Raw genomic sequence first — 72,089 nt, 5'->3', positions numbered from 1 at the left:
TGTTTGTTTGTTTGTTTCCCTTGTCTGAGAAGACCTATCTAGAAAAATGTTGCTAAGGCTGATGTCCACCATGTTACTGCCTACTTTTTTTTAAGGAGTTTTATTGTTTCAGGTCTTACATTTATGTCTTTACTCCATTTCAAATTTATTTTTGTGTGTGATGCAAGAGTGTGATATTTCATTCTTTTGCATGTAGCTGTCTTTCCAGGTTTTCCAAAACCATTTATTGAAGGGATTGCTCCTCCCCCATTGTATATTCTTGCTTTCTTTGTCATAGATTAATTGACAATAGAAGTGTGGGTTTATTTCTGGGCTTCTTATCTAGTTCTATTGACCTATGTATTTGTTTTTGTGTCAGTAACGTGATTACTGTAGATTACTGTAGCTTTGCAGTGTATCTTGAAACTTGGGATTGCAATACTTTAATTTTGTTTTTCTTTCTCAATATTGCTTTGGCTATTTGGGGTCTTTTGTAGTTCCATATAAATTTTAGCATTATTTGTTTTAGTTCTGTGAAAAATACTCTTGGTATTTTGATAGGAATTGCATTGATCCCGTAGATTGCTTTGGGTAGGGTGGACATTTTAACAGTATTAATTCTTCCAATCTATTAGTCTGGTATATCTTTCCATTTGTTTCCATTGTCTTCAATTTCTTTCATCAGTTTTTACATTTATTCAGAGTACAGCTCTTTCACCTCCTTGGTTAAATTAATTCTTAGATGGTTCTTTTTGATGCAATTATAAATGGGATTGTTTTCTTATTTTCTCCATCCACTACTTTGTTATTAGTATATAGAAAGTAACAGATTCCTGTATATTAATTTTGTATACTGTAAATTTACTAAATTCATTGATTATTCTAATAGTTTTTTGCTTTTTTTTTCCTTTTGCTGGATTCTTTAGGATTTTCTATGTATTGTATCATTTCATTTGCTGATAGTGACAGTTTTACTTCTTTCCTGCCAATCTGGATGTCTTTTATTTCTGGGAAGTTTGTATGTTTCTAGGGATTTAGCCATTTCTTCTAGGTAGTCCAATTTGTTGACCCATAATTTTTGTAGTAGTCGCTTATAATTCTTGTATTTTTGTGGTGTTACTTGTAACATCTACATTTCATTTCTGATTTTATTTTATTTCTCTCTTTTTTCTTTAGTTTAAGCTAAAGGTTTATTAGTTTTTCTTTTCTTTTCTTTTCTTTTTTAAATATTTTCAAAAAAACAGCTTTTCATTTCATTGATCTTTTTTCTTTTTTGGTCTTTTTTCTTTTTCTTAACTTTTCTTCCATTTATTTCCACTCTGTTCCTTATTTTTTCCTTCCTTCTATTAACTTTGGACTTTTTTTTCCTATTTCCTTTAGGTGTACATTTATATTGTTTACTTGAAATTTTTCTTGTTTCTTGAGTTAGGCCTATATTTGCTTTTACTCATGAATTTTTTTTTTTTTTTTAATTCTAGTTATGGTCTTCTTTTTCCACTTGAAGATGTTCTTTATAAAATGTAAGCTGCTTTAATGGCATCAAATTCCTTTACCTTTCATATATCTGGGAATCTCTTTATCTCTCTTTCAATTCTGAATGATAGCCTTGCCAAGTAGAGTATTATTGGTTATAGGATTCTTCCTTTCATCACTTTTAATATATCATAGCACTGCTTTCTGGCCTGCAAAGTTTCTATTGAAGAATCAGGTAATAGCCATATGGGCTTTCCCTGTTTGCTTTGCTTTTGCTGCTTTTAAGAGTCTCACTTTGTCTTTAAACTTTGCTAATTTAATTGTTATATATCTTGTGCACCTTCTTGGGTTCATCTTGTGTTGGGTTTCTTGCGCTTCCTGGATCTGGACATCTGTTTCCTTTTCTAAGTAAGGGAGGTTTTAGCTATTATTTCTTCATACAGGTTATCTCTCTCTTTTTCTCTCTCTTCTCCTTATGGGACTTCTATCATGGGACTGATAGTATGCTTGACATTGCTCTAGAACTCACTTAACTTATCCTCATTTTTTTATATTCTTTTTTCATTGCTGTTCAGTTTGGCCTTCTACTGTTCTGTTCATTGCTCTGTCTTCCAGATCACTGATTTGTTGTTCCGCATTCTCTAATTGCTATTGATTCCCTTTAGTGAACTGTTCATTTCAGTTAGTATATTCTTCAGCTCTGATGGGTTCTTTTTTATATTTTCTATCTCTTTGTGGAATGTCTCACTGAATTTATCCACTCTTCTCTCAAGCCTGGCTTGTATCTTTATGAACATTATTTTGAACTCTTTATCAGGTAGATTGTTTATCTCTGTTTTGTCGAGCTCTTTTTCTGGGGTTTGTCTTGTTCTTTCATTTGAAAAACATTCCTCTGTCTTTACATTTTGTCTCACTCTCTATGTTTGTTTCTATATATTAGGTAGGTCTACCTTTCATACTCTTAAAAGTAGTGGCCTTATGTAGAAGATGTCTTGCGGTGCCCTGGTGCATTATTCCCTCCTGGTCACCAGAACCAGGGACTCCAGGTGTGCCCCTCTGTGGACTGTATGTGTCCTTCTGTCCTGACTAGCTTATAGCTGCTGCTGGTGTTTTTGTTGTTGGGGCTGCCTCTCAGTCTGTTTCTCAATAATCACTGGCCACAACTGCTGTGAGTGCATTGGTGGGCCCACCAGTGGTTGCCTGAGAGACCCAGCTGTATCTATAGCAGCCATGTTGGTGGATGGGGCTGATTCTCAGTTCAGCTGGCTGCAGTGAATTGCCATGACTGCCGTGGGTACACTGGTGGACAGGGCTTTTCTGTAGTATAGCTGGCTGAGAGCTTGGACTATAACAACAGAGGCTGCATTGTTGGGTGGGGCTAGTTCCTCCTTCCCCAAGGCAGGAGTTGCTCTGCAGGGACATTGGTCCTGGCAGGGGCTGTCCATTAGGTATGGTGGGGTGGGAGCAACTTGGGAGGGGTACCTGCCTAGGCAGTTGGATCCACAGGAGATTGCTGGGGTGGGGCAAGTGGTGCTAACAAGTTTGATGGAGAGTTTCAGAATTGGGTTCCACAAGCATCTAGCTAGCTAGGTTGAAGGAGGGCAAAAGTGATTGGTATCTACCAGCACTTCTGTTACCAAAGAAAGTTCCTACAGATCTCTGACCATCTGGCATATGTCCTAAAATTAGTCCATAAATCTTTTTAAATATTACCTAGGTACTTCTCAAATGGCTCCTTCTGGTCTGGGTCTCAGACTGAGTGATCTAGTGCTGCCTCTTGGAAAGCACAGATTCAGTTTCTTATAGATCTCTGGCTCTTCCTAAGTGAACCCCTGCTGATTTTTAAACCTCCAGAAGTTTAGCCCAGCTGATTTTCAAAGCCAGTCATTATGGGTTTTCCAGTCAGGGATGCCTGGTGTGAGGTCTGATCCCTTCACTGTCCCGTGTGTTTGTGATGTCCTTTCTGTGTGTGGGCAGCCCTGCTGGGGGTTTTGTTCCCAACAGTGTCTCTACACCTTTGACCCTTTCAGTGTGGCCTACTCTTTATGATTTCAGCTATTGATGATCTATTCTGCTAGCCTTCACATTTTCAGAGTGAGCTGCAATACATGCAGTCGCAACCTTGGTGTGTCCCTGGGAGGTGGTAAACTCAGGATCATCCTACTCTACCATCTTCTGAGTGATGCCCTTGTTTCGATTTTTTTGCATTTCATTTCAATCCTATCCACTTGTTTATATATTAGTAACAATAAAGTGGGAATAAAAGCTTTGAATAAGAGACTTGAATGAATGAGCTAATGATTAAAAGGAGATTTTGAATTATTATAGTGAAAGAAAAAAAAAGATTCTGAAATGTTGGAGAATGACATTTAAGTCCCCATGTTCCAAATAGTTTAATCTAAATTTTACCTAAAGGTAAATAAGAGAAACTAAGTGGCAATTAGAGTACTTTGTTAAAATAATTTTTGGTTTTGGGTGACAGCTGAGATTAAGAAATGAAACTGAATATTTAAAAAAAACCCTTGATTAGTAGAATGGAATTTAAGGATGGTGTCTTTGAATCAGAATGAAAATCTCTCATTCTTTATTCTATTTGTTTCTTATATTGAAAGGAAGTTTTCCAAACTAAATTTTAGGCTGTAATTTTTATTGAATTAAATACTTCGTAGCAACTTCAGAATACCTTCTCTGTGAGCAAGGCTCTAAGATTTGCTGTGCCAGCTGCAAGTTTTGAAGGGCCTGTAGGAAAATTCTCTTGGGCAGCTCAGGACTCTGGCTCAGTGATGGGAATGTGACTGTGTAAATAGCAGGTACAGGATTAGCTTATCCTCCTGGGATGTGCAGAATTAAGCAACCTACTTCTGTAAACATGGAAACCAGTTTAAAAAGAACCAAAGGGTTATAGAGTCTTTTACCGGAACTAAAATAAGGTCTACTTTAAGTCTCTGCTTTTGGGGATGCAGATTTTTGCTTAAATTTAACTTTAGGCTTACTTTTCCTTCAGATATTGACTGTGACCAAGTAATTTAGATTTTTCAGCCTTCCTTTGTTGAGCTACAGAAATTTACAGTAATTGTAAAGAAGAAAAAGGTGTGTTTGTGGGGAAGGCTGTGCCAGTGAGTATGGATGTAGGTATGTGGAATATGCAATGTAGAGGATTTGAAAGGAAAGTGTAAAAAAAGAAGAGAATAATAGAGGAATTCAAAAATTATGACTTTAATTTATTTAATCTCTTAGAACTTAATATAAATTAAATTTAGCTAGGGAGATATATTTTTATGGGAAATTATGTTCATCTATTTCCCAATACTCCACCCCAGTCCTCAGGTTTTTTAATTTCAACTTTTAATCTTCATTTTTCATGAAGATAAACACTTTGCCTTGTTTAATTTGGGGAGGTATAAGTTAGTCAGATAATATTACGGCATATGAATGACTCTGCAGCCAAATGCGTAGAGCTATGCCTACGGGCATAGGGAAATAGGGCTTGTTGGTAGGCTGTTTTATATCCATATTTCAAGAGGAGTCCACAATGTATTCTTCTGAACTCTCTAAACTAAGAACTGCATTTCTGCCTTCTTTGCTGGTGAGATAATAAATTACATTTACAAGATTAGGGCTAGTTCCTTTGAAACACTTCTAACATTTTTAGGCCCTAGTTTTTCATTATCAGAGTACCTGCCTTTTATTATAACAGTACTTTTTTTTTTTTTAATTTTTTATTTTTTATAAACATATATTTTTTATATACATATATTTTTATCCCCAGGTCTGTGAATCACCAGGTTTACACACTTCACAGCACTCACCAAATCACATACCCTCCCCAATGTCCATAATCCCACCCCCTTCTCCCCAACCCCCTCCCCCCGGCAACCCTCAGTTTGTTTTGTGAGATTAAGAGTCACTTATGGTTTGTCTCCCTCCCAATCCCATCTTGTTTCATTTATTCTTCTACCCACTTAAGCCTCCATGTTGCATCACCACTTCCTCATATCAGGGAGATCATATGATAGTTGTCTTTCTCTGCTTGACTTATTTCGCTAAGCATGATACGCTCTAGTTCCATCCATGTTGTTGCAAATGGCAAGATTTCATTTCTTTTGATGGCTGCATAGTATTCCATTGTGTATATATACCACATCTTCTTGATCCATTCATCTGTTGATGGACATCTAGGTTCTTTCCATAGTTTGGCTATTGTGGACATTGCTGCTATAAACATTCGGGTGCATGTGTCCCTTTGGATCACTACATTTGTATCTTTAGGGTAAATACCCAATAGTGCAATTGCTGGGTCATAGGGCAGTTCTATTTTCAACATTTTGAGGAACCTCCATGCTGTTTTCCAGAGTGGCTGCACCAGCTTGCATTCCCACCAACAGTGTAGGAGGGTTCCCCTTTCTCCGCATCCTCGCCAGCATCTGTCATTTCCTGACTTGTTGATTTTAGCCATTCTGACTGGTGTGAGGTGATATCTCATTGTGGTTTTGATTTGTATTTCCCTGATGCCGAGTGATATGGAGCACTTTTTCATGTGTCTGTTCGCCATCTGGATGTCTTCTTTGCAGAAATGTCTGTTCATGTCTTCTGCCCATTTCTTGATTGGATTATTTGTTCTTTGGGTGTTGAGTTTGCTAAGTTCTTTATAGATTCTGGACACTAGTCCTTTATCTGATATGTCGTTTGCAAATATCTTCTCCCATTCTGTCAGTTGTCTTTTGATTTTGTTAACTGTTTCCTTTGCTGTGCAAAAGCTTTTGATCTTGATGAAATCCCAGTAGTTCATTTTTTCCCTTGCTTCCCTTGCCTTTTGCGTTGTTCCTAGGAAGATGTTGCTGCGGCAGAGGTCGAAGAGGTTGCTGCCCGTGTTCTCCTCAAGGATTTTGATGGATTCCTTTCGTACATTGAGGTCCTTCATCCATTTTGAGTCTATTTTTGTGTGTGGTGTAAGGAAATGGTCCAATTTCATTTTTCTGCATGTGGCTGTCCAATTTTCCCAGCACCATTTATTGAAAAGGCTGTCTTTTTTCCATTGGACATTCTTTCCTGCTTTGTCGAAGATTAGTTGACCATAGAGTTGAGGGTCTATTTCTGGGCTCTCTATTCTGTTCCATTGATCTATGTGTCTGTTTTTGTGCCAGTACCATGCTGTCTTGATAATGACAGCTTTGTAATAGAGCTTGAAGTCCGGAATTGTGATGCCACCAACGTTGGCTTTCTTTTTCAATATCCCTTTGGCTATTCGAGGTCTTTTCTGGTTCCATATAAATTTTAGAATTATTTGTTCCATTTCTTTGAAAAAGATGGATGGTACTTTGATAGGAATTGCATTAAATGTGTAGATTGCTTTAGGTAGCATAGACATTTTCACAATATTTATTCTTCCAATCCAGGAGCATGGAACATTGTTCCATTTCTTTGTGTCTTCCTCAATTTCTTTCATGAGTACTTTATAGTTTTCTGAGTATAGATTCTGTGTCTCTTTGGTTAGGTTTATTCCTAGGTATCTTATGGTTTTGGATGCAATTGTAAATGGGATTGACTCCTTAATATCTCTTTCTTCTGTCTTGCTGTTGGTGTAGAGAAATGCAACTGATTTCTGTGCATTGATTTTATATCCTGACACTTTACTGAATTCCTGTATAAGTTCTAGCAGTTTTGGAGTGGAGTCTTTTGGGTTTTCCACATATAGTATCATATCATCTGCGAAGAGTGATAATTTGACTTCTTCTTTGCCGATTTGGATGCCTTTAATTTCCTTTTGTTGTCTGATTGCTGAGGCTAGGACCTCTAGTACGATGTTGAATAGCAGTGGTGATAATGGACATCCCTGCCGTGTTCCTGACCTTAGCGGAAAAGCTTTCAGTTTTTCTCCATTGAGAATGATATTTGCGGTGGGTTTTTCATAGATGGCTTTGATGATATTGAGGTATGTGCCCTCTATCCCTACACTTTGAAGAGTTTTGATCAGGAAGGGATGTTGTACTTTGTCAAATGCTTTTTCAGCATCTATTGAGAGTATCATATGGTTCTTGTTCTTACTTTTATTGATGTGTTGTATCACATTGACTGATTTGCGGATGTTGAACCAACCTTGCAGCCCTGGAATAAATCCCACTTGGTCGTGGTGAATAATCTTTTTAATGTACTGTTGAATCCGATTGGCTAGTATTTTGTTGAGTATTTTCGCATCTGTGTTCATCAAGGATATCGGTCTATAGCTCTCTTTTTTGGTGGGATCCTTGTCTGGTTTTGGGATCAAGGTGATGCTGGCCTCATAAAATGAGTTTGGAAGTTTTCCTTCCATTTCTATTTTTTGGAACACTTTCAGGAGAATAGGAATTAGTTCTTCTTTAAATGTTTGGTAGAATTCCCCCGGGAAGCCGTCTGGCCCTGGGCTTTTGTTTGTTTGGAGATTTTTAATGACTGTTTCAATCTCCTTACTGGTTATGGGTCTGTTCAGGCTTTCTATTTCTTCATGGTTCAGTTGTGGTAGTTTATATGTTTCTAGGAATGCATCCATTTCTTCCAGATTGTCAAATTTATTGCCGTAGAGTTGCTCATAGTATGTTCTTATAATAGTTTGTATTTCCTTGGTGTTAGTTGTGATCTCTCCTCTTTCATTCATGATTTTATTTATTTGGGTCCTTTCTCTTTTCTTTTTGATAAGTCGGGCCAGGGGTTTATCAATTTTATTAATTCTTTCAAAGAACCAGCTCCTAGTTTCGTTGATTTGTTCTATTGTTTTTTTGGTTTCTATTTCATTGATTTCTGCTCTGATCTTTATGATTTCTCTTCTCCTGCTGGGCTTAGGGTTTCTTTCTTGTTCTTTCTCCAGCTCCTTTAGGTGTAGGGTTAGGTTGTGTACCTGAGACCTTTCTTGTTTCTTGAGAAAGGCTTGTACCGCTATATATTTTCCTCTCAGGACTGCCTTTGTTGTGTCCCACAGATTTTGAACCGTTGTATTTTCATTATCATTTGTTTCCATGATTTTTTTCAATTCTTCTTTAATTTCCCGGTTGACCCATTCATTCTTTAGAAGGATACTGTTTAGTCTCCATGTATTTGGGTTCTTTCCAAACTTCCTTTTGTGGTTGAGTTCTAGCTTTAGAGCATTGTGGTCTGAAAATATGCAGGGAATGATCCCAATCTTTTGATACCGGTTGAGTCCTGATTTAGGACCGAGGATGTGATCTATTCTGGAGAATGTTCCATGTGCACTAGAGAAGAATGTGTATTCTGTTGCTTTGGGATGAAATATTCTGAATATATCTGTGATGTCCATCTGGTCCAGTGTGTCATTTAAGGCCTTTATTTCCTTGCTGATCTTTTGCTTGGATGACCTGTCCATTTCAGTGAGGGGAATGTTAAAGTCCCCTACTATTATTGTATTGTTGTTTATGTGTTTCTTTGATTTTGTTATTAATTGGTTTATATAGTTGGCTGCTCCCACGTTGGGGGCATAGATATTTAAAATTGTTAAATCTTCTTGTTGGACAGACCCTTTGAGTATGATATAGTGTCCTTCCTCATCTCTTATTACAGTCTTTGGCTTAAAATCTTATTGATCTGATATAAGGATTGCCACTCCTGCTTTCTTCTGATGTCCATTAGCATGGTAAATTCTTTTCCACCCCCTCACTTTAAATCTGGAGGTGTCTTCGGGCTTAAAATGTGTTTCTTGGAGGCAACATATAGATGGGTTTTGTTTTTTTATCCATTCTGATACCCTGTGTCTTTTGACAGGGGCATTTAGCCCATTCACATTCAGGGTAACTATTGAGAGATATGAATTTAGTGCCATTGTATTGCCTGTAAGGTGACTGTTACTGTATATGGTCTCTGTTCCTTTCTGATCTACCACTTGTAGGCTCTCTCTTTGCTTAGAGGACCCCTTTCAATATTTCCTGTAGAGCTGGTTTGGTATTTGCAAATTCTTTCAGTTGTTGTTTGTCCTGGAAGCTTTTAATCTCTCCTTCTATTTTCAATGATAGCCTAGCTGGATATAGTATTCTTGGCTGCATGTTTTTCTCGTTTAGTGCTCTGAAAATATCATGCCAGCTCTTTCTGGCCTGCCAGGTCTCTGTGGATAAGTCAGCTGCCAATCTAATATTTTTACCATTGTATGTTACAGACTTCTTTTCCCGGGCTGCTTTCAGGATTTTCTCTTTGTCATTGAGACTTGTAAATTTTACTATTATGTGACGGGGTGTGGGCCTATTCTTATTTATTTTGAGGGGCATTCTCTGAACCTCCTGAATTTTGATGCTTGTTCCCTTTGCCATATTGGGGAAATTCTCCCCAATAATTCTCTCCAGTATACCTTCTGCTCCCCTCTCACTTTCTTCTTCTTCTGGAATCCCAATTATTCTAATGTTGTTTCGTCTTATGGTGTCACTTATTTCTCGAATTCTCCCCTCGTGGTCCAGTAGCTGTTTGTCCCTCTTTTGATCAGCTTCTTTATTCTCTGTCATTTGGTCTTCTATATCACTAATTCTTTCTTCTGCCTCATTTATCCTAGCAGTGAGAGCCTCCATTTTTGATTGCACCTCATTAATAGCTTTTTTGATTTCAACTTGGTTAGATTTTAGTTCTTTTATTTCTCCAGAAAGGGCTTTTATATCTCTCGAGAGGGTTTCTCTAATATCTTCCATGCCTTTTTCGAGCCCGGCTAGAACCTTGAGAATTGTCATTCTGAACTCTAGATCTGACATATTACCGATGTCTGTATTGATTAGGTCCCTAGCCTTCGGTACTGCCTCTTGTTCTTTTTTTTGTGGTGAATTTTTACGTCTTGTCATTTTGTCCAGATAAGAGTAAATGAAGGGGCAAGTAAAATACTAAAAGGGTGGCAACAACCCCAGGAAAATATGCTTTAGCCAAATTAGAAGAGATCCAAAATCGTGAGTGGGGAGAAAGGGGATAAAAAGAGGTTCAAAAAGGAAGAAAGAAAAAAGGAAAAAAAAAAAAAAAAAAGAAAAGAATTTTTTTTAAAAAAGAAAACACCTAAGAAAAATGTAAAAATATATATATATATATTAGATAAACTAGTAAAAAATCGTTAAAAAAGAAAAAGGTAACAGTTAAAAAAAAAAAAATTTTTACCCGAAGGCGAGAAAAAAAAAAAAAATGAAAAAGAAAAAATTAAATTAACTGCAAGACTAAAAAAAATCACAGGAAAAAAGCCATGAGTTCCGTGCTTGGCTTTCTCCTCCTCTGGAATTCTGCTGCTCTCCTTGGTATTGAAACCGCACTCCTTGGTAGGTGAACTTGGTCTCGGCTGGATTTCTTGTTGATCTTCTGGGGGAGGGGCCTGTTGTAGTGATTCTCAAGTGTCTTTGCCCCAGGCGGAATTACACCGCCCTTACCCGGGGCCGGGGTGAGTAATCCGCTCGGGTTTGCTTTCAGGAGCTTTTGTTCCCTGAGCGCTTTCTGTAGAGTTCCAGAGGACGGGAATACAAATGGCGGCCTCCTGGTCTCCGGCCCGGAGGAGCCGAGAGCCCAGGGCCCCACTCCTCAGTGCGCCCTCAGAGAACAGCGCCCAGTTACTCCCGTCTGCCTGACCTCCGGCCGCGCTCCGAGCTCACCGAGCCTGCGACCGGTTCAAGGTAACACGGAGCTGCGAGCTTACTGTCGGCCCTGTCTCTGTAGCCGGCTTTCCCGTTCCAATACCCGCAAGCTCTGCGACACTCAGACACCCCCGATCCTTCTGTGACCCTGCGGGACCTGAGGCCACGCTGACCCCGCATGGGCTTCGCCCCGGTTTAGCCTCTGGAGCGATGTCCCTCAGCGGAACAGACTTTTAAAAGTCCTGATTTTGTGCGCGGTTGCTCCGCCGCTTGCCGGGAGCTGGCCCCTCCCCCCGGGGTCTATCTTCCCGTCGCTTTGGATTCACTTCTCCGCCGGTCCTACCTTTCAGAAAGTGGTTGTTTTTCTGTTTCCAGAATTGCTGTTCTTCTTCTCTTCGATCTGCCGATGGATTTTCAGGTGTTTGCAATCTTTAGATAAGCTATCTAGCTGATCTCCGGCTAGCTGAAGCAGTCTCAGCTTGCTACTTCTCCGCCATCTTCAGACACCCCATTTCTAACTGATAACAGTACTTTTGTGCCAGTAACACATAAACCAAAGCCAAAAAGCAAAAAATAACAACACCACAACCATCTGAAAATAAACTCTTGACGTGTATTGAAAAACAAAAGAGACATGTCTTTAATCGTGTTTGAGCCTCTGGAAACGCTTGGTTATCTGTTTTTGGCTATTCAAGTGGCCTATTACCCACCTATTTGTTATCTCTTGCTGCATTACAAATTACCCTGAAACCCTCCTCTGAGATGGCCCTCAGCAACTTAAAACAATAAACACTTCTTACATTACAAGAGTGGCTTAGCTGGGTGGTTCTGACTCAGGGTCTCCCATGAAGTTACAGTCAGGATGCTGGGTGCACTGAAAGCTATTCTGGGGCTATATGATTTGCTCCCGCAGGATATCAAGTTGGTTCTGGCTCTTGGTAATTGTTCTTGCCATGAGGACTTCCACATAGGGCTAATAGAGTACCCCCATTACACAGCAGCTGACTGCCCTCAAAGTGATTGATCCAAGAAAGAGCAGGTTAGAATTCACAATGTTTATGACCTAACTTTGGAAGTCACACACTGTCACTTTCACAATATTCTCTGATTACACAGATCAGGCCTATTATAAGTGGAAGGGTATGAAAACCAGGAGATGGAGGGCATTGGGGGCCATCATGGAGACTGACAACCACAACATGCATTTCCAAAAGTCATGAAGAAAATGAGACTAGGACTGTGGATTTGGAATCTTTTAATTGACTATAACAATTGATATTCTTTAAAAAGAAAAAAAAGATTTCATATATTTATTTGACAGAGAGAGAGAGATCACAAGTAGGCAGAGAGTCAGGCAGAGAGAGAGGGGTAAGCAGGCTCCCGGCTGAGCAGAGATCCCGATGTGGGCCTTGATCCCAGGATCCTGAGATCATGACTTGAGCTGAAGGTAGAGGCTTAATCCACTGAGTCACCCAGGCACCCCAACAATTGATATTCTTTATCTCAGGAACCCTATGATCCCATTACTTTAAATGTCATATTTAGAATTTTGCACTCTATCTTGGCTTTAGAAAAGAGAAGGGTATTAGGGACAGACATGCAAACTTTAGGTCAAATTACTTAACCATCAAAAGGGAACTAATAGTCGGCTACAGGTCAGGCACTTTACATGAATTCTTTCTCTCATTTATGCTTCACAACAACCCTTACATGTGAATGATGTTAGTCTCATTTGTCAGATTAAAAAATTATGGTCCAGAGAAATTCAGTAATTTGCTATAGCTATAGAGCTACTAAGTAGTTGAATATTTATTCAGATCTATTTGGTGATAAAATTTGTGAATTTCTTTTTTTTTTTTTTTAAGATTTTATTTATTTATTTGACAGTTAGAGAGAAAGAGAGAGAGAGAGCACAAGCAGGGTGGGCAGGCAGAGGGAGAAACAGGTTCCCCACTGAGCAGGGAGCCCAATGTGGGGCTCGATCCCAGGATCCAGGATTGTGACTTGAGCTGAAGGCAGCTGCTTAATGACTCAGCCACCCAGGAACCACTGTGAACTTCTTATTGCGTTATATAGTAGGGGGCAGTCCACTGCAGCTGGGTGGACACCATTGCTTGCCATCTCCGTTGGTAAATACAGGGCAGCTTGCATGCAGATAGTAGGCAACTGATAAATTATTTTTTGAATAAGTGAAATTAACTAATACCTGTATATACTGAAATTACTACCTGAAAGATAGATTTTGATCCTCCAAGGTGAGGATCTAGTGATGGTGGTCTCAGGGATTCCCTGAACTTTTAATTGGTGTCAGAGGTGAGGGCAGTCTTGGGGACTTCTCTAACTTCAGCACCTGCTCACCTAGTTGCATGGGAACAAAACTTGAATACCGTATAATGGCCTTGGGGGTCCTAAATGGTAACCTCTGCCTATGTGTCCAATCTTATTTTGTACCACTCTCTGCCTTACGCATTATCTACAGTCACATTTTTCATCCCTTTGTTTCTCAAATATGGCCATAGCATCTTTGTATGCACTATTTTTTTCTGTTATATCATGATTACAGATACTTGCAGGGCTGATTATTTTATTAAGGTCTCACTTAAACTTGTTATCCCTTCCTAGAGGCCTTCTCTGATTATTCACACTAAAGTAAATTCATTTACCCACTACCCCAGGCATTTATCACTTTTTGCCATGATCTTATTCATTTATTTGACTATTTGCTTATCTGTTTTCTTCTATGGAAAGAAAAACCTTGTCTATTTTGTCATTGCTGTGTTAAGTGCCTAGGATAGTAATGAGTGCATTTGGGCATTTATTAAATATTTGTTAAATAGGGTCATAAGATTTATTTCCTTTAAAAAATAGAATAAGTAAGATGGAGGATCAGAATACTATTATAAACCATAGTATATTTTATATTGAAAGATATTTAAGAAACCAATATTGAAAAATATTTAGCAAACAAACAAAATTCAATATGCTTGGATCCAAGCATAGCTAGTTGAGAATTGATGACTAAATCTTTTTTCAGTTGGTGGTATAAATTAAAGTTTTCTTTAGCATTTTAATTAACGAACTAACAAGATATGTGTATCTCTCTCTGTGTGTATATATATATAATTATGTATAGTTATATATTATATATATAGAATTTTCAGATTAGACAAGCTTGAGATTCAGACAACTAAAATTTGAAAAGATCAGAACAGGTAAGGAACTTGGACAGAAACTTTAAAACATGAGATTGAATTAGGAAAATTTAAATCATTGTCCTCAGTTTAAAAATAGGGTTAAGGAAAGATCTTACAAGCCCCCATTCTATAAGAAAAGCTAAGGAAACTAGAGCTATTAACCTTGAAAAAGAGATTTAAGGAGATGTGACAGTTTGTCTTCCAGTATCTAAAGAATATCATGACCAACAGGGATTAGACTTATTCTGTATAATCCTATAGCTACAAATGAAATCAGGACTTGGAACGTTTAAGCAAAGGTAGATTATGGTAAGGAAAAATATTCTAGGGGTTCCTGGGTGGCTCAGTCAGTTAAGTGTCTGCTTTGGCTCAGGTCATGATCCCGGGGTCCTGGGAGTGAGCCCCACCTTGGAGTTCCTGCTCAGCGGGGACCCTTCTTCTCCCCCTACCCTTGTGTGAGCCCCCCCTCTCTTGCAAATAAAGAAATGAAATTATTTAAAAAAAGAAAAATATTTTAGCAGAGCTGTTCACAGGGAAAATGGGCAGCTTGAGAAGTGTTGACCTACCTTGTTGCCATTTAAAGCTTAAACCTGATCCAGGTGACCATCTGCCAGGTAGTTTGATGAGAAGTGGAACTGCATACTCTTTAAAGATCTTCACGGGTCCTCAGAGCTCTCATGGTTTAGAAAATCTAGGGACTATTTTCTGGGAGCTTTGAGAATCCAAGGACCAGATTTTTAAGACAAGACGATATGGTAGGGTCAATGATGGGAAGTTCATCTAAGGGGTAGACATTGTGTCCACAAATTCTTTGACACTTCTTTCATCAAAATAGAGGCCAGCCTTTATGACTCATTTTAATGGTTACAATGCAGTAGAAATGATGCTGAATGACTTGTGAGGCTAGGTTAGAAAAGATGATACAGGTTTCAGTTGACACTCCTTTGGGATGCTCATCTTTGGGACCCAGTCTATGCTCAAGTCCAGAATTATACCTACTAAGTGACTTACCTAAAACATTTAACCCTCCCACATCTAGCAGTTACATGGCAAATCCACATGTAAACATTCCAGGCACATCTCCAGCTAAGGTCCTAACTGAAAGCCAGCATCAACTATCAGACACGTGAATGAGTAAGTGAACCTTCAGATTGTTTATCACCCAGCCTTTGAGCACCCTGGATGGTGCTGCATGGAACAGAGATGAGAGGTCCCCATTGAACCCTGCCCAGATTGCAGGATTGTTTAGTGTTTTAACCATTTTACCTTTGGTGATGCACAGTGGGGTGAAGCCAGAGGCAGATCAGGAGAGAAACCAGAGTTTTACATTTTTGTTAAACTCACAGTTCCCTGGGAGAGAACGTGACATGCTATGCAGAATTACTCAGGGAAGCTTCAGGGTTTATCATAAGTCAGAGGGAGGGGAGAGGTGTGGGAAGGAAAGGGCAAGGCAGGACAAGCAGGTTATGGTGCATAGGGCTGTCCCTGCTTGTCTGACACCTGGACCTGAGGTGATTATGGCAGGTTCACAATGGCCCAGAGTGGGAGATCCAGATGAGGAGGTGCTTGGAGTATGGATTTAATCAGCTGTTCAAGATGGGGAACTGACCAGTCTCTAGCTAGAGCCTCAAAACTGGGTCAAGACAGAATTTATAAAACCTGTAAGCAAAATGTATGTTGACATTATTTTAATCCACTTTTTGGTGTAGTTTATTATATAAAAATAGATAACTGAACTAATTTGACAACTATCGGTAATTGCAAAAGCCCATAAAATGGAAAGTCAGTTGAGTTCTTCTGGATTCTGGGAGAGTGTAGTATCTGCCATTGGCTTCTGGGGTCCTTTATAGAATCCAGAAGGATCTCTCTGATCTAGAGTTCAGATTTACTGAGTTACTGGGTCAGAACATGGGTCACAAAACCTGGTCCCAGACTTATTTCTGTGGCTCTTGCGAAGCCTGGAAGATGTGCTTTCTACAGGTATTCTCAGAGCAGCAGTGAGAGAGGGACTCTCTGAGTCTCAGGAAGAAAGAAGGTCTATCTTGATTTACTCTGTGGATGAAGATAACTGTCACAGTTTGGATTCCTCTCAATGTAAAGACTGAGACAAGAATTGGGTGCTTTATTTGGGAAGTGATCCAGAAAGCAAGAGTGAGGGAATGTGAGAGTTAGAAAAATTTAATATAAGGGGGGTGATTTCAAGGTTGTTGTAGGACACAGTGATTTTTCTGGGACCTTCTGTAAAGCATACCTCTTAAAGGTACCCTTCCATAGAATAGGAGGCAGAGATAACAACCTTTGTCATTTCCCCTTGGGTTGAGGGCTGTACTTGCACATGGGCCAAACAAACTTCTGTGACATCAGAAAAGGCCTTTTGGCAGAAAGCAGAAAGATGAATGACACATCTTGACTTGGGGCACTGTCACCCTAAGGGTAGTCTAAGTTCATGTGGATTTCAGCTGAAATTCAGCATGTCCAGGGCAATATGCTATGGAACACCAGAGATATCTGACACAAAATCAGAAGTGGAAACTACAATGGAATTGGAGTTCCAGCCCACAGTGATACTAACTCCCAGCATTTAAATCCAAGCTTTAGTTTTCTCATGTAGAAGATGGAGATAATATCAAGGCATACTGTGTGGAAGATTTGAAACCAAGGGCAGTGTGCCAGTAAGAAAAGTGAACAGGCTGGAAGCCGATGGAACTCAGGAGGAATTCTCTATCATCCATCGAGACTAGGGTTTTCCTTGTCCTGATAGTGGTGTCTTCCTCCAAGGCAAGCTTTGCTAACCAAATTAATGAAGACTGATGTATAAACCAGCATCGAAATTTATTGATTTGAGTGAGAAAGCTGAAGATCATGGTATTCTTTAGTTAGGGCATATTGTCTTTGTAGGCAAAATATTTTGGAAGTTTGGTCAAAGTCAAAATGTTAAATGGGAATAGGATTCAGATAAAAGTAGAGGGTCTTATGGTTTGAATTTTGAAACACCAGGAAAAGGGTAGTTTTATGTATCTTTTTCTGTATTAGGGATACTAATTTCTCTGACTTGTCATTATGAATGACCCAGTCATTGGCAATTATCTTCAGACTTGCCTTATGCATGTCTGGGATTCAGTTGGCTTTTATAGATCAGCATTGCCAGGGTGCCTGGGTGGCTCAGTGGGTTAAAGCCTCTGTCTTTGGCTCAGATCCTGATCCCAGGGTCCTGGGATCAAGCCCTGAATTTGGCTTTCTGCTCAGCAGGGAGCCTGCTTCCTTCTCTCTCTGCCTGCCTCTCTGCCTACTTGTGATCTCTGTCAAATAAATACATAGTCTTTTATTAAAAATAAATAAATAAATAACTCAGCATTGCCTATCTCCATCACTATGCATTTTATTGATTTTGCAGGGCAACTCTCAGAAGACAACTTTTTTTTTTTTTCCCCAAACCAAACCCTTCGGGGGACAATTCATCCTTTACACTGCCTGACAGGGTTGTTGTACAGTTTAAATGAAATTGTTAAACTGATAAACATTGTGTGTATTACTCGTCACATTATTAAATCATGGAACCCAGTGGGCAGTAATGGGCTCTGGCAAGTGGAAGAAAGTGTTCAGTAATCAATGAAATAGAAAAGTACTTTCAAACATTCCTACATTGTTAGGGGGCTTAAATCATGAATAGAAGAGCTGATGCTATTTTGGCTTTTCATTAGCCAAATGCTGTACTTACACCCAGACTACTGTTGATCAAATTAAAAATTGATCTTAAAAGCATTATGAAAATTTTTATAAGGAATTGTCAAATCTAGTAAAAGGGGAAAAGAAAATATTTGTAAGTTTGGGCTTTTTGAACATAAAATATAATTTTAAAAGCTACATTTGAAAGAAATAGTGCTAATCTGGACATGGGAAGCCTGGAGCCCTTGCCTTGTTCTGCCAAGCAAAAAGCTCAGACTTTGGCCAATTACCTCTCTCGGATTCAGAGAGAGGACCAGATTAGTTAATTCTATTTATATTTCAGCTCTAAAATGTTTCTGATACAGGTAATTATGGAGTGTTGGGAGGTGGGGCAGTAGGAGTCAGACAACTTTTAAGAGAGAATATTTTGGAGGGAAGGGGGAGATGAATGCTTCAATTTTTTGTAGATGGGAAATCACTAACACTCCAGAAAGTTACAATCTAACATTTAAACTTTGCTGGCACTCAATTGTGGGGAAAATACTTTAGGAGGCGTCCAAAGGAAGTCCCTCATAATGTTGAGCAGCCACCCCAGTTTTCTTGGGAATGAATTTATCAGAAAGCAGGACTTTCATTGTTAAATAGGGGAAAGACATGTGCAATGTGGAATGAGTTGGTCTCCTTATTCCTAACATGTAATCTGTACTTGTCCTAGTTTGTCTGGTCTGCTGTAACAAAAATACTATAGACTGAGTGATTTAAACAACAGACATTTACTTCTCATGGTTCCAGAGGCTGAGAAGTCCAAGGTCAAGGTGCCTGCAGATAATGTGTCTGGTGAGCATCTGTTCCTTAGTTAATAGATGGCTGTCTCCTGGCTGTGTCTTCACAGGATGGGTGAAGGGTGAGGAAGCTCTCTCGGGTCTCTTTTATAAGGATACTAATCCCAATCACAGGGGGGGTTCATCCTGATGACCTCATCATCTCCCAAAGATGGCACTTCCTCATGCCATGACACTGGGACATAGGTTTTAATTATGAAGTTTTGGTGGGGTGGGGGGGGGGACACAAACATTCAGTCTGCAGTAGTATTATTTCAGTATAGGCTTCAGTTCTACCAGTTGCAATAGTTGACATAATATACTTCAAATCCTACAAATGGTGCTTCTAAAAGACACCACTGAGGTGATGAATACAGTTTGAAAGTCACAGACTGCGGCATGCAGAAGGGGAGACAATTTAAGAGACAAGAGAACATGGGGCACCTGGGTGACTCAGTGGGTTAAGCCTCTGCCTTCAGCTCAGGTCATGATCTCAGGGTCCTGGGATCAAGACCCGCATCAGGCTCTCCGCTCAGCAGAAAGCCTGTTTCTCCCTCTCTCTCTGCCTGCCTCTCTGCCTACTTGTGATTTCTCTCTCTCTGTTAAATAAAGAAAAAATAATAAAAAATCTTAAAAAAAAAGACATCTGTTAAAAAAAAAAAAAAGAGAGAGAGAGAGAGATAAGAGGACAGAAACTCTCCCCCATTCCCCCAGTATTGTATATCCAATTATTTGTTCATTCATATTTGGTCTTACCGAGTGCCTCTTTGGTGTTACTGAGTGCCTTCTTTGAAGTAGGGTTCCAGTTTCTGGGCACTGAAACAAATGAATGGAAAAACAGATAATAGAGCAGGAACACCTCTCTCATGAAATTTATTTTAATCTACCTTTTTGTTATTAAACTTGTCTTCCCATTCCTCTCCAGAGTGCTGTCCTATAAGCACCTCACTCATCTTGGTACTGAGCCCAGGGCCTACTACTTGGTAGGCACTCAAAAAATATTTGTTGAATTGAATTTCTATTATCCCCTTTGCTCTTTCTGCCTTAAAAAAAAAAAGAAAAAAAACAAAAAACCAACAACAAACCTCTTTTCCCATTTTTGTCTCAAAGGAGTCCACTAATACTTTTTCTCTAGGAGTTGAAGCACTTGGCAAACATTTTCCAAGATCTTTACAGCCTGTCTCTGAAATAGATAAGAAGTACCCTGATAGCAATTGTACTCATCATTGGCTATGGTCTCTCTTGGTTCTCTTATATCCTATTACTGATGGTTCATTTAAGCTTCCATAGCAGGTCAAGGCACAGTTTAATAGTTCTCATGGCTCATTTGGACTTCTGCAGGGCAGTCGTCTCAGGAAATATGTGGACTTCAAAGGTGCTTATTGGAGGCAAATTCAGATCAAAGCAAACAGCACAGTAAATTTGCCAAGTGTAGGCCTCGTGTTCCATAGCACAGGGGCCTATAAAGGTCTCCCGAGGACATCAGCCAGCGAGAGCCACCTGGAGTTGTAATTTTCCAGTCCTTCTGGAGATTTAGGTGAGGTCACTGCTGTTGATTCCATTTTGGAGTTTGGCAGCAGGAAGGGATCTTGGGATTTAACTTTGTCCGAGTGTCACTACATTGAAAATAGGACAAAATAAGAAGACGTTTATGACAAGGCTATTTGCTTTTTGCATAATGTCTGGAATTGAAGAACTAAAAATATTACTAAGCGAAAACGATCCTCAATTAATTCCTATCACATTCCAGCGAAATGGATGAGGAATATGTTAATTTTTTTCTTCATAGAAAGGACAACTAAATCCCTTAGTAATTATGAGGGTCACACATCAAATTAACAATAGTAATATTCACACATAGACATCCAGTGTAACCACAAAACACTTCTTGCTCTCAACAACCAGTGCACATTTGAAACTATCTAAACTGTGGGACTTTGCTCAGATTATAGGGTCACAAAACATAGAGTAGGTTCACTGTTTTATCTAACTTACTTATCATCCATCAGTGTCACCTGGTATTTGCATTGTTAAATGATTACTCTTTAGTTCAGATTTGTCTAAATGGTTCCTCCTTTTTAAGCAGGAAATGTCCTTGGAAGAGCAGTTGGGAAATTAATGGATAACAAAGCAGTTAAGCCAGCTTGTCCTTCCTTCTGTACATGTGTCTGTGTGTGTATGCACACATCATCAGAGTGTATGTGGGCCTGTGTGTTAGTTACGAGATTTTATTATGAGTCATCAGCAACTCTTAAGAAAAAACAGAACTGCTTACAATTCTGCAGGTTCTTGAGAGGAGGAGGTAGTTAGGAAAAAATTAGCCAAGGTAGTAATCTTTTCTAGACAGTACTTCAGAGATGTGTATACTTAAAAAAAGTCTATCTTAGAGATAACATATGTATACCATTAAAAAAAATCACAAAATGTAAAAAAGTTCATAGTCATAAGCTTCCTTCCTGTTCCTTGTCCTCCATTTGCCAAAGCCCCTCAGCCATAGATAATTGCTCTTCTTAATTTCTGACATATCCAGATTTTCAGGGTTTCAAAAAATGTATATAAAAGCCAATGAAATTTTTATTTCTCTCCTCTTCCCATTTACATAAAAACCTTTCATAGCTTCTTTTCAACACCCAACAAAGAATATTGGTGGAGGAGGGAGAGACGCGCCAACCACGATTGCCACGCCGAGCCATGCGTCGGTCTGCCCATGGGGGCTCTGCATACCAGGTGCAGCTCTAAAGAATGCTGGGATAGCACTCCTTTTAACTTTTTGAGGAATCTCCATATTGTGTTCCAAAGTAGCTGCACCAACTTGCATTCCTACAAACAGTAGAAGGTGGTTCCCCTTTCTCCACATCTTCTCTAGCATTTGTTGTTTCTTGCCTCATCAATTTTTGCCATTCTAAGATGGCAAAAATTGTAAGATGGTATCTCGGTGTTGTTTTGATTTGAATTTCCCTGATGGCTAATTACGTTGAACATTTTTTTATGTGCCTGTTAGCCATTCATATGTCTTCTTTGGAGAAGTGTCTGTTCATCACTTCTGCCCCCTTTTTGACTTGGTTATTCGTTTTTTGGGTGTTGAGTTTGAGAAGTTCTTTTTAGATCTCATATACCAGACCTTTATCTGTAGTGTCATTTGCAAATATCTTCTTCCATTCCATGTGTTGCCTCTTTGTTTTGTTGACTTTGCTGTGGAGAAGATTTTGATCTTGATGAAGTTCCAAAAGTTCATTTTCGCTTTTGTTTCCCTTGCCTTTGGAGACATGTCTTGAAAGAAATTGCTGTGGCCGATGTCAAAGAGGTTACTGCCTGTCTTCTCCTCTAGGACTTTGATGGATTCCTGTCTCACACTGAGGTCTTTAATCCATTTTGAGTTTATCTTTGTGTATGGTGTAAGAGAATGGTCGAATTTCATTCTTCTGTATATAATTGTCCAATGTTCCCAGCATCATTTTTTGAAAAGACTGTCTTCTTTCCATTGGATATTTTTTCTTGCTTTGTTGAAGATTAGTTGACCATAGAGTTGAGGGTCCATATGTGGGCTCTCTACTCTGTTCCATTGGTCTATGTGTCTGTTTTTGTGCCAGTACCATGCTGTCTTGATGATTGCAGTTGTGTAATATAGCTTGAAATCAGGCACTGTGATGCCCCAGTTTTGTTTTTCTTTTTCAACATTTCCTTGACAGTTTGGGGTCTTTTCTGGTTCCCTACAAATTTTAGGATTGTTTATTCCAGCACTTTGAAAAAAGCCAGTCATATTTTGATCGGGGTGATGTTGATAGTACAGATTACTCTGGGCAGCATAGACATTTTAACAGTTTATTCTTCCGATCCATGAGCATGGATCCATCTTTTTTGTGTCTTCTTTAATTTCTTTCATAAGTGTTCTATAATTTCTAGAGTATAGATCCTTTATCTCTTTGGTTAGGTTTATTCCAAGGTATCTTACGGTTTTGGGTGCTATTGTAAATAGAATCAATTCCCTAATTTCTCTTTCTACAGTTACATTGTTAGTATATAGGAAAGCAACTGATTTCTGTGCACTGATTTTGTATCTTGCTACATCACTGAATTGCTGTATGAGTTCTGGTAGTTTGGGGGTGGAATCTTTTGGGTTTTCCACATAAAGTGTTACATCATCTGCAAAGAGAGAGAGTTTGACTTCTTCTTTGCCAATTTGAATATGTTTTATTTCTTTTTGTTGTCTGATTGCTGATGCAATAACCTGTGTTTTAGAAAAGAACCGATGGCTTTGAGCCTATGTTGGAGAGCATTTGCACCATTTCCCATGAACCAATGTGGTGTCTTTCTGAAAGCTGTGAGAAGCAATGGTCTTTCCTTGTTTTCCTGGGGCTACTCCTCTTGGAGAGGAACTGGAAGCTTTCTGGAGCCTGAGATGAAAGGTCTCCTACATGAGAACACTGAAGACACCAGCAGTGGCAACCTCACCCCTGAAATCCAGTTGTGGCTTTTGACACCCAGATGCAAGTCCTGGTGGCAAAAGCTGACATGTGGCCTTACAGCAAATCTTACTGGGGAAACCACTGACCAGGAGGCCAAGCCCCATGTAGGTACTGCCCTAACTGAAATGGGAAGCTTTAAGGCCCGTACAGATCCTTTCTGTTTCCTGCAGATTCTTTTCTCAGCCTTTTCCAACTCTGCATTCTCCCTGCTTCTCACAAAAAACCAGAGTGAAACCCCCAAATTCTTGTTTTCTGAATTTGGAGCAGTTTAAGCATACTCTAGGCTTATCAGGGTATTTCCCCAAATACAGTTCTCCAAGAGAAACCCGAGGACCAGCTGTCAGGACCCTAGATAACTATTCCTAGTTTAATCTCATAAATGTTTCTCCTCGAGACTCACACTCCCTTCCTCCCTGGAGCCTCGCTTGTCTCAGTCTCCGGAAGAACAAGGAATGTGAGTGAGTGGGCCACACAAGGATTCCCTCTTCTCTAGTGGCTAACTGACATCGCAGGTGAACTTTGGACATGAATTTGCATTTATTATTATTATTTTTTAAGTAAGCTCTGCACCCGTCATGGGGCTTGAACGCACAGTCCTGAAACCAAGAATCATTGTGTACTGACGGAGCCAGCAAGGTGCCCAGAATCTGCATTTTTGAGGTCTCCTTTTCCATCCTCCCCACCCCCATACTGCAAAAGTATTCTTTAGGACCTTCTCTCACACATTCACACTATGCTTTTTATTAAAACACAGCTGCTGAGACAAAGACAAGGAAAAAAAAAATAAACCAAATGAAACAAACAAAAAAACAAAGGATATTGGTGATCTTCCTTTAGCAGGATATGGAGAGGCCCCTTCCAGTGGCATGGACCTCATTGTTTCGGTCAGTACTTTTCAAATTTTGACATGTGTCAGGATCACCTACAGGACTTGTTAAAATACAGATTACTGAGTTCTGTCCCCAAGCCTGATTCAAGAGGTCTGGTGTGGGATCCGATAATTTGCATTTCTGGTAAATTCCCAGAAGATACTGAGGTAGTTGTCTGGGGACCATACTTTCAAAATCAGTGTTCTAGACATACCATAATTTATATAGTCTGTGGGCAGAAAAGGATTTTCCCAACCTTTTAGTGTTGCAAACTATGCAGCAATGAATATTCTTATTCATATATCATTTCATACCGGTGTAGGTATTTCTGTAAGATGAATTTCTAAAAGTGAATTTTCTGGGTTGAGGGTTATATAAATTTCTAATTTTGATATGTAGTGCCAAATTGGTGGTGGTTCCAATTTATGTACTAGCAGTATATGAACGTGCCTATTACACCATACCAAAAAAGTCTGTTATAAAATTTGTTTGTTTTTGCCAGTCTGATAGGTGAAAACCATTTTAACTTAGGTTTATCTTTTCAAAACACAAGGACTATATGTATTTCTTTTCTGAAATTTACTTCCTTGAGTAAATTATCTAATCATTCTATGAAGTGGGAAATTTTATGAAACTTATTTTCTTAAGTTATCTAATCATTCTATAAAGTGGGAATATTAGTATTTCTTAGGAATTACAAAGCCCCAAAACTTTATTTTTGATCCTAGGTAATCAATTAAATTCCATGTTATTCCATCACCAAGTTTCATTCATTTGCCCATTTATTTATTCATGGAATAATTATTTAGCATCCACAATATGCTAAGTACAGGGCATGAAGAGGTGAAAACTTTGTCTTCAAGGAATTCACTGTATACTGGGGAAGATCAGCATGTAAAGGATTATTTTACAACCAAACAATGACTATACTGAAGGTCCTTACAAAACCGAAGAGGCACATTGTGGCAAGAAACCCTAATGGCCCTTGAGGGAATCAGGGAAAGCTTTGTGTATAAGGTGCATTGACCTGACACTTGAAGAAGAGTTTGTCAGATGGATGAGTGAGAGGGACTCCCAACAGAAGAATAGCCTATGCAAAACCAAAGAAGTATGAGGATATACAGGTATTAGTGAACTATAATGTTCATGCTTAAAGAGTAAGAATGCAGGAGGGACCACTCTGATTTTCTCGTTTACCTACGTGTAAACTCACACCCTTTAAATTGGTTCATTTTTGAACACCAGACTCTCATATGAAGGTTTTCCTCATATTTCTGGTAGCCAATTTTCTATTAGTTCTCTCATCTGGTCCTCTTTTGACCATGGCATTTATGGTTTGGATTCTTCTTTGTTTCAGATGAAGATTTATCTGAGGCCTTGCTGCATGAGCTTGCCAGTTTAATGTTCCATCCATTTCCACATAATTCTTAATGAGAGAGTCAGAGGTTAATAGAAAAATAGCATAGAGGGAATATGTCTTAGGCTAAAACTTTAAGACTATATGTTCTCAAGGACTGTTTGTGGAAATGGGGAGATGCTTGAACATATTACTGAGTAAACGGAGGATGTGGAATGCCTTAAGGATATAACAAGTGTTATTTCTGTTCTTTTTTGTACATAAACTTATCCATCCATCCGTCCATCCATCCACCCATTCAGTTTATTTGGCTATGCAACTTTGTCTTTTTAAAAGGTAATGTATTCTGATATATTTCTACATCACTAAAGCTCTCCATAGACACCAGTTACAGGCTGTCGTTGGCTACCATCCATGGTACCATTGGGTGGATGGACCACAGTTTGGCTGTTTATTCTATTATTAGACATTTGGGTTTGTACATTTTTTCCCCTTATAAGCAGTGATAAAAGAAATAAACTAAATTATTAATTATTAAACTAAATTATTAATAGAGTTTATCTTGTGTATCAGTACCATGGGCAAAGATGATTTTTATATATAAAATGTTTTTTTAAAAGCCAGGTGTAAGAAAGATATTTTGGCTGCCATAGCAACAATAGTAATGGCAATAGTAAGGTGTCATATCGGTTGAGTGTCATTGGACCTGGCATTGTGTGAAGATAGAGAGTCTGGCATGTTTTGTATTTTGGGCAACTTAGTTCTCCAAAGACAATACAATGATACCTGTGTTGTTATTAACCCTTCTGGACATATACAAAGAGGTTTTATGTTTTAATAGAAAACTATAGCATACCTTTTTGGGTTATCAGATTCTGATGGTTCCTTATCTTTGAGCTATTTTATATCTCTTTGTAAGTTGCAGATAGTTGCAAGCTCTGTCTTCTCCAGTATAGATTTAATTAACTTCTGTCACTGTTACCTACCTGTAAAGTGGACTAATATCTTGTCATTTCTCATAAAATGTCAACCCTTGCCAAATTTGTAGTTCTTCTAGTTTCCTTTGATATTTGACTACAACCCTCTAAACTGATGTTTCTCATTTCCCCCCCTCTTCTGACACATACCAAGACCTAAAACCAACTGACCAGATTCTTATCAGCTGAGTAGCCTGGCCTGTCCCCCAGGATCCAAAGAAGCCTGATGATTTGATATATACCTTGAAGGACTCATCCCTTCAGGAGACCATGCATGGTCTGCATTTCCCCCTGGATGAGCTGCTGTAGATGGCTACTAAGAAAGGGCCACTAAGGAAGTATGGTTAAACACTCAGGTCATGAACACCCTTATATGTGAGTAGCCAAGACTCTGGGCACTACTGTCAAGAGCAGTGAAATATTAACTTCAAGAAACTCAATGAGCAGTGCTATGAAATTGAAATAATTCCATGTATCACGCTCTTGGAATCCACTGGGCAAGATTCCCTCGGGTGTCAGCTCTTTACTCCAATAGAACATTTTATACTAATACTTCTCTTTTCTTTTCTAGTCATCCCTCTTTTATGATGCCTACAAGAGAATCCTGAAACAGCTGGCCTTTGCCACCACCTCATGATAGATGGCTCAACCATTTTTGCAGGAATGATGCAAATAACAGCCTTTAGGAGGCGGATGCTTAGACCCTGCTTCATTCCACTCAAGAGGTTTATGACTGCCTTTGTGCCATTTAGCTACAAATGATACTCATTCACCTTGAACAAAAGGGCAGACTGTCAGTGTTGAACTTTAACTGAGCCCTGTGCTCCTGGAAAATAGTGAGGCTAAGAAATCTCCCTACCATTTTGTGTTCTGGGAAATGGCTTAGTGCAAAGAAGCAGTCTTCCCCAAATTACTTAAATGAGACTCAAGGATGAACCATGTGTTTTCCCAGGCCAGGCACAGATCCTTCAAATCCTCATTCTTTATCTCATGCACGATTAACTAGAATATTGTCCCCATTGACTAAATTGAAGAAAATGCCCAGTCACTTGACTTGATCCAACTTTAGTGAGGGTTCTCTCGTCTTCTAGGCTCCTGAACTCTGGCCCATCCTTGAGCACTGGAATGTGGAATAACTCTCCTTCCTTAATAGACCCTCCCCCAAATCAGCTGACCTCAGGGTTATTCCATGGTTAACTGTACAATCAGGTTACCCACTCATCTTACTTTCCCACCGCCCCTTTCTTTCTTTTTTTTTTTTTTTTAAAGATTTTATTTATTTATTTGACAGAGAGAGATCACAAGTAGGCAGAGAGGCAGGCAGAGAGAGAGAGAGAGAGGGAAGCAGGCTCCCTGCTGAGCAGAGAGCCCGATGTGGGACTCGATCTCAGGACCCCAAGATCATGACCTGAGACAAAGGCAGTGGCTTAACCCACTGAGCCACCCAGGTGCCCGGTCCCACAGCCCCTTTCTTAAGCATTATTTACTCCTCTCTCTAAAAGGAAAGCCCTTTCTGCCAGACTTTTGAGATGCTTGCAGATATGACAGTCACAACACGAAAGTTTTCAGTTCCTTTGGGGAAATACCAAGGAGCAGGATTGCTAGATCATATGTTAAGGGTATGTTTGGTTTTGTAAGAAAATGCCAAAATGTTTTCCAAAGTGACCGTACCATTTTAACTTCCACTGTCGTGAATGAGAATTCCTGCTGCTCCACATCCTCAGCAGTGTTTGGTGTTGTCAGCGCTTTGGAATTTGGCCAATTTAGTATGTGTGTACTGGTATCTCATGGTTGTTTTATTTTGCATTTCCCTGAAAATGTATGATGTGGAACATCTTTTCATACACTTGTTTGCCATCTGTATATCCTCTTTGGTGAGGTGTCTGTTGAGGTGTTTGGCCCCTTTTTAAAATAGGGTTGTTTGTTTTTTGTTGTTGGTTTTTAAGGGTTCTTTGTGTATTTTGGATAGCAGCTCTTTAGCAGATAGGTCTCTTGAAAATATTTTTTCTCCAGTCTGTCACTTGTCTTTTCATTCTCTTGGTGGAGTTTTTTTTTTGGCAGACATTTTCAGAAAAAAATTGTGAAAGATTTAAAAAATTTTTAACCCCCATCTCTTCTAAAAAACAATTACCAAATATTCTGTTAGTGTACTCTTCTGAGTTATCTATGTCTTTCACTGGCTTTGCATTAATTTATAATTTTGTAAACTTCAGAAAACTGATAATAATCACGATTCTTCTTCTTAGAAATGCACATAAATTATGGCCAAAATGTAACTGGTTATTGCTCCGACCTCTTGGCCTCTTTTTATAAATTTAGTTCAGCATTTCTTCTTGTTTGTGTAGGTGTAGTTCTTTAAATTTTCCTTTGGACTGGTTGTAGCATCTTACGGGTTTCCTCATTAATTAATGTATTGCATAAAATCTTTGACACATGTTCAGTTTTTATTCATTTGTATGAGAGTCTTGGTTGTACCATTTCAAAAAAAATATCCTTTAACAGATAGAGAAGTTGGTATAATGTAGGTTGCATAGCAGGCAGAGACTTTCACACAAGACTTGAACCACAGAGCACATGCTCTTTTTCCCTTGTTATGCTTAGAAGCTAAGAGATAAAATAGAGAAGCAAAAGCATGTTGCCTATTGAAACCAATACCCTAATGGTTAAAGCCATTGTTTCCTATGGGGAACTCCAAATGAACAGATAAATTCATTTAGGAAGACTTGGAAAATCTACATTTTGCCTAGAATAGGTTCCACCAAAAGGCATCTCCTAGCATTTGGGAATCAGAGCAATTAGCAGAGAAATCAGGCTGCTCTGCTGGGCTTCAGGACATTTCCTAAGAAAGCCTACTCTGAGTATGAAATTTATAATTAACATTTTGAGAGAGTGGTCACATGGGGTAGTGTGCCCAAGGTGCTGTGGCTGTTGCTTTGTTTGAATGAAGTCCCTTAGTATTAACAGTTGGATATCTGCAGATTAAGTGCAGACAATACTTGGACAGACAATTGTAAAGTAATTTTTTGATGCTTTCCCCAGCTGCTGCTGAGAGATTAGCTGGGATGTTATCCAGGTTCTTTTACTGTAGCCGATAAAACTTTATGAGAGCAGCATGTGAGTTTCTACATTATTGTTGATTTAGCTGGGAAAAGAATCTGGAAACACTGTGGCACTCCTTTTATGGGTTGTGAGTCAAGTAGTCTAGCCTTTGCTTGCTGGACAGTGCTCCTTTTGGGAGGAAACATGTTACTAAAGATAGACAAATCTATACAAAACAGCCACTTTAGTCTCTCTGACATCCATTCCTATTTCCTATTTCATCCCATTTCGTGGCCATCACATCCCAGTCTGCTGTACTGTGGGCTGTGGGATAGGTAATGCCATTCACGGTTATTTGTGTTTCCTGACTACAAAGAGTGGTCAAGGTGGGAATTACTGACCTAGGCAGCAGGCGGTCTGTAGAGGATATTCCCTTGGCTAAAGTGATTGTTCAGGAATGTCCAGTTAGAGTTAAGTTTAGAGTTTTTGTTCAATTGTTGTGGAAGACTATAATCTCATACTGTGGGTATGTTTGAGAAAGAAGCTGTAGTTCCGCTTACTGCTACCAGTACTCTTACGTCCATAAGAAAAGCCATCCTGCAGATCAAGTAGATACAGAGAGGAATGCCTAAAGAATCACAGAAAAACAAAACTAAAGCCTTAATAAAATTGCACTTGACCTCTGGACTTCTCAGTGACTTGAACCTGTAAAATTCCCCTAATTGTTTGAATAAATCTAATTTGGGTTTGCTGTCACTAACAATGAAGGATTCCTACCACCAAATATGGGATCTTTTTGTGGTCCCTGCTGCTTCCTGCTCTTCCCACAGCGCTGTATGAAGTGTGCAGAGGGGATTTTGGATCATGACTTTGGCTTGAGTCTCATCTTTGGTGGAGGAGCTGGGATTGCGCTCACTAACATCCTCTGGGAGCTCTAAGAATCTCTTCCACCTTGCAAGCTCTTCTTCTATCCCAGCCCTAGCAGTTAGAGGCACAATTCTTGACTGGCTTTCTGTGATCTTCTGAGGAAGGGAAAATTCTAAGGAGAGAATGCAGTTGACCCCAATTAGGAAAAGCTGTAGAACTCTGGACAGATGGTGTGTCAGGGGATTTTCTCTGGGAAACACAATTTTTATATTTGTGTATCTTTAAGACTAAAGGAATCTTAATGCCTGACTCTCCTACCAGCTCTATAAGCTTCCTAAAGAGCAGGAACCATGTTTGTTTTATACACTATCCCCGGTGCCTAACATGGTGGCTGGCCCCTAAGAAACATTTAAGAATTATTGGTTAAGTTAGAAGGACAAGCAGATGAACAGGAGTCAAGTCGTATAGAGGTTTTGGTAGGTTTCTTTTCATACTCTACCAGTAAGGGATTTTCATTTCAGAGCTCATGAATATAATTACAGTTCCAGGGTTTATCTAAAATAAGCTCCCTGGAAATTTTAGCCCCTTACCCAGTTGTTTTTAGCCTTCTTGTCTAAATTCAAAAGAAACCCATAATCTAAATTTCTCTAAGAAGAAAGTTGCATTTGTAACCTTTGAACAAGAGTTAGGTTGATGATATATCTATAGACCATGTGTAAATAAATGAATAACATGTATATACCTGAAGAACAATGTTACCTTGATTTTTTAAAATCACGAAATGACTTGTTGAGTCAAGGTCCATGTACTCAAACTGTCCTACATGCTTTTGGTATTACTACTTCAGTTACAAATAGCTAAACATGGTAAAGATAGAAAAAAAGAAGAATGCCACCGCTAGTTCCTTGTCTTTGTTAGAAGACATTAGTTGAAATATTAACCTTTTCCTTACCTAAAAGGACAGAAGCCATGAATCCAATTCTGCTAACTTCCAAGGAAGACTAGATAAGAACAGTTCAATTACAGGTTGCTTATTTATCTAATTCTCTTGGCAGGATTTGCTTTTGGTGAAACAAATCACCTGTTGAAGGGGGAAAAAGCCATTTAAGTGATTAAAATCTACTTCAGCTAATTTCCTCTTTAACCTATTTGTAAGCCAGCAAGAGCTGATAATTGTAATGAATAGTTCTAATGGGAAGCTTTAGTTGACATTTGGATCTCATTAGACTGAAAAACTTCTGCCATCTTGTTCTTTTTGAGCTCTTTTGCTGGAAGTACAGTTTTCAAAGGTAGGTTTCATGGAGTTCAGTACATAAGCTTTGAAGCTTCAGAATTTTGGAGCCAGCTTTGCCATTACCAGTGGTGTTAATCTGGACAATTCTTGATTTTTTTGAAACTCAGTGTTTACAGTTATGAAATGATTTTTATGATAGATTGTGATGATAATTGAATGGCCTAATATAAAGTGTGGAGTTTATACGTGCAAAGTGCTTAGCAATGTCTGGCATATGGTAAGTGTGTATTAACAGGTAGGGCTCATTATTAGTAAGAAGCTCTGAAACGAGAAAGCTAATTGGATAAAGAGAGGGTGCTAGAAAAACAAAGATCAGTTTCCGCTGTATAATTAACTTATCAGTTGCTAGGAACATTAGCACACAAGTAATAGACATTTGCTCTATTATCAAGAAACTACTAGAAACAGACATCTTTCCAAGTTCTAGTACCAAACAACTTCTACATTCCATGTACCATCCCTTTGGATTTGTTCTTTTAAAGAACATCATAGGGGTCAGAGTGTGTAATATTTCTTAATAGGAACATCTTAGTCCCAGTGGAGAATTAAAATCAGTTAATGTGAATGTCAACCTTTCCTCTTGGTATATATCATTTAGAGGTCAGGAAAGTGTAAAATGGAGAAAGGTGACTGCAGGACTTAGTGAATGTAGATGGTGGAAGGAAATGTATGAGAATGAAAAGGGAAAGAAAGATTAGGAACTTCTTGCTACAGAGCATATGTATGTATACATAAGGAGGGAATCGTATATCATGGCTATTTTGTTGGCAAGTCAACCACAATTTTTTTTTGTGGTTGTAGAATATGAATAATTTTCTTACACAAATATGTCAACTCTTGATTTTCTGTGCAGGGGAGATAGCAGGATTTTAAGCTGGCTTAGGTATGTCTTAGAAATTTGTGCTGTGTGTATGTGAGGGGAACAGTTCAAATTTTGGCCTCAAAATGTTTTGTTCTGGTTAACCTTAAAATTAATTTGCATTTTGAACATGATCACATCAATTGTTTCTGCCTCTAGGAAGACCATTTAAGGCCGATTTAGATGAATTTAAAAGTATGCAAGTAATTCGTAGTGTAGTCTATATGCAAAGAGAAGTAATAGGGAGTACCTGTTTTTATTTTTTCAGTACTATGCTTTGGTTTTAGATTTAATCTCTTGTTTATAGTGGAAAGCTGAGGAATTTTTCCCTAGTCCAGAAGTGATTTAGCCTGGAGATAAAAATAACCACATGCCACTGAAAGAACAAAGTTTGGTATCTCTGCTCACTAAAAATGTTTCTTAATTTCCTAACAATGTGCTGATTAGACATAATAGAATCCTGTTGTAGAAAATGAAGAAACATCCTGATCAGAAGTAAAATTCGGAGCAGTCGAGGCAAGAGGTGAGGCCTCAGAACTTGACGCTTGACGCTTGTGTATTTCTCCTACTCTGTAATTTCTCTTTATATCACTTACCTTTCTGTCTCACTGGCGAACCTTGTTTTTATCAACCTTTCTTTTTCCAGGCTGTCTCAGGACCGGTTTCTAAAATAGCCTGAATGCCATCACTTTATTTCCCTGGGTGAGGGGGGATGGAGCAAGAATAGAAGAGAGTCCAAAGCCTCTTGTTTTCTTTGTTGAACTAGAGCTAAAACCGAGAAGTCATTTATTTTCATAAACCAAATTTCTGGGTCTTCAGTCCACTCAAATCGGTGTATTTCCATTTGGGAGAGTCCCCTTACCATCTTCCTCCTGGGAAATGAAATCATTTAGCTCCTGCTGAATCTATATTGTCAAAGAGTTTGCAAAATGTAGGTATATGCTGGAGGTTGTTTTTGCTTTTTGTGCAGTGTATTCTTTTTGTTCAGTGTATTCTACTGGAAGGTATCATGAGGAGTGAAGAGAGAGAGAAGGATTCGATGGTATCTGTAGTTTTCATAAACAGCTGGGGCTATGAGCAGAAATTCTTTAAATTGCACATTCAAAAGTAGCATCTGGCATAGTGGGAACAACAGAGCTCCAGGGACCCTGGAAGAAGTAAAGTAGGAGAGGTTGTCGGGTTTCTTGTAGTTTTAACTCCAGACCTTAAGAACAGAATTAACCAATGGAGAGTAATGAGATTTGCTTTAATGTCTTAGAAAACACAGCTAATAGGATTTCAGCCTGAGTGGAAAGTAGGTAGATGGTGATTGAAGAAGCAGGGGTTGGAGATGACATAAATGAGCTTGAGAGCAGTTTTTCAAAGTGTGGTCTTCAGACCATCACTATCAGAATTTCCTGGGAATTTGTTAGAAATGCAAATTCTTGATCCCCAACCCAAACCTACTGGATTAGAAACTTGATGTGGGGCCCAGAAATCTGTGGTTCAAGGAGTCTTCCAGGTGATTCTGATGCACATTAAAATTTGAGAACCATTATTTTAGGGCACTGAGGTCACTGTGCTGAGTTAACATTAATGAGGAGGTGGCTTTCGTCAGCCACCTCCTGACTCTAGGGCTACGAACTAATAAATGTGTGGATAGCAGATCCAAAAAGTGATGATAGAACTTGGAAGGGCTTTGCATTTCATTTTTCTAAGACCTGAAGTGACCTCTTTTTAGGTGCTCCTGTTTCTTCCTAAGTCTTAACTATGTCAGTCTCTATGACTCTTGGCAGACGTCTTTGCTTGTTATTTCACTGTGGAACTGAGCTGTCCAAAATGGTAGCCACTGGTCACATATGGCTATTTCAAATAAAATGAAATAAAATTTAAAATTTAATTCCTCAGTCACAATAGCCGTATTTCAACTGTTTAGTAGCCACATGTGGCTGGGAGCTACTGTATTGGACAATATAGATATCAAACACCTTCATTTCTTTAATACTAAACTTGTAAACCTATGAGTATTTTGCCAGTTTCTGTGGTGTAAATACTATTGTCATGACTACTTTCAAGCTACCAACGTGTCACTGAACATGGAGTTAGTTGCAAAGAGATACACACAATTAAAGGGCAAGACAAAGTGAATAGGTTTCATGTCACCAGTTTATGGGAGAAATTCGTCCCTGATGGCAAAAAATGCTGATTCTCTACATTCTAATTTCATTTTACAATGAGACTGGCTTTCCAAGCACACAATATTAAGAACATACTAAAAGTGGTCAAAAACTTGGACACCTTAACTCTATTTTATGTATAAGGTGGAAATATACAATATACATCTTAACTTAAAACATCTTTTCCATGTTAATAGGGAAAACTGCTCAAAGTGGATTGGGGCCAGTGTCTTATAGTGCCCATGCACTCAAAACTAAATCATACCAAAAACCCCCCCAAAAGCAAAAAACACAAAAAAATCCTAAACCATACAGGATGTTAAGGTGCATATGTACTAGTCTGAATTTTATAATGAGTCAACAGTGTCGCTTCTTCATTGATTATTCTATTAAGTGGAGGTGTTTATAGTCCTATCTGGTTGTGGATAGTAAGCCTAATACTAAAGACTTGTTTGTTAATAGAAAATGGAAGGGTTGTCTTTGATCTTTGAGATCACGAATGACTTGCAGATATGCTGTTAATGTACTTACCTTTTAAAATAGTTTCCATTTTTAAAGGGCTTAGAAATTCTTTTGAAAGATGGAAAATTATTCTTTTAAATACAGGTTAAATAGAATCCAATTGATATCATACAGGGCTAGTTTTTAAGTATTGTAGTCATAGTCAGATTTGGCAAAGACCTTTTTTTTAAACCAGGGAATTTTAAACCAGAGAATTACCTAATCTTTGTGTGTATCTGTGTGTGTGGTGACAGTGAAGGTTCATGGTCTTGAATGATGCTCTTGCATCACTAAGCTAGCAATTCATCCACAGATAGAAGTAGATTTTAGTCCATGGATTTCACACCCCAAATACTTGGAAATGAGAAAGCAAAATGATTCATATCCTATTTCCTTACTTGAAAAGGAAAATTCCTTAACTCTGAATGCCTCTGTTACTAAAACTGTTAATTGTGATAATCATAGTTGGTTGAGAATTATTAGCTAAACTGATAACCTCATTCAATCCATTTGTTTCTGTAGAAAGATCATACACATTTATGTCAGATTGGGCCATTTCTAGGCCCTTGGGAGTTTGCTATTCTAATGCTGGTCCAGCTAAACCTGGGTGTCCTTGAATGACACCTGCTAAAAATTCAATCAATAAGTGGTGTCCAAATGTCAGAGAGAGTGGTGTGAAGCAGGGACAGGTTGAGACAGTGTGCAGGATTTGATTCTGGGCAGTCAGAGTTTAAGTTTGACTTAGGAAAGAAATAACTCAGCATCTTTAATCCCCAAACATTATATACCATCTAGTCAGTAGACTTAGTAAAGGTCAAGCAATCAATATGGTTGGCATTAGCAGAGATAGGTTATGGGAGACAGTTTTACTCCTTGAAATTGTTTTTTACATTCCAGTATACAAAAAGGTAGGCAGACTGTCAGGTGGAGTAAAAAAGAACTTGTATGACAGTGAGATGAGCAGATCATTGGTCAAAGGGCTAAATTAAGAGATTCAGTGAAATTGGGAAGTAATGGAGAGATCCCAAATGGCTTCTTCATTTGTCTCTGTTAAGTGTTTAATATTTTGAATGTGCACCTATCCTTTGGGAAAAATTGGGCTGCCTGATATACCATCAATCCAGAGGATGGAAATACCAGGAGAAACATAGTATGGTTCATCATGTTGTTATTCTAATCTTGACTTAAACTAAAAAAAAAAAAAAAAAAAAAAAAAAAAAAAAAAATCCAAAAAACAAGAGTAAGGTTTTGCCCTTGTTATTTGCAAGATGACTTGTAGAATAGCAAAGGAAAAATAATCGGTGAAAATATTAGATTCTCCTGTTAAATTACATTTATAGATTTGCAAACTGAGGGGAGAGGGGTCATATATTTTCCATTTATATATTCTCTTCAGACAGGTAGCCTAACAATTATGGAATGAAAAAAGATGAGTAAGAAACTGAGAAGGAAGAAAAAATGACTTGGTTAAAAACCTACTCATTTGAGAACAGAATAGTCATTATATGAACATATTCAAATAAGAGAATTCATCAAGGCCATTCAAAAGTCAAAAGCCAAGAGCCAAAAAAAAAAAAAAAAAAAAAAAAAAGAGATAGAGAGAGAGGGTTCTTAGATCCTTCTTATAAGCAAAAAAATTTTCAGGGAGTATGTGCATTTTGATTTGCCTCCAGAAAGAGTCCTATTGAGCAAGAAATTAATCAATGACACCCTAATTTTTAAAATCTTATTTCATCACACATTTCTAAAATTTAAAAAAAAAATTAGATGTATTTTTTTTCCTAGAGATTGTAACATAGTAGGAGATAAAATCAGAGACATTTTTCTGCTTTTTCTTAAGTTCTAGACTGCTCTAGAATGAAGTTGGGACCAGGTATCAATGAGAAATTGATGACTTTAAATGGTAATTTATGTCAGATCCAAAGGATCTGATACAATATCTTCAGTTAGCTGGGGTGTTCCAGATCTCACAGGTAGAAAAGTTATCCCCAAGGTTTAGGAATTTACTTTTTATTCAATCTTACCAGGACAATCTAGAGAGCACTGTTTGTAGTTCACCCACTGAGAAGAGTATATGTGAAGAAAGAGCATGCTGGGAATGTGGAGAGTTACCCAGCAGATTTTACTGATTTTCTGGGTCTGTAATAGTTTCCGGTCATGGCTCCAAGTCTTCAACCCATCCCTGTACCTATACCTTTTCCCCTGGGACTGCATTTCTTCCAATGCAAAGAAGTCTACTTTCCTTGAATCTGACCAGTCCTGTGAATTGCTTTGCCCAATGGAATGCAGCAAAAGTGACAACAGTGTGCTCTATCTGAGCCTGCGTCTAAAAAGGCACCATGTTTCTGCCAAGAGAAAAGTACTGGCCTAGTTGGCTGGGCGATGAGAGACACAGTCTCATCAGCCCCAGACTTATGAGAGAGCCCAGGTGATACCAACAGCAAGGCTGTTCTGGTTGACAACCCCAGATACCAGGTAATAAATGCTCAATTCTGGAGGCTGCTTATGTCTTGTGGTGGTTATGCAGTGCCATTGTGGCAAGGGATAACTAATATGGGGCAACAAATTTCCAAGTAGACTAAAACTAGGGAGTTCTGATTAATCCTTCATGGAACCCTGGATGCTTTATTAAAATCAAAAAGAAGACCTTGAAGTAACAAGATTGCTTAGCCTAATCACCTCTCCGGAGGCGATCAAGTGAGTTGATTTGACCTGGGGTCCAAGGTTTCAGCCTTCTCTCTAGTAATATTAATATGCAGATGTATATGTGTCCCTCCAAACCTGACAGTTAGACAGGTGTCTAGAAGTTATCAAGTTAATGCTCACACATGTCCTCCTTGCGTCAGCATTCTCAAAATTCTATCAAGGAGCTTAGAAGTGATTTAATAATGGCCACTGACTTATCTGTACTTGCCATCAAGGCAGAATGAGCAAATTTTCTAGTAGAATATAGTTTGGGAATTTAAATACATGTTCTTCTTTTTTTTTCCTGGCATATATGGAATCAATCAGTCTGCCATCCTTTAGAGACTGCCATTCCATTGTCTTCTGGCTTTTACTTCCACTTCTTTGCCTTACTAGAGAAAACAATGGAATTTTGTGAAAACCCCAAGGGTTTTTGAAGCTCAGAGGGACAGGCTTTTACCACTGAAGAGAAGGGGAATTTGATTGAAAATAGAGGCTACTTATGATTCATTCAGAGGAATTTTTCCTCTGCATCCTCTTATTTGCCTAGTGATTTGATCCTATGTGGCTCTTCAGAGCCCACTGTGAGATGATTTGCTTCAGCTGCACTGGATCTTTTTCAAATATTTTCCAAGGACAAAACCCTCCCTACAGGTTTCCTCAGCTGCAGTGATTGTCTTGTCTGGGGATTGTATTCTGATTAATTTAACTTTAGCTTCCTTACTGCTTCAGTGGATTCCAAATTTGTCATGGTTTAAAAAAAATTCTCTAGGGAAGTTTCATAAAGGAAGTTGGTGAGAACAGGATTTAGGATTTATTCTGCTGAGCCACCTTTAGAATGTGGGGAGGGCCTGAGAGGCACAGAGAAGAAGAATGGAAAGAATGCCAGATTCTTCCTGATGCATGTTCATAGGTCAGGCATAATTCAGTTCTGCAGAGATTTCAGTGATCATTGTTCTGCATAGCGGTGCTCTCTCCCACTGAGGAGAAAGCGTGAAAACTATGCAATGTGCGACTTAAGCCAGCAGGGGGCGGGAGCGCCTCAGCCATAAGCCACAATCTCACCAGCAATTGCTTGGACCAAGTATTGCACCGCTGTTCTGGAGGCCAGCTTGTTCTGAACTCCATGCAAGCCTTTGTCTTTGTAAGATTTTTGCTTTTGCTAAGTCTTTTCTGCTGATGGTGTAGGCAGTAGAGTCAGTATGCCGGGATTTGAAACCTGGCTGCTCCACTTGTTAGCTTTGTCCTATGTACCTCAGTCTTTCTTGTCTGAAAAATGGGAAATGAACAGTTGCGGAGGTGTGAGGGATGATTGGGCTAACTTATATAATGCATTTGGAACAGTGCCTGGCTCTTATTAAGTACAAGATCAATATTAGCTAATAATAGTGGAGCCTTTCCCTTTGCTCCCCACCTTCCTTCCTCCAGGTCTGATGTAAAAGTAAATTAAATGTAGCAATAGGTTGGGGATGCTGATTTCTCTTCATTCTTCAACACTCATCTCAAAAACACAAAATCAACGGCCAAAATTGCTTATGCTAAATCTAATAATGAGGAAAATATCAGACAAAACCAAATTGAGGGACGTTCTATTCAATAACATAAAAAATGACAAAGTCAGGAAAGACAAAGAAACTGTTCCAGACTGCGTGACGCGAAACAGATGCGACACGGAATGCAGTGCGTGAGCTAGGAATTTATTTTGCTATAAATTATATATTGGGACAGTCGTGAAATTTGAATAAGGTCTGTAGATAAGACAGCAGTATTGGATCAGCATTAATTTCCTGATTTTGCTAATTGTAGGCTATGGAAGAGACTGTCCTTGCTCTTAGGAAACACACGCTGGAGTACTTAAGAGTAAAGGGGACATAATTTCTGTAAGTTATTCTCAAATGGCTTTAAAAATGTGTATTTGTGGGACGCCTGGGTGGCTCAGTTGGTTAAGCAGCTGCCTTCGGCTCAGGTCATGATCCCAGCGTCCTGGGATCGAGTCCCACAAGGGGCTCCTTGCTCCGCAGGGAGCTTGCTTCTCCCTCTGACTCTGCCTGCCATTCTGTCTGCCTGTGCTCGCTCTTGCTCTCTCTCTCTCTCTCACAAATAAATAAATAAAATCTTTAAAAAAAATAAAAAAATAAAAATGTGTATTTGTATATACATGTATTATGTACATAAGACAGAGCATATTTGGTGTAACATTTGGCATATCCCGATGAAGGCTCTATGAGAATACTTTGTGCCATTCCAGCAAATTTTTGGAAGCCTAAAACCACATGAAAAATACAAAAATAAGAAAAAATAAAAACCAAAAATAAAAATGAAATCCCTCATTTTAGATGTTTACTTCCCGAAGAGACTTTTCTGATGTTCCCCTGCCTTGACATGCTTAGTGGAGGTAGATGCTCTTGCCCTGTGTGCCCCAACCTGTGGCATCTCTCTGTGTCACAACAGCCATTACACTGTTAACTGCCTGTTTATAACACTCAACTGGGAGCCCCATCCAGGAAGACAAGGACCTGGTTTTATCATTCACCTTTGTATCACCTGAGCCTCGCTAATACCCCACAGAGAGAGGAAACTCATTATGGACTTGCTGAGTAATAAGGTGGTATAACTTAGCCTTATATCCAGGGTTTGATTTTCTGGGGGCTTGTTGTGAATTTTAGGCTTGCTTTTGAGGTTTTGTAGTAGGGATGTAGCACTGGTTTGGGACTTAGCAAGTCTAGTCAGGAAGCTGAGTTCTGTCTCAGTGTGCATGAGGGAGAGTCTCTTCAGTTTATTTATACCTTAGCTGTGATTCCCTAGCTTGGAGATACAGCGAAGATAGAATTGGAACTCTTTGAAAGAAAGACAAATAATCAGTGGACTGTCTTTGTCTAGGCATTTAATTTGAGGGAATACCACTGTATATGGTCAAAGCCAAGTGTGTTTAGTATTTTTTAAAAGAGATTCTGTTTATCTATTTGACAGAGAGAGAAAGTAGGGGGAGCAGCAGGCAGAGGGAGAAGCAGGCTCCCTGCTGAGCAGGGAGCCCAATGTGGGACTCGATCCCAGGACCCTGAGATCTTGACCTGAACCGAAGGCAGAGGCTTAACCATCAAAGCCACCCAGGCGCCCCTAAGTGTCTTTAGTATTAAAAAACATATTTTTCTCTTAAAATGTAACCCCTAAATGCAAACCACAATTTCATGTGGTGTGCAATAAGGAAACAGAATCTCAGCTGTATGTAGAAGTGACCGTAAGGGCGTTAGTGAGAAGTGAATGTGTGTGTGTGTGTGTGTGTGTGTGCATGTGCTTGCACGTGTGTGTTTCCTACTTGTTCCCATTTTGTGGGTAATGTTTGCGGTTTTTAAAGGGTGGGTTTGTCTATATATAATGAGCTGATGTTAAAATATAATGTCATAAGGTGCACCTCACTCCTTTATTTGATTTCCGTATTAATTTACTCTCTTAAGAGTGTCATCGTGGTCACTGTTTCAGCACTATTCTTATCTAATATTAACTCTCAAGCTAGGTATTTTGCTATTCAACGAAGGTAACAGTGCAATAGATAATCAGCATTTTTATCTACACTAGAAGCCATAGAAGCCTATCTAGAATAAGTCTGAAAGCCTGCACATGATTCTAGAAAAGAAACTCAGCCAGAGAGTAAGAAATGTAAAGCCAAGCCAGATTTCATGCTGAGGTACTTTATTTATTACCTGGTGAGCTGAGGCTATAGCATGCATCATCTTTAGAAATCTCTATGAGGAAGAAAAATTAGATATAGGGGCTCTGGCCAGTATGAATCAATGAGGAAAAACTCTAACTCCGCACACTGCAAAAATAATTCCCTCCTGCATCCCACCAATTGGAGATTGATTGATAATAGGTTCGTCTAAAAACTCTGATGCAAGTTAAGGCATCTACCACCTATACTTTAATGTGAATTGGTTTAATCAGGCATTATGATTGCCTTTCCTCTAACACCTAGCTGAGAAGATGGAATGGTTAATGGTCTCCGTTGGAGAGAACTGGAGAAAGAGGAAAGAGCAACTCTAGAGGAGGAGATATTTTGGAAAAGGTGCTGACCAGAGGAAAGTGCTGAAGTGGATGGCTTAGGAGAGCTGCAAACACTATCTTAGCTCTCGGAGTTTGGGCAACAGAGGCATGAAGAGAAGTGGTCAAGGCTCCTGAAAGAGGAGGATGAAGTAGCCAACACAGACATTGACCATGCAGGGGTGGTGGCGGCAGGAATCCTGCTTAGCATGTTACCAAATAACATGTAAGTCATGGTTCTGTAATTGTCTGCTTTGAAGAATTACCTGGCTCCTTTCTCTTGAAGAATGAACTGCCATGCACATCAGTGTTTGTCCTAGGATGAAGTATACCCATGCTACTGACCAATGAACACTTAATTAAACGTACAGTGTTCCTAGTGCTTTTCCATGCCTATTGAAACTTATCTGGGATCTTACCACCTGAAACTTAATTTCAACAAAGTTTGCAGAGTACTTGGACAAAACTAACTTCTACTGAACTTTAAAAATAAAATGAACAAATTCCAAAAAAATGAACAAATTCCAGAGCAACCAACTGAATAATTCTGTTATATGAGCCATAACTATAAATGGCTCATTTATCTGAATGGCATTCAATCACACATGGGCATTCAGGATTTCTAAGAAAGACAGTGGCTATTTCTCTAAGTCCTAAAAATCCTATAATATAGGGGCAGAAGGTAGAAAGCTTTTATTCTTGTCAAAAATCAGTCTTGACTTCAGTGTAGCACAGTGACTGTGTGTCATTGTCACATCCTTGTCCACTCAGGCAGATGCCCTCAGTCCACTTAGTCATTGTTCTCGAACTAGGAGCCTTTATCATATAAAATCAACAGCTGAAGAGTAAAAAAGGTCAGAGCTCAAAATTAGGAAGAGGGGTATCTTGTTGGTTTAGTCATTAGAACATGTGACTCTTGATCTCAGGGTTGTGAGTTTGAGTCCCACTCTGGGTGTAGAGATGACTCAAAAATTAAAAAAAAAAAAAAAAAGCAAATTAGGAAGAAAGAAGCCAAGAAATGGCTGGGAGGAACTTGAACTTGCTGAAGGATTTGTGGGGAGGGAGAGAAAGGGAGAAAATCAGTTGGGAATGAATAAGAGGGCACAGAGCAGGTTACATACTCTTACAAATTTCCTAGTTCTTTGTCATCTGCTCGCAGATTTTCCCTGATAGTCTCCCAGGATAACTTGATAGAGGAAATAAACTCTTTTGGGGGGAGAAATAAAGATTTAAATAAGGCTAGTAAGTACATTTATGGGCCAGTCCAATCACCAGTGCTGTCACCTTTATTCGGGGGCACGTTGTCTTAAAATGCAAGCATTATTGTTTGACAGCCCTGCTTAAAAGCTTTTGGCGACTTTATATTTTCTGTGGGATATACCTCCAGATTTACAGCATTAAGAAGCTTCGCATTCTATTTCTCCAACCTTATCTCTTATGACTTCCCTTTATTAATTCTAGCTTCGCAGAGTTTTTATAATTTATATCTGAGCTTTCTTATACGTGCCTGAGAAACTGCTACTCTACCTTTCAGAGGCAGAATCAGGAATTTTTTTCATCTTCGGAAGCACCCTCCTCATAGTGCCACCTCTTAACTCCAAGAAGTTGAAGTAAGTATATTCATCAATGTTGTTCCTCTACCTCGAATACACATCTAACTGCATTTTTTCCCTCCAATCTATTGCAATTGTTTTTGCACTTAACTCCCATGCTAGACTTTGATTATCTTCAAGTTTGCTATCTAATTTATTTATTTTTGTACATGTAACACATGGCACATAATAGGTGCTTCACAATTGTCTGTTGGATCAATGAATGATGTGTTCATGCTTAAATCCCAGTATTTAGTTAGTAGCTCAATAAGTGAAACCAAAGGCTGTTTGCCCAGAGTCAGCCCAGCCGAGGGTGGGGGGTGGGTGGGTGGGTGGGGGATGGGGGTCCCCTGTGGGGGATGGGAAGTGAGGGAAAACTGGTTGGAGAGAAGGGTTTGGGCCCATGCAGATGTGGGTTCATTTTTTAGGAGGAAAAAAGTAATAGCTGGTGGGAGTATTATTGCTGAGTAGGGAGATATTCATGATATTATGGAAAAGTAATTATTGTTCGGTTAGGTAATATGAGTGAAATATACCCTAGTAGAGGTGGCCATGGACAAGTGTTTGGATGGGGATGAAAAACATGGAAATAGAACTAGATAAATATAAACTGTCCACAAGAAAGCGCCTGATGTGGTCAGTAAGGTATTTGAAACTGCAGATGTGGTGAAGAGCAAGGGGTCCTATGGTTCTGATAATTCTCTCGGCTGTATTGAGAGGGAGATGGGTGACATCTGGAATATGTTTGTGTGGAGAGCAAAACTGCGATCCTATTTTTCTTTTTTAAATGTCTGATCTTATTTGTAACTCTAGAGAATCTCATTTTTGACTGGCCTCAGACTTAGAGGTAGAAGCTCTCAGGGAAGACAGCTCTGTCCCTCGGCATTCTGTTGCTGGCGTTTTCCCTCGGTCTCCTTCCTTCTCTTGGCCACACGTTTAGCCCGTCCTGCAGCCTCTTCCTTGTCTTACTTCTTGTGCTCTTTCTTCAGAGCAATACACTGACATTTCTGTTGGAGGGCCCATGGAGTAACAAGGTGCTGAGTCTTGGGCACTTTAGTTCTAGGTTTCTTAGCTTCTTTATTTAGTTACTTTCTCACAATATGCAGTAGACATCATCTTCTTTAAAGAGACTGAAACGCTTGTGGATTCTGCTAGCTCTTTTGCATGCCAAGTGACAAGGCACAGCAGTAAGCCCAGGGAGGTCCTTCTCCCCCTTTTATTTTACATTGACCAAGCTGGGAACACTGAGATTGCATCCACAATGTGACCCCGAGCAGGTTTGCACTTTCTATCTCCAGTCAGTCCTCCTTGGTCTGTAGTACAAATGCCCCTCACTCAGCAGCAGGGGACACGGCCATGGGTCAGGCCAGCCTCCTTCATGGGGAAGCCTTGTTTGTCATCGCCACCACGGATTCAGACCACGTAACCCTTCCTTTCTTCACCCACAGCAGTGGCAGCAGCTTCTGGGGTCTTACATGTCTCATAAAAGGTACGAAGTTTGCATTCATCATCTACTTCAGTGAGTTTCTGGCAGCCAGTAGCTGGGAAAGAGATATTCAGCTCCATCCTGAAGCAGCCTACCGCCTCCCAGGAGCCACAAAAAAGAACGAATGTGATCCTGTGTTTTACTGCATCAGGACTCTCCTCCCCCAAATATGAGGAACCTTCCCACTCTATGCAGCAATGCCTCAGTGATGATGAGCAATAAAGGTTCATGAATTTTCTATTTATTGGTGCTATAGCAGCTGCTACAGTTAGAAGCTCACAGCTTGGTACCTCGCTGTATACAACTTTCTGACCCAGTGTGTAGCTCTTCTAAAAAATATTTTATAATGAAAATTTTCAAACACACAAAATAGAGAGATTTTACCCATGTATCCATGACCTAGTTTTAACAAATATCAGCATTTTGTGGTCCTTTAATGATATATTTTGAAACAAAAATCTCCTGGATGGCTCCGTGGGTTAAGCCTCTGCCTTCGGCTCTGGTCATGATCTCAGGGTCCTGGGATCAAGCCTCAGGCTCTCTGCTTGGCAGGAAGCCTGCTTCTCTCTCTCTGCCTGCCTCTCTGCCTATTTGTAATCTTTCTCTCTGTCAAATAAATAAATAAAATCTTTTAAAAATATATTTAAAAAAACCCAAATTCTAGATTCCTATTGCTTCAGACATCAGTATATCATTATACATCTTTAACTGATAAGGATATTAAAAATAATACAGCCCCCATGCCATTATCACATCCAGAGCTGTTTTTAATATGTGCAAGGGACTGGCTCCCTTCCTTTCAGCTGATTCCACTATCCCACTCCTCTGTCAGCTGTGCGTACAGTTCCCCCCTATGCCTGAGCCGTTGTCTTTTTGAGAGAAGAACCAGCCATTGTAGCCATCAGCTTGTTCCAGCCGAGTCTCCCATTTGCAAAATATCGTCTGTGAAGAATGAAGTTTCCTGGCCTTTGCCTTTGTCCAGCTCACGCCAGATACTTTAGCCAAAAGATGTATTTAATCTGTAGACTGATCTAGCACTATTTCAAGTATCACCTCTTCCTGCTATGTCAAAGGGTTCTTTACAAAAATCATATAGTCCATTTAAAGATCTTACGAGAGGAAAGAACTTGGATAGATGGTAGAGAATTTTAATTGATCAGAAATTCTGTTTTGCCAGAGTCTTAAGATTTATAATCTTAAGCCATGCCAGGATGCTTTCAGAAGTTTTATAAGTGATGTTTAGGGTAATAATAATAATCACTTTTGCAATTTATTTTTTCTTAGGAAAACCAGTGGGAAGGAATCCCTTGGTACTTGAAACTTCCTGAAAATGTAGTATGGAATTTCTAGACTAGTCCGCAAGCTCCATCAGAGTGGATATCTAATTACCTTTTACACTGCAATGTTGATTGCACCTGGTATATAGTGAGACAAGCATAGTAAGTTGTCAGTGATTATATGATGAATGGACAAATAGAGATAATGTGCAGCTTTTCCTCCTTTTAAGCTGTCCTGTTGGTGAGGCTGAGGTCTAGCAAGATCTATGAATTATTCCTTTCCCTCCAGCAGAAGCCACAGATGTTGACTCTTTCCTGTGCTCCTGACTCATCTCCCTGGTCTTTGGTTTGGATTGCATCTCTCTTTCACAGCTTCTTGGGGATGCTGCTGCCATCAGTTATTAGCACATGACTGCCCCAGCATCAGTTCTTTCTTACTGCATACAGAGCTGGGAGAGAAAGGCAGGGACTTTACTACTTCTGCCACACCACAGGCTTACCTCTAGGGAGCCATAACATGGGTACCAAGAGGGAGAAAGAGAATGAAGTGGGTGGGGATTTTTGAGTTGTTGTATTAAGATTAAGATTGAGATTAAGCAGTGATCACAAGTGGGAGTAATGGTTATGTGCCACAGTGTCCTTCTGAGTTTTAAGATGAGAGGGTACCATTTACTATAATATCAAAAATGAAGTGTTCCTCACATGGGGACTTCTCTTTTTTAGAGAAAAATTGCTCTCATTTGTGGGTAACATGTAGGGCAGAAATGAAGAAGTCTGTTCGTTTCAGTGATTGCATCTAGCTTACTTTCTCTTGCATTCCTAGGACTGTAGCCTTTGTTAGTAAAACCTGCAGGAAGATGTTTACCCTGGTGAGTGCCTGCCAGTTCAGATCACTTGGCTTTTTTTCTGGAGGTGTGAGAAGAGGGGTTGAGGGGTGACTGGGTAGGAATGGCTTTTAAAGTAGACTTATTAACTGTAAATTTTGGAGAAGTGAATCTTGACTCTGTTGTTTTACTTCATTTACACAAATTTACAAATAAATTACAGTTTCAGGCAAGCAGGCAAAAAAAAAAAAAAAGAAAGAAAGAAAGAAAGAAAGAAAAGAAAAAAGAAAAGAAAAAAGAGGAACATGTGATTCCCAGCCTTTGCATCACACCTTTTTTGGAATCTTGACCTTTACTGATTGTAGTTACTGGTTTACTAACTTTAACAGTTACCAGTTTAAGTCTGTTAATTAGGGGGTATTCTGATTGCAATGAACCAATAGTGGTTCAAACATAACAGAAATTTATTTTTTTGTTTATGTGATAATAGTGGGGATGTGTACAAGTCCCTATCACTCAGGGACTCAGGCTAACAGAGGCTCTGTGATGTAAAGGCTTCCAAATATCCAAATACCCCCAGTTTTTCTTTTTTCTTTTTCCTTTTTAGTTAGTTTGTATAGAAACAGAGCAGATTTGTATGTATCAAGCTTGGAAGTTGGATACATAATTTATCCTTGTAGTCCATTGTTTAGAATTCAGTTACATGATCACATCTAACTTCAAAGGAGTCTAAATAAAGTAGTTGTTTAACTTAGGTTCTCAAGAAAATAGAATCTGAGGCAAGGACTAAGCTCTGATATTTGAGAGAGAGAGACAAGTTCAGGGCAGGAAGAGTGGGAGAAAAAGGAAGTAAGGCAGAGAAGGAGGGTAAACCTGCAAGGTAACATGTAGACTATTGCTTTATATGAAGCTGAAGAAATAGCAGGTCAATTAGCAAGTTAACTGGCTTGGCCAGGCTGCATGGTGAAATCATGCTTCAGAACATTCCATTGGAGGGAGAAAAGAAAAGGGTTTATCTGTCTGATTCTTTTCCATTTCTTACCTCTTACTGGTCAAAATTTGCCCCACAGTATGCTCCTCAGCACTTCTGGGTTTGCACCATCCAACTTCTCAGAAGCCAAAGCAAATGCTCTTTGGTGTGGCATTTCATCTGAATCTGAATCTGAGTTAGAAAGAGGCAGGAGAAGACAGGGACGTGAGGATGGCTGGTTGGCCTCACGTAGCAAAAATTCCGAGTATGTTGGTGGTGGTGGCAGCTGTCTGGAGGATAAGTGAGGCTAATACAATCTGTAAATTGCAAAAAGATATCTTACAGTCTGCCCCTTGCACCACTGTGATCCATTTATGTCCTCCAATTATATCTGGTTCACGAACTAAAATATAGGAACCCCATTTTTTTTTTTTTTTTTTTTTTTTTTTTTTTTTTGTTATTGTTGTAGAACAAGAGGACATCTTCCTGGAGAGTAGAGTTACAAGTTCAACCAGTCTGAGTCACTTTCAAGGTGCATTTTCCAGGAAGAGATAAGGTGGGATGGTCAGTGAAAAAGCCACTCCAGTCCCTGCTTCTGTAATTGGTCCTGAGACTGTAATCGAGATCTGTCATTTTCTCCTCCACCATCCATTGAAGATTTCCTCACCTCTGCAAGTACTTCCACTGGTATGCTTGCTTAGTGGGGTGTCCCAGACCTTCATTCTGAAGATTTTAAGCCCTTTGTTACTCTGTGTTACTGGATAATGGTTGTTACAACTGGCCAGTAATGGTTAGTACTGGGTGTGGAAATACTGAGATGTCTTAGTGAGTATCTGTGGTCTTAGACATAATGTAGAAGCAACCCTGAGTAGTTGTTGTTGGTGGTTTAACATATAATGTACTATTTGTTTCAGGACAGGTTTGTGAATCATCAGTCTTACATAATTCACAGCACTCACATTAGCACATACCCTCCCCACTGCCCATTACCCAGATACTCTATCCCTACCTCCCCACCCACCCAGCATCCCTCAGTTTGTTTCCTGAAATTAAGAGTGTCTTATGGTTTGTTTTCCTTCCCTGTCCCATCTTGTTTCATTTTCCCTCCCTTTCCCCTACAAACCCCTGCCCTGCCTCTCAAATTCCTCATATCAGAGAGATCATGTGGTAATTGTCTTTCTCTGATTGACTTCTTTCGCTTAGCATAATAATCCTCTAGTTACATCCACGTCATTGCTAACGGCAAGATTTCACTTTTTGATGGCTGCATAGTATTCCATTACACACACACACACACACACACACACACACACACACACACACCCCCTTTTCTTTATCTATTCATTTGTTGATGGACATCTAGCCTCTTTCTATAGTTTGGCTATTGTGGACATTGCTGCTATAAACATTCACCAACCCTAAATTCTTATAGTAATCAAGGCTCATTGCCTCAGTAAGTACAGTAACTCCTTTCTGTGACTGCCATGTCATGAAGAGTTTAAATTCTACCAGCGGTAGATATAGCTTCTAGTTCAGTGGAACCACTGTGGTATCCCATGGCAAGTGTTCCTCTTCCAAGAATTGGAACCTGTAACCCAACAGAGCTTCAGGTTGCAGGACTGAAAGCACAAATGCTACAAGTAGGCTCTTGAGTGTGTTGGTAAGAGGGGACACTGCATTTCTCTTTGAAATTGGACTTTTGTATTTGAGTTATTGGAGACATAGTACCACATGTCAAGTAGCAACTACACTGCATCTTGGAAGTCACAGTGTCCAATCTTCAGTGTAGGGCAATCCTCTTGGGTGCCCTCCCTCTTCAGGAGCATAGTACTGTCACTTTACTATTGCTCCATGATCTTGCTTTGCTACCCCCCCCCCCCCCCCAAATCTTCAGTGTATGGTTTCCTGAGCTGGTACCTTAGCCAAGCTTTTAACAGATCATTCCACTATTCATTTTCTTTTGCTTGGCTGCTTCTGAGTGATAAACTCAATTGTTAAAATGGCATGGATGATCTTAAAAATACACTCCTTTAGTCAACATCAAAATGAAAACACAAAACAGGGTGTGCAATAATTCCATAAGCCTAAGCTTTACATGAAGATTCTGAATACTGTATTCTTAGCAGAGAAACATATTTTATTTTTGGATAGACACTTTAGAGATCAACTAATGTACCTGTCCCATTTTACAAAAGAAAAATGGAGGACCAGATGGAAAGAGTGACTTAAGAGGGACAACAGCCAATTAATGGATGAAATTGTGTTGAATTCAGGTTTTCTGATTTTTAGGTCCTAAGAATTCCATTCTATAAAATTATTTTTTTGAAAATATTTTATTTATTTATTTATTTGTGAGAGAGGGGTGGGGGGAGAGGGCAGAGGTAGAGGGAGAAGCAGACTCCCTGAGGAGCAGGGAGCCTGTCAAGGGGCTCAATCCCAGAACTCTGAGATCATGACCTGTACCAAAGGCAGACATTTAACCAATTGAGCCACCCAGGAACCCCTAACATCATCCTTTAAACAAACAAACAAAAAAGCAAACATGGGCTCATCTTCTGAAAATTCAGAGTGGATTTTTAGATGCTAATTAGATTAGTTTCAAGATTGCAATCAGCTTTGTTTATCCTCTGCCACAATATATAGTAGAATTGTATTTTTTCTTCCTGGTAGTAGTACAATTTTCCATGGAGAAGCAAGGAAAACACTCATCTTCAGGCAATAATTACTTTCCACTCCTTCAGGGCCCTGTTCAAGCCTCACCTCCTCCAGGAAGCCTTCCCTAAATTCTTTAGTTTATGGCCAGCTTGTCTTCTCTTAATTGCACAGAGAGAATTTGCCACCTTTTTGTTATTTTTACTGCAAAACAAGTTTTACAAGATCTCAATAAAATAAATGAAAGGGAAAAAAACCTCCTAAAATCTTGTCATTTCAACAAATTAAGCCATTTTCATTTTCAAAATTATATTCAGCATTTTCATGCATATATAAGGTGTACGACATTGGATATTTTTGTAATCATGGCAGAGATATATATTTGTGATTATTTCCTCATTTGGCAAAGCACAATCACTTTTTCAAGTTGCTACACGATTTTCATAATTTTATTTTAAATAGCATTATTCATTACCTTTTGGATATTTCATAGGAATATTTCAATTAACATGTCTGAGTGGCCTCAGCTTTTCCATTCAACATCATGCAATTTTAGGCAGAAAAAGTCCTCAACATCTTCCTGTCATTGCTCTCAACTACTTCCAATCAGTTGAAAAGTCTAGTTTTTCTGCTTAAATATTTCAAGATGATAAACTCTTTTCTCCTGTTTCATCACTGGCTTAGGCTTCTTGAGGCTCACCAGTCCAATTGCAGTAGGCTAGAACTGGTTACTACTAGTATGTGCCCATACTCTTTTACAGTCAGTCCTCCTTATGGATGCACAAGCGATCTTTCTAAAATAAAAATGTGATAATATTCTTTTCTGTCTAAAAACATTCAGTGATTTTCCTTTGTTAGTACTTTAAACTTGGATTATTTTGCACAAAAATGTAGATTTCTGGTGCCTCTTGGTGGGTTGGCTATCTGGCCGAGGTGGGTCTTCCTTCCAGCATGGCACCAGAGGGCTAAAGCTTACTGGAGGCTGTTTCTACAGGCAGCGCAAGTGCTGTCCAATCTGACGCGGAGGTCCCCTCAATCATCCTGGCTCTTAGGGGCTTTTGAGTGTAAGACCCTTAACTGTCCAGGCTAAAGGCTAAATTCCTTTGAATGGCACATAAAGTTCTTTAGCATAGGCCCTGCTGAGTTCTTTCATCTTAATCATTGCATTAATTGAGAAATAGAGAGTGGCTCCCAAATGTGCCTTGGAATGTCTTCTTTCTTTCCTCACCACCCTCATGTCTAGGGGAAGCTCTTTTTCTCCCTTCCAGATTTGGCTGCCTTGTTACCTTCTCTACGAAAAGACCATCCTAATTTCTAAAACTTATCAGGTGGCAGAATGATCTGGAAAGAAATTTTACATCTCATCCTATTCTACAACTAGTTTTTCCCTGCTCTGGCTAGGAGACAGTGCAGGAAACTTTCTCTTGCTGCTGCCTCCTCGCTCCTTCTCCTTCCCCTTTTTGTCTGGCTCTCTCCCCTGCTTTCTAATTCAGCAGACATTTATAGGAGAGCTGTTGAAGGCACTAGCTGCTTGAGGGGGTGAGTGAAGTTTCCTGCAATGGTAGGGCTTGCATCCCTGTGAGACACGTGAATGTGTCACGGTGGCACCATGAGCTTGTGGTTTAGGTCAGGTACGGCAACGTGCTGCAAAAGGGCAGAGCAGGGAGTGTTTGCCAGCCCTCTTTGGCAAGGGCAGTGAAAGGTGATTGCTTACATTTTAAAATATTTCTTAACAGGATGGTGGAACCATGGGTTCCTCATAACTCTGTTTTATACCTTCTTCTCATCTTTACATTCCTGTCTTTGCCTCTCTAATGTTTCATTTCATTTTATTTTTTTAAAAAGATTTTATTGATTTATTTGACAGAGACAGAGTTCATAAGCAGGCAGAAAGGCAGGCAGAGAGAGAGGGGGAAGCAGGCTCCCTGCTGAGCAGAGAGCCCAATGTGGGGTTTGATCCCAGGACTCTGAGATTATAACCTGAGCCAAAGGCAGAGGCTTAACCCATTGAGTCACTCAGACACCCTAATGTTTCATTTTAGAATGTGACAGCCAGGCTGTCTGGTTTTGAGTCTGACACCATTATTTATCTCTGTGACATTGGTCAGGACCACTTATGTTCTCCTGTCTGTTTCTTCATCTGCACATTTAGAGAAATAGTAGCACCTACCTCATAGGACTGTTTATAAAATTCAACTGTTGCGATATCCATGTAAAATATTTAGCATATTGCCTTACAAAGAATAGGCACTCCATAAAAGTTAACTATTATTAGTATAATTATTTAGTTACTCACCTGCTCCCACATCACTTTCTGGGGACTTCCAAGGCTATAATTACAATAATTTTAGCTCACATTAAGAGGAAGTCCAGGGCAGTGTTTAAGTGTACATGCTCTGAAGCCAGACTACTTGGGTTCGGTTTTATCTCAGATATCCTGATTTATAAGTATTATAAGCTACTAACCTTTTCTGCCTGTGTTCTCCCATCTTTAAAGTGGAGAAAATAATATTGTCTATGATACAGGATTATTGTAAAGATTAAATGGGTATATATATCTAAGATGCTTTGAGTGGTGTCTGAGACATAGGAATTGAATAAATATCTTTTGAATTACTTATTTTTATTGAGCTGTGCTAAAAGCTTCATACATGTTATCCGTGGTATCTTGAGATCTCTTCTTAACACAGAAGTATAATAGTAAGCCTTATTGTACAGATGACGAGATAGAAGTATGGAGAATTCCAGTAGTTTACTCAAGGCACACACCGATTAAAGGAGGGAACTAAAACTTGGAGCCAGTTACTTCTGACTCCAAAGCCTGTGCCCTTACTGTCACTGTCCTAAGTGCCAAACTCACACATTTACCTTTCTAGGAGGCATCTCTCAGAGGTTGTCTCATGGGCACTTCACATCCAGCATCTCCAAAACCAACCTCATTACATTTCCCTCTGAGCCTGCTCTCTCCTCAGGCACTGCCTTTGTCAAGAGGGCCCCTACTCTACAGCTGCACAAGCCAGAGATCTAGAGAGGACAATTAGACTAGATTATTTCTCTTCCTCCTTGCCTCTTCAATCAACCACCAATACCTGTGGCTTCATACCCAGATAGTGGCTTGTGTTTGTCCATTTCTTTCTGTTCTCACTGCTACCACTCTAGTCCAGGTTACCATCATTTCTTTCTGAGGAAATGCAATTATCTTCCAATTGAGCTATATAATTGCTTAATGAGACACAGAATATTATTTTTACCTGGTTTCCTTTTAAAGTATGCTCTATCTTCATTGGAAAAAATTATTGGAACAGAAGATCTTCCAATACACTTTTCACACTTGAATCATATCACAGATTAGGGTATTGGGTGATACCAAGTTATGATAGGGCGAAGGAAAAGTAATATTTTTTTATGAGTATAAGGAAAGAATTTGTGGTCGAGTACCCAGTAGGGAAGAGGAGAGAGGATAGAAAGAGGAAAGAGAAGGGGAGGGGGGGGTAAGGGTGAGTAACAACAAGATGATATGAAGATGAGGCTACTAAAAATTCATAGCATGGAGAGCCAACAAATATTTTTTGAATGCTATAGCTTATGTCTCTGGGGCTTAAAAAAATAAAATGCAAAAAAAAAAGGTAAAATATAAATAAATAAAATGCTATAGCTTAATTGTGACTCTCATTTGCTTTGCTGTAGAGTAAATCCTTCCTTTTTCTTCTTACAAAATTTTTCAGAATCTTTTAACAATTTCTGAGGGTGTATCTGTTTTGGGGCAAGCGAGCCTTGTATTATGACTAGGTTAATGTTGTATGTCACAGAGAAACCATGAGCTCAGCAGGCAGAGCGGACCATGAGCAATAGGCCCATGGGAAGTTCCAGAAGCTGGAGTAGAACTTTGGCCTTCTGTTAGGTCATGGAATTGTTGAGAACTCAAGATAATTATTCCTAGATTTCCAAAGAGACAAGTGGTCTCCAGCTGATATCTGCTGTACATTTGCACCTACATAAAATCAGTGCTTCCTACATGACAATCTGATATTCTAAGAGAAGCATATAATCTGGTGTTTCTTTTTTTCTTTGTGGAAATACAGCCACATAATTAACTTTTAATTTTAGGACTGAACAAACCAGAAACTTTGGGAATGTCATTCCAACAAGTGGCATTTTATTTGCAGCTCTGCCTCTTAAACTGAGTTCCAAGGGACTTGCCAATGGGAGTAATTGAACTTCTCAGTGACCTCATGTTTCTCATCAGTAAAATAAGGAATTTAAGTCAATTGTTGTATTCTAAGCTTTGATCCATATATCCATGTAACAGTAGCTGTGGGAATTTCCATGTTTCTGTCCATGGGTGGAATGACTATATGTCTGATTTTATATAGGCCCAGTTTATCCCTGTTTCCTGGTGTAATTATTAATAGTGCCCCATTTCACTCTCAAAGCTATCCAGATGTGGATAATAACACTATAATAAAACCCTATCAATAGGAGCTCCTTGAATAGAAAATTTTAGGTTAAATAATTTTAAACTGGTGTCTTAACTGCAAAACTTTGCAGATTCTTTAATATGCTAACATGTCTTATGATTCTTGAGAAGAGAGGGTGTATAGTTTCCAGGGTTTGGGCTTTGGAATCCTTATTTTGCTTCTTCTGGGAATAAGTTAATGAAACTTATTTTGGGAAAGAGTATTAAATCATCTTAATTCAATAAATACTTATAAACTACTATGTGCCAAGTCCTGGTAGGACACTGGAGTAATAGTGATGGATAGAACCTAACTTGGGCCCAAAGTAGTTTATAGTCAGAGCCATAAATGAGGTGAATGGCAGTGGGAATTAAGATAGCACATAAAGAATTGCAATTCAAGGTCACATTCTAGTTTTAATATTTCACCATAATGCCATGTAATTAGAAACCAAGATAAAACAGGAAAAAAAGTCCAAATCCTGAGTGAGTAGTATAATCTTTTAGCATTATGTCAAGTGAAGATTTCTTCCTCTCTTTTTAAAAAATTATTATTATTAATATTATTTTCTTGCCCTTGGGTCCATATTTATTAGAACCCAGAAGCCCACCCAGCAGCCCTCCTCCTGCTTGTAGAGGTGTGGCCCCAAGGGCCAGTAACCTCTCAAGAGCAAACAGTCCAGAAGTTCTACTTGGGTCAAAGCAAATGGAACAGTCAGAAAAGTTTTCTGTCAGGTAGATGGCTTCTCCCAAGCCTATGGATGTCAGCTCTGGTCTGAGGACATATTTTCCCTAGGGCTTCCACCACGAGCTCCTTCCAACACCACCTACTGCCTACCTACCCCTCTTCCCCCAACCAAGCCCAAGAGCTACCTTATGCTAGGCCAGGAGCTTGGCAGGGTCCTGGGGCCAGCAGAGGCTGTGGGGTCAGAGGAGGAGACTGGCTCTGAATGCCTTTCCTATTGTATAGTCCCAGGAGCCTAGCTGCTGAAGTATTCCTGCTGGAACTTCTGGAAATCTTCCTCTGTGCCGCCTTCTTCTTAGTCTCGGGCATAGGTTGGTCACAGGCCTTGTGGCCAACTCAGCCACCGTGCTTCCACACTGGTCATAAACTTTGGGTCTACTCTGAGGTAGACTTGACATTCTCACTTCAGGAACTCAGCAAGTACCAGCTCAGGCACCTTTCCCTTGGTTGAGTTCCATTGTTTCTGGGCTTAGGTCACATTCTGGTGCATTTCACAGAGCCCTGCTGGGCTTGGCCTTGCCTGGTTTCCACGGCCTCGGCGGCCCTTTGCAGCTCCTTGTCCTGCTGCAGCAAGGCGAGCACCATGGCTGTGCTTAGCTCTGTCCACATGCCCCCAAATTATTATTCTTAATTCCAGTTGGTTAACCTGTGGTTATATTAGTTTCAGGTGTACCGTTGAGTGATTTAACACTTCTAAACATCAGCTGGTGGGGCGCCTGGGTGACTTAGTGGGTTAAGCTGCTGCCTTCAGCTTAGGTCATAATCTCGGGGTCCTGGGATCAAGTCCCACATCTGGCTCTCTGCTCAGCAGGGAGCCTGCTTCCCTCTCTCTCTCTCTCTGCCTGCGTCTCTGCCTGCTTGTGATCTCTCTCTGTCAAATAAATAAATAAAATCTTAAAAAAAAAAAAAAAACAAAATAAACATCACCTGCTGCTCCTCACAAGCGCACTCCTTTATGCCCATTCCCTAGTTAATCCACACCTCGCCCCCATCAGTTTGTTCTCCACAGTTAGGAGCCTGTTCCTTGGTTTGTCTCTCTCTCTTCTCTTTTTCCTTTGCTCATTTGTTTTGTTTCTTAAATTCCACATATGAGTGAAATCAGTGGTATTTGTCTTTCTCTGGTTTATTTTGCTTAGCATGTTGCAAATGACAATACTTCTTTTTTTATGGCTGGATAATATTCATATATTCATATATGAATATATGTGTGTATTCATACACACACACACACACACACACACACACATATATATTTCACTTCTTTAATCCATTCATCTACTGATGGATACTTGGCTGCTTCCATAAGTTGGCTATTGTAAATAATGCTACAATAAATACAGGGGTGCATATAGCCCTGTGAATTAGTGCTTTTGTAGTTTTGGATAAATACCCAGTAGTGGGATTATTGGATCATAAGATAGTTCTATTTTCCACTTTTTGAGGAAGCTGCATACTGTTTTCCACAGTGGCTATACCAGTCTGCATTCCCACCGACAGGGCAAGAGGGTTCCTTTTTCTCCATATCCTTGCCAAAACTTGAAGTGAAAGTTTCTTAGACTTAATACTTAATAAATATATTTGCTAAACCTTTCAGAATATTCATATAGTAGTCCAGAGAATCAGTATTTTCATGACTATGCAGACCATCTTATTTTAAGATTCAGAGTCTTAACAGTGTCCAGAAGGAGGTGATTGGTAGCATTATTTGTAAAAAGATGTTGGAAATACTACTTTATGCAAGGACCTTGTGAGTAAAGACTGTGATTAGGAACTTGCCTGGAGATTAATTTTCAATAGAATTGTTATGGCTAACAACAATAGCACTGCGTGGTAAACATTCACATATTAATTTATTTATTCCTCACAACAATCAGATTTTATTATTCTTCCCTCCTTAGAGAAGAAAAAGTGAAGCCCAGACAGGTTGAGTAACTTACCAAAGTTTGCACAGCAGACCCAGGATTTACTCCCAGCCTGCATCCTCCTTCACCACTCAGTGGCAGCAGGTATGTGTGTGGTTGACTGTGTGTGGGTTTCAGTGACCTCACCCTAGTAGCCTAAAATCAGTTATGGTGAGAGTATTTACACCACAGCAATCTGATAAATGCTACAAATTGTAGCTTCTCTCTCCAACGCCACCCTCTCCCCTCCCCACATTGTTAAACATTTACTAGCACGCTAGTGGTTGCAGGCACATTTGGAAAGCTGGGACTAAGTTTTGCAGGGGTTCATTTGGGGAATTATGAGTGCTGTTTGAATGTTGTCTTGGTGTGTTCATCAAACGAGGATGCATTTTAGTCTGAATTGGAAGAGGATATACAAAATGAGAGTTCTCATGATCATTAACTATTAGGATCTGGGAGTTTTTTCAGAAAATCAAGTGTTCTCTGCAGGTATCTCATTTTGAGAAACTCTGGGAAGGAGGTATGGTCCAACCACAATTCTGCTTATGCTTCTGAATTTCTGAAACCCATTATTTCATATTTATCATGGTAATTACACTTTGAATTCACATTCTAGTTATTTGTGGATGTGTATTTCCTCCCTATTAGACTACAAGATTCACACTAGAATCCATGTCAGATCAGCACTATAATCCTGGAGAATGCCTAGCAATGTTTTCAAAGTGAATTAAATGTTGACTGAATTAATGACTTTTTTTTTTTTTTTCTGTTTCAAAAAGTACTCGATCTCAGGTAGAATAGTAAAGGAAACAATTTGAGAAAACACCTTCTGAATCACATTTCTGAATATTTCAGAATCATAATTCTGAATCATAAAGATTTTCTCACAACAGACAATCTAGTCTATTAGTCTATTGAAATCATGGGTGCTTTCATGGTGTTTACTACTCTATCCTCGAAGATGTAACTTATTTGTAATTTAATTTTTCTTGTTACAAACAGGATTAAAAGACTGACTTTTTTGTTTGAAGACCTATACTAAAATAACTACTGGTTTGTGTTTATACATCTAGCTTTAAGCCAGGTTTTTTCTTTTTTTTCTGCTCTTTCCTCCTGTGGATTCTGATTTCACTAGTACTTTGCAAACCATTTTTCCCCCTAGGTAGCTAGCCCTTTTAAATTTATTTATTTATTTATTTTTAAAGATTTTATTTATTTATTTGTCAGAGAATGGGAGAGAGAGAGAGCACAAGAAGGGGAGCGGCATGTAGAGCGAGAAGCAGGATCCCCACAGAACAAGGAGCCCAATATGCGACTCAATCCCAGTACTCTGGGATCATGAGTTGAGCTAAAGGCAGATGCTTAACTGACTGAGCCACCCAGGCATCCCAGCCCTTTTAAATTAGATTACAGATTCTATTTTTAAAGTTTCTTTTTTTGACATCTTGATGACTTATGTTTATTAAAAAATATTTAGACTCAAAAAAGTTGTTTTAGTTTTTAAAAAATCCCTTTGATGGGGTACCTGGGTGGCTCAATTAGTTGTATGCCATGCTTGATTTTGGCTCAGGTCATGATCTCTGGGTCTTGAGATTGAGCCCTGCTTTGGATCCCCAGTGAGCTTGGAGCCTGCTCAAGATTCTCTCTCTCCCTCTCCTTCTGCCCCACCTCACCCCCCCCCCCAAATTCCTTTGATAATTAAATGTATTTGGAATATTGTCTAAAATGCATATTCTTTAGAATGGATGAAGGGGCAGATTTTGTCTTTTCCCCTTGCCAATAATCAGTCAGCTTGCTACTCAGCTGTGTACCAACAACTTCAGTATAACCTGGGTGTTCCATAGAAATGCAATGTCTTGGGCCCCACCCCAGACCTACCGAATCATAATCTGCATTTTAACAACATCCCCAAGGATTTGTATGCACATTAACATTCGAGAAAAGCCAATCAATTGGATCTTTTTCTGAAATTCACCCTGCTGCAAAAGCAGCTGACTATAATGTATTCTTCAATGCAAACCACATTTTGGAATTCTGATTTATTTGATGGCTTAATGTTTATTGACTGCACCTGGTGTGCTAGATGCTGCAAAGAAAATTTGAACCACCCAGCCATTGTAATATAGTTACTTTACTCTAAAATATGAAGATACAGGCAATTTACTGTTATTTTTTCTTTTGTGCTTTAAAAAAAAAAAAAAACATTTGAAAAAAGGCATTAGGTGGAGGAAACAGATTAAAGCCCCTCTACAGGGGGTGTGGTCCATTGTTAAAAAAGAGTAGATGAGGGATGTTCATATTACACAAATAGAAATGAAAGGAATTCTGTCACTCTTCTATGTTTGGTTGGGGGAAAACAAACATCTGGATAGCTGAATTTTGTGTAGACGAGGTATCTGGATAATTGCTTGTATTTTCCACTTCTCCAGATGTTTGAGCATTGTGTTGATGTAGCTCAAGCCCGTTGCTTTCAGACATTTCATGAATTTTTAGTAGAAAAAATTCTGAAAGCATTGATTTTATGTCTGTATTCTATTCTTTATGAAAACTGAAATATTTTAAACCTAATCTTTGGTCAGGTTTTGCCCCCTTATGTAAAATGACCACTTTATATAGTGGATATAGGAGACATTCTTAGTCACTGTCATTAAGTTATGTTGAAATAAAAACAAGAATTTTGAAGGAACCCAGAATATGTCACCCCCAAAGACACCACTTTGGCATTTAAGGATTATTTTGAACTGAAGGCAATTGAAAATCAAGAGATCAGAAAGATTTTTTTTTTTCCTTCTGCTGATCTGCCTAAAAGCAGGGCATGAATTACTCGGTGAAGTTGTCTCCCTCCCCTGCACCCGGAAGAAGAGAACAACTCTCAACAGCAGTCACATTGAGATGAGTCTGCACAAACCTTACTAAGATAACCCTTCCACTCCTTGAGTTTTCCTCAGACATTTTTTAGTCACTTTCCTACAATTTATTGTTCCTCAACCTAACCCCCTTTCCTTTGTTAAAATGATATACAAATCCCATCGTCTAATTGCTTGAGTTTCACTTTTTTTCTGTGAACTCCTAGGAGGCAAAATACAAATAAGTTTGTGTTCTTTTTCCTGTTGATGGGTCTTTTGTCAGTTAAATTTGCATGTCCTCAGTGAGCAAATCTAAGAGGGTACAGGAAAAGTTTTTCTGCATAAGAATTTTAATTCTACTAAATCGTCCTTTTCAAAACTTTTAAAAAATCATTTTAGAAGAGAAGAGGAGGAAATAAGGAAGGAAGGATAGAAAGGTAGGACGCATGTGGAAAAGCTGAGACACCAATAGAAAAGGAAAGAGTTTTTAGGAATCAGCTATTTAATCATGTGTTTCATCTAATCGTTACTCAGGCTGTCAAAGACTGCAGGCCCACTGTATGGAGAGATTATTATTGTCCTATCCTAAACCTGCAGTGAGGTCAGCAGTTAGATCAATAACAACTCTGCTCCCTCAGATAACGAATCTAAATGAGAATTGCCACTGTTAATCAGGTATCTTGAAACCCTTGAAACCCGGCACTGTGATAAATGATTGCTGACTATTCTCCCTTTAACCTCAGTGGACTTTGCTCACCCATATTTTTAATTAACTAATTTAGCTCAGGACATTTAAGATGCTGAAATCCTTTCAAAATTCTCCCCAAGGAGGTTATTCCAAGAGTAGACATCAGTAAGAATGTCCTTCCTTTCTTTGTAGAGATATATTTGGCATATTTTAATTTTTTCTCAGAGACATACAATTCCAAGGAAGACTATGGTTTCACATTTCACTTAGCACTTAGCTCTCTACCTCCCAGAATGGTAGCATTTTAAAATTCAGCAAAAATATGTTCTTTACAGTGTATTAAACGAAAGTCAAAGCTATGGAAAATTACAACCTTTGTTGCAAAAGGAGATATCTTCTGCTTTTTTGAAGGTTAATTAGTAATGAAACATCTTTTAGAAAAAAATGTTGAGTTAAATTGGGGTTATGAGGAAGTCTTAACAAAAGATATTTCGTACATTAAAAAAGACTAAGATTTTGGCAGTTATAAATATTATTTAATTTTATATTTTTGTAGTCTTGATCTTTTAACATGGATTAAGATCCGAAATTTCAAACTTAAGTTTGCATCCTCTCTACAACATTGAGAAAAGCCCATGAGATTATTTCTGTTAACTAATTTTGTAACATTAGGGTTGATATACTTAACAGAAAGAAGTCCATTAATCTGCAGTTTTGCTTTCTAATTTATTTCTCCCATATCTAGAGAGAATGAGACTGAAAAGACAGGACAATAAAAACAATTGTGTGTGTGTGTGTGTGTATATATATATATATATATATATATATATAAAATATGATATAATTATATATATCATATATATGTTTTATATATAACATATATATGTTTTGTGGTGTTTTTCTTGTGGGGGGGGCTTCTCTCTGACTTGACTGGTAAGTTAGCAAGTACAGTTAAACCGCTGTGAGTTGTGCAGTGCCTTGCCCACCTGTGACTCCCTAGTCTAGGCCGGGAGGCCCAGATGGGGGAACCCAGGGCTGGGGTCCCTCTGGACGATGACAGTGGCTGGAAGGAAGGGAGGAGGGCACAGTAGACAATGAGGGGCTTGGGGAAGATGGGGGCTCAGACACAGAACTTGTGTGGAGTCTGGATGTTAAGCAGAGCTTCCAGAGGACCTTGGCCATCTGTCAAGTTGCTGGCAGAAAATGATCCTGTCTGAAGAAGGCAGGGTGCATGGTCAGAATGAACTGATTGCTTGCTACATCAAGCTGAGAACAGGGAAGACCCAAACTTGCAAACAGGTCTCTAGTCACATTCAGGTTCTGGCCCAAAGAAAATCAAGGGAAAACCAGTCCAAGCACACACAAGGCCTTGAACATAGACCAGTTTTCCAATGACAAGGGTTTCCAAGGATGAGGCAGCACCACATTTACTGCCTGGTCAGGGATTGAAAGGGGACCTCAAAAGTGGCTCACCCCCGAGATGCCCTCCTCCCAGGAAGGACCTCTAGCTATCTTCATTTGTGGAGGGGGCTGCTCCCTGTTAGAGGGGACCTTAAAAGCTGGGTAGTGAGTTGAAGAGGTGGATCCTGATTTGGGGACCTCACAGTGGTATCTGAAAAGACAGATCACCCCAGTGATATATGGGTTGGATATAAGGACTAGGATACCGGGACTAGGATAAGAGTGGGACAATCTTGGGGTATAGCACTAGTTTCTCAGTTTCTGACAGGTACCCTTCCCCAAATTGCTTCTAGATTTTCTGGAGGGCCTTAGATATGTTGATTTGTCCCTCTTTTTTTTTTTTTCCACACCCACCTCCCTTTCCCAATCTGCTTCTCGTTACCACCTGACGCTGAGACAGTGAGACAAATACTGAAGGTTAATGCAAGAACAGAGCCAGATGGGCACTGGGAATATTTTTGTTTTAATATTACAAGAGATGTTTATAATTGGGGATTGGGATTTTTTTTCTCAGCTGGGCAAGCAGTGGGGTGAGGCTTTTAAATCTCATATTTTCTTCTATAAAGAGCAGGCTATATATACTACGTGGCTTTCCTTACCCCAGCACTGTGTTGATTTACGTTTTGACACAGGATAAAACTATTTTTACCAAAACAAACAAACAAACAAACAAAACCCCACTCTGAGTTGTCCCAGAATCTCACGGAAACCTTTTCCCAGTATTGAGTCTAGCTCTCCATGTCCAGAAACCTTTTCCTCTGTTCAGATGAGCTCTGTGTCACTTCCAGATTAGAAAAAGCACATTCATCTCTTTCGGTTATCTTAATGCCAGATATTTTAATTGTTACCATTGATAGCATTTATGAACCACCATATCCAGTTTTTTAGTGTAGCAAAACAAAGTATCCTAAAATGTAGTAGTGCAAAATAACAACGGTGAGTCAGAAATTCAGAATACATGATGGAGATGGTTTGCCTGTGCTGTATAATGTCTGGGGCCTCAGCTGGAAAGACATACATGGCTGAGCAATGGCTCAGACGAATGGGGCTGGAATTATTAGGAAACTTCTCACTCACATGTCTGATTGTAGGCCAGGACGATGTAAGGGCTGGGCTCAGCTGGCGCTGTTGACAGGAACACGTACGTGGGGCCTCTCCATGTGGACTGCACTTCTCACGGCAAGGTGGCTGAGTTTGGATTGGGGATATCCCAGAAGGGAGTATCACGAGAGTGAGTTCTGAGACCCAGGTAGAGCTGCATGTCCTTTTGTGAAGTGACCTTGGAAATCACAAAATGTCACTTCTACTCTTTTTGATCAAAGCTGTCACAGGTCTACCATATTTAAAAGGAGGTAATAGAGATTGAACAGTATCAAAGAATTTGTGATCATTTTTAAAACCACCACAACACCCAATTTGTAGGGTTTCTTTTCCCCTAAGAGATTTCCCGCTACTAATTATTTTAAAAAGCAGTAGAAGATATCTGGCACTTTATGGGGGAAACCAGAGGTCAGTACTGTTTGATGATAAAGCACCGGAATCTTATCAATGAGTTCATTTCTCTCTCCCAATATCACCCAATTTATCAGTCTACACATTGGGGTCCAGAAACATGTTGGGGGGGAGAAATTAATTGCTAAGAGAATTTTATGTGAATTATGTTTCTTCCTCGTCCCCTCACAATCTGTCAGGCTAGTGCATTAGTGTTCTCTCTGATGTAGCTGTCAGTAACTATAGCTCTATTAGCTGTTCATTTGTGGCATACAATAGACCCAAAACAAAGGATTGCTTTTGAACCTAGCCATTGTTTCATGAATATTAGAACACAAATCAATGCATATTGACTAGGGTTGTGTAGATGAACGTGATAGCATTGCCTTCAACAAAATATCAAAAAGATGCATAAAGCTAGAACAAAAATAAGAAGCACTTAAGTTTTTCAAGATATTGAATTTTAGGTACTGAGCTAATAAGTTCATTTCTTCAGATGCTTGAAGCTGTCTGAACAGATACTAAACTTTCTAAAGTATTTGCTTCTGTGTGGATGGTGGTGGGCAAGAGGCCAGAGAAGGGTCATATGACTAATATAACTATAGGTAACTTTTTTATGACACTTTAACAAGTATATGTCATTGTTATTGACATTCAAAACAAGCACATTAGGTAAGTTTTAACATCCCAGATTTGCAGATGGGAAAATTGATGTCAGGGATTTTCTGCAGCATGTCTAAGGTCACTTGTTTCAGTGGTGAAAAGATTTAAAATCCTCAGACATAATCGCTTCTGGAAAGTCATACTTGATCCTCCTTAACCAAATTAAAGTACTCCTCCTCTTTGTTCTTTAATACCTTGAAACCACTCCATATCCACCACTTTGTGTTATAATTATCTTCTGTGTTTGTTTCTCTTCATTTGACTTGAAGGGAAGGACCTTGTCTCATCTATCGGTACCCTACTAAGGTTTTGAGCTAAAGTGACCAGTGAATGTTTGTAGAATGAATGTGTTGAGGGTCTTTTAACATTAAAATTCTCTACCAACCCATGATGCCTTTCAAGGAAGAAGAGTTCTGTTAGAGAATGGTGAAGAAAAGCTGGTGTTTGTGGGTAGGATAGAAGGAAGCCGTAGACATAAAGACCTGTGGGCCATTGGTGGCATTATTTTAGCTCATTCTCTGGAATACACTAGGAGTAGGAAGAGGGCCTGTATACCTGAACAGACTGACTTAGGTGGAAATATTAGGAATATTAGGAAGTGAAGCTGTTGAGTGATCCTTTTAAAACCTATGATGAGTGTATGGAATGGGGCTGGACGAGTAGAAGCAGGGAGACATTTCGTGACTGACTCCCTGTAGTGACCGAGAGGCTATGGTTGCTTGGACAGAAGTGAGAAATAGTTGGATTTGGGTATATTCTGAAAGTAGAGCCAACAGGATTCATCAGAAGGAAAGAAAGAGCAGTAAAGATGAAGCCAAGCTTTGGGCTGGAACAACTAAAACGATGAAATCATCATCCGTTAAGACGAGGGAATGTATAGATGATACAGGTGTAGGAGTGCTGACAACACTGACTCCATCTTTCGCCCTTCCTCTTGTTCATACCGGTGCGTTAACTACCCTCGGGCCCTGTGGCGGTTAGTGTGTGCCCCGACCAGAATGTGAGATAGCTTGTTCTGATCTTCCCTAAAGAGAAGTACAGCAGGCCCTACTGCAGGTAACTAGTAGAGATGATGCACAGAAGGCCCCATCTTAGGTAACTACGCTGTGACATCACCACCATGCCTCTCACTCTATAAAAGCTGGGGATTGAAGTCTAGACTTGGCAGAGAATAGTTGTATTTTGCTAGGATTGTTTGTCTGCCCAACTCTTCCCCTGCCCCCACCTCGAATAAAATGGTTTGTGAATGATGTGGAGAGACTTGCTTCATTTTACAGTCTTAAAGTGCCTTCTCAGTCTGGAGGATACACTACTGACTCCCCTCCATCTTCTAAACATAGGTTTTGAGAAGGAAGATTAAGAGTTTAGTTGTGGACCATGTAAGGCCTGAGGTGAATAGTAGACACATAAATGGATAATTTAAGTAAGCAGTATATTTGGAGTTTATGATTAAGTTGAGAGAGATGATTCTCAAGTTTAGGAGAGAGAGGTCATGTGGGACAAATAGAGATGGTAGTAAAAGCCAGGGGATAGAATGATATCACCAAGGAAGTATGTGCATTCAATAAGAAGAGACCCAAAGATTGTGGCTTAAAGCATTCCAGGTAACAAGTCCAGGAAAGATAAAGAGTCTGAAAAAGAGACTAATGACGAACTACCGGTGAGAGAGGAATATGATGTTTGAGCACAAGAGAAGCAAGGGCCTCAAGGAGAAGGTGTGGTCAGACATCAGTGCTCCATCACGGGTGCTGTGGACTGAGACTTGATCATTGTTTTAGCGATGTGGAGGATATTGTGACTATATTAAGGATAGTTTGGGTGGCATGTTGGGGTATAAAAGTCTCACTATAAGTAGTTGAGGGGAAGATTAGAAGGGAGGAATTGACACGAGCAATTATATATGATGTTTTAAGTTTTGTTACCAAAAAAAGATCAGAGAACAAAGTGCAAGGTGAATTTCAGAAAAAGTAGGTTTTTGGGTTTTTTGTTTTGTTTTGTTTTCAAGAGTAACCCATGGGCAGCAGATGACAAACAATGAAGGTAGAGGGTAATTTACTGTGATAACAAAATTCAAAGGCAAGAATATTTTAAGGGAAGTATGAGAAAGAACGGTCCAGGAATGACGATGAGGAATAAGAGGACACCTTTTAACCTCTGGGTGCAGTGAAATGGGCTATAGGAAAGCTATTTCATTAGGGGAGAGGCAAGTTTCTGAAACAATTTTCTAGCCATTTGATTACAAGATGCTTTGGTATAGGTTTCTTCATATTACTTGTACTTGGAGATTTTTGAGCTTGAATTTGTGGGCTTATCATTTTCATTGAATTTGGAAAATTTGGGGCCAAATATTTTTTCTGTATCTACCCCTTCCACTCCTTCCAGAACTCCAGTGACATATATTAAGCCTTTGGAAAGTTTCCTAGTGCTCATTGATGCTCCATTCATTTTTATTATTATTATTTTGGATAGTTTCTATTGCTCTAACTTCAAGTGTACTGACTTTCTTCTTCCGTAATATGCAATCTTCTATTGATCCCAACCAGCTTATCTTTCATCATGTGCAGTTTCATCTCTAGAATTTTGATTTGAATCTTTTATTTTTTTTAATCTTTGGAATCTCTTCTACCACATGTTCTAGCTCCCTGAATATGTGGCCTACCATTACCATAACTGTTTTAGTGTCCTTGCCTACTTATTCTATCATCTGTGTCATTTCTGAGTCATTTTGGATTGACTGACCTTCCTTTTCATTAGGTGTCCTATTTATTTGATTTGAAAAAAATTTATTTATTTATTTGAGAGGGAGAGAGAGACAATGAAAGAGAGAGAGCACAAGAGGAGAGAGGTCAGCGGGAGAAGCAGACTCCCTGCTGAGCAGAGCGCCCGATGTGGGACTCGATCCCAGGACTCCAGGATCATGACCCGAGCTGAAGGCAGTTGCTTAACCAACTGAGCCACTGAGGTGCCCCTAATTATCTGATTTTTGCACACCTGGTAAGTTTTGATCGTATACTAGACATTGAATTTTACCTTGTCGAGTGCCAGGTATTTCTCTGTTCCTATAAATATTCTTGAGTTTTGTTCTGGAATATGGTTATGTTACTTTTAAACAGGTTGATCTTATTGGGTCTTGTTTTTAAGGTCTGTTAGGTGGGAACAGATGGTATTTAGCACGTTATTAATTCCTTCTGAATACTCTACAAAGTGCCTGGTCAGTTAGGAGGTTTTCTAGTCTGGCTGAAGGAGATGGGTGAAGGGATGGGGCACTCATCCTGGCACTGAATACAGGGCACATTTACTTTTTATCCCTTTGGGTAGTTTTTTCCTGTCTTTGGATGGTTTCCTCACATGCATATGCTGATTGAGTACTCAGCTAATGATGAGGAGGAACCATTTGCAGAGCTCCATAGTTCTGTGTGTCATTTTTTTCTTCTCTGATGTCTGTCTGTAACTCTAGCTACCTTGGTCTCCCTGGACCCACAACTCAGTTTCTCCAGCTTAGGAAGACTGGTGTGTTCTACCTGGAGTCTTCCTCCCTGGACCAAGGCCTAGAAAATTATTGCAGGCAGCAAACTGCGGCTGTTACAGGACACACTTCACTTGTTTTCCATTTTTCAGGGATAACTGTATTTTGTTGCCCCATGACCACTGTCTTTTTTTTTTTTTTTTAAAGATTTTATTTACTTATTTGACAGAGAGAAAGAGAGAGATCACAAGTAGGCAGAGAAGCAGGCAGAGGAAAAGGGGGATGCAGGCTCCCCACTGAGCAGAGAGCCCGATGTGGGGCTTGATCCCAGGACCCTGAGATCGCGACTTAAGCCGAAGGCAGAGGCTTTAACCCACTGAGCCACCCAGGCACCCTGATCACTGTCTTAAAATCTAGTTTCGTGTATTTTATCTGTTTTTGTTTTTTTAAATTGTTTCAAGCAGGAGAATAAATCCAGTCCCTGATAACTCCATCTCAGCCAGGGTAGAAGCCCAAGTAAGGCTGTTATGGGTCACCTAGTGGTGGTGGTGGTGGTGGTGAAATAAGTATGTTAACATGATATCGATTAGCTGATGGGCTTATCTGAGAGCAAGCAGGACTTTGAGGGACCAGGACTTGGAAGAGTATTTCTGGGGAGGAGACTGAGGCTAAGACTGAGGGAGTCTGTAGCTTAGGTCAGTGCAGGAGCATCAGCAGTTAGGAGAGGGCTAAAATTACCAATCTCTACACTGATAAGGCAGCCTGAAGAAGAGCATTTACTTCTAAATCTTTAATCATTTGAAACGATGAAATTATTATTGTAGTAAATGATGTTGTTTCTTTTAAGATGTTCATGTGTCTTTTCTTTGCCCACCTCAAATCTGGACAAAGATGAATCACTTTCATTTTGTTTTAGTAGTAGTCTCTCTGCAGTAGGGTGAAGAGAAAGCCTTGCAATCATTATAATACTTTCATGGTCTATGTCCATCTGCAAGAAGCAATTTTCATAACATGAAATAAATGAATTAAAAGAGTAACAGGAGGTTAGATTTGTAGAGGTAGACTCTTAGTATCTTAAGAGAAATATAATTACTGGTAGAAGTTCTTATGAAGGAAAACTCAATGACAAATTTACATTAAGCGTTTCTAATTAATTGTTTGTGTTGGGATAAAGACCACCCCCCCCTCGGTATAAGCCCCATCCTTATACAGCTCTTGTTACTACCAAACAATGACCTTAGGAAGATTAAATCAATTATAAAAACACATAAAGTAGCTAGATTTTCTTTGCAAACCTGAGTATTGCACAAAAGGATTTGGGATCCTGTTATATTTACATAACCAGAAGGCTACCTACTCAGGGACTATAGGATGTGCATTCTCTTGATTCTTCCCTGCCCACATTCCCTAAAAAACAAAGCATCTGACTCGCATGTTATGGTTCATAAGTGAGAGCTAGGAACTGGTATCTTCCTTCTGTGACATAATGAGCTATTCAATTTACCTTTTTAGTAGAGAAATAGGAGAAGGAAACAGAAACTAGGAAATGGAATTGAGTATAACAGAATTTTATCCATGCATTGGTAAGTTAAAAATAAAAGTAAAAAAGTGAAGTTAAAAATTTAAGCAGGTTTCCTAGCTCATGGTCTCCATCTTGTAGGGTCCGAAGTACTTGGGCCAGGCAGGTTGCCCACTGCAAGTGGGCTGAACTGATGGGTGTCGCTGAATAGCACCCACCCCTACTCAGCAATGTAGGTCTCATTGAAGTATGCAAAACTCTTGATGAAGCCAGACACCTCCTTTAAATCTGGGGATATAGTAGCCAGGGGTGCTACTGAAACAAACAAATGAACGAACTTGCTAGGGGGATTTTCCAATGCAGGGTCTGTATAACTAATATCCTCCACAACATAATATAGTATCCTCCACTGTGCACATCAGTTGGGCACAGTGAGGGCTCCATCTCTATTCATATACAGCCTATGAGGCGGCATTCCATGAAACAGAAGGCTGGGTTTGAGCATTATAAAAGTTGTGTGCTATGGCCTTTCTGGCCTACCATTGACATTATTCATTTCATCTTCATAAGAGGAGTAAAGTTTCAAGCGTGAAATCCTTGTACTTGTTAGGGACTTGAGTTCTAAGCTGACCTGCTGGCTAGTATTATTATAATACCACACAGACAGTGGCTGTAGTGGTATGAACTCCTTTGCCAAGGTCTGTATATTTTGACACTCTTTGCAGGGAGGGAAAGTCAGGCACGAAAAGCTGAAGCATGTAGGAGTAAGCAACATGACTAATGTTTCCTTCCCTATGAGTGTATCAAATGTACCTGATGAAAATTCTTGATTCTGATGAAATATTTCTTATGTTTGTAATAAATGCTCACAGAAGTTCTATGAGAAATGAAGTCCAGTCTTGGATAGACTTCAAATATCTAATTATTCTGAAAAATTGCTCAGGATATACTTTTAGTAGCATATCATACTCACATCCACCACACCCCCCCCACACATACACACATACACACACATGCATTCATGTATATAAATATATATATAGATTTTCATTTAGCCACTCATTCAGTGGTTATTTATTGAGCTTCTGTTTTTGTATGATCCTAAATACCTGGAATGAAAAGATGAATAAGATACTCTCTGACTTTAAGGTTCTTATATATGGTAAGATATGATTGGAGTGTAATTTTTATTAGTTGTATGGATTTTGAAATTACATTAGCTGCATTGATCAGAGTCATATAAAAGAAAAGTTGAGAGTATGAATTATGAAGTGAGCTTCAGACTGTCTTTGGAGGACCAATACTAACATAGATGTGAGAAAAGGGTTAGAAGTCATCTGTTTTTTTAAGAAATTGAATTCTGACTTACTTTGTGCCTTCAGGGGCACAAGTAATTTACTTTCCAGGAGTGGGAACAGGTCCATGTTCTACTCTCCTGATTTTTTTTCCAGGCAGTTCCACTCGTTTTAAAGTTATAGCTGATGCATTAGCTCTACCTTCATATCCCTGATGCCACCGGAGATTACACCTTCCCTATGAGAGAGGCTGGGTCAGAAGTGGCTTTATTTCCAAGTTACAGATTGATATCCAAGCCGAGGAAGCCACTCAGTCCAAGGTCACACAGCTACCAACTGTTGGAGCTAGACTAGTTGGCTTCTGTGCCCAAAGTCCACTAACCATATTAAACAAGCTGAAGTCTGCTCAGGTAGACAATTTCCCAGAGTTGCCTTTGCCAATTTTAAAAGCCTCAAATAAGTGTTCCTCCTACAAAAACTTGCCACCTTCTTTCCCCTCTACAGAAGGCTGAGGACGAGCAGGATGTACAACAGAGAATGTGTAGGACATACCAAGGATTCTTGGTTCTTCCTTCAGAATTTTGGTTTTGAAATTCTGAAAATTCAAAATTCCCTGAGCTATAGATACCATCGAGGTCCCTGTCCCCATCAGCTGACAACAGAGAGGTAGTTCGCCTACCACTGAGGAAACAGAGTCTCAGAGGCTTGAAATTACGGGCTCATAGTTACAGAGTTTGTAATCGCTCATGTTTATTCAGGTCACTTTGGCCTTCCACTGTTCTTTATCCTCAGATACTCCAGACCCTTAAGCAAGAGTGTAGAAGGAAAAAAAAAAGGGGGGGGCGGATAGCTAAGTTGTCAAAGGAAGTGAGAAGAGCTGGGTGAACTAGCAGTGATCTAGGACAGCAGGAGGGTTGCAGGAGGTGGAGAGGAGGGAGAGA

The 72,089-nt window shown here is 39.4% G+C and overlaps 1 pseudogene; it reads right to left on the bottom strand.

Annotated features, from left to right (window-relative positions):
- Positions 1-44,224: 44,224 nt before the first annotated feature.
- Positions 44,225-44,971, bottom strand: LOC131825825 (small ribosomal subunit protein eS6-like; annotated as a pseudogene).
- Between the last annotated feature and the right edge of the window lie 27,118 nt (positions 44,972-72,089).

Source organism: Mustela lutreola, chromosome 2 (genome assembly GCF_030435805.1).
Source record: "Mustela lutreola isolate mMusLut2 chromosome 2, mMusLut2.pri, whole genome shotgun sequence".
Lineage (NCBI taxonomy): Eukaryota > Metazoa > Chordata > Mammalia > Carnivora > Mustelidae > Mustela > Mustela lutreola.
The sequence above is the reverse complement of the archived record's forward strand: the minus strand, read 5'-3'. Positions and strand labels throughout refer to the sequence as shown.